Consider the following 60948-nt stretch of genomic DNA (forward strand, 5'->3'; position numbering starts at 1 on the left):
ATCTCCCAATGTTACTTGTCCTTCTCCTTGGTAAATAATGATGTTGTAGCGATGTGCTACACACAGAGCTAGAAATAACGACAAGCAGTCTGTAAGTCGCACTCGAGGCTCGTTTATTCAAACTTCGCGGCACTGGCTTTTAAGCAGTTCCCTTCCAGACCTCTCTGGGCGGAAATGACGTCAGAGGTGCATTACAGAAGTCTCTACACGCGCGCGGGCTATTTTGTCAGCCGGTTCGTTTGTGTAGAAAGTGGGTCACCACAATGTAAAGTATTCATTAAGGACGTCACCCACATCCTCCGTGTCCAAGCACATGTCCCCACCCTTTATCCTTGAATGGTCATACCATCTTCTTAGCTATCCTCCTGCTCCTGATGTGGAGTATGAAAATCCTTGGGATTGTTCTTAATCCTAATTGCCAAAGACTTTTCAGTGGCCCCTCCTGGCTTTCCTAATTCCTTTCTTGAGTTCTTTTCTGGCTTCTCTATAATCTTCAAGGGCTTAGTTTGATTCTAGCTTCCTAAGCTTTACATATTTTTTTAAGATTATGAGAACACTCAGTCTTCTTTTTATTGTCATTTAGAAATGCATACATGCATTAAGAAATGATACAACGTTTCCCTGGAGTGATATCACAGAAAACAGGACAACCCAAAGACTAACACTGACAGAACCACATAATTATAACATATAGTTACAGTAGTGCAAAGCAGTACCATAATTTGATGAAGAACAAACCATGGGCGCGGTAAATAAAGTCTCAAAAGTCCCCGAGTGGATCGACTCCCGAGTCCCCGATAGCAGGCAGCAAAAGGGAGAAACTCCCTGCCATAAACCTCCAGGCACCGTCAACTTGCGATGCCTTGGAAGCAGCCGACCACAGCCAACACTGATATTTTGCCTTTTTTGACTAAATTTATCACCTCCCTTGACATCCAAGTTCTCTTACCTTGCCACTTTTGTCCTTCCTTCTGTCCTGCACTCTGTACAATTGATTTTTAAACACCTCCACATGTTGGATGTGGACTTGCCCAAAAACAACTGTTCCCAATTAACTCTCCCTAGTTCCTGCCCAATCCTCTCATAATTTTCCCTGCTCTAACTTAATACTCTTCCACAAGGTCTATAGCTATCCTTATTTATACCTATCTTAAAAATTATGTTGGCCACTTTATTGAGGCATTGAGAATTATATGGAGTCTATGGAGGTGAGGATGGTGTTGTACTGAGCAGTATCCCACAATTCTCAGCAGTTTCTTGTGCTCACATCCAGAGCATTTGCCATACCAAACCATTAAAGATTTCAAGATTCAAAGATTTCAAAAAAAAACACTTTATTGTCATTCTAACCGTACATCAGCTCTGCAGGGCAGAATGAGACAGCATTTCTCCGGAGCAGTGCAATCATAACATAACAAACGCAACACTAAATAATAAACATAACAATAAATAGTAAAACACAACAGACACATGTCAGTTAAAATCAAGTTATAAGCATCCAGATAGGATACTTTCTATGGTACATAGATTAAAAATTGGTAAGGGACAACAGGGACTTACCAAATTTCTTTCGCCTCCTGAGGAAGTAGAGGCATTGATGAGCTTTCTTGGCCATGGTGTCTATGTAGTTAGACTAGGACAAACTATTATGATATTCACTCCTAGGAACATGAAGCCGTCAATCATCTCAACCTCATCACCAATAATGTAGACTGGTGCATGAGCATCTCTCCACTCCCTGAAGTCAATGACTAGCTTTTTTTTTGATGAACCCTTGCTCATGGCCTAGTCCATTGACTTGAAGGAATCCTGTAGCCACACCTCTGCCTCCTACGAACATTTCTTTGTTGTTCTTGTCTTTGGACCGTACCTCTTTCGCCTCTTCCTGTATGCAGGTAGCAGAGTGACAGTCAAGTGATTGGATTTCCTGAAATATGGTCTAAGCATGGAACAAAAGGAATTCATAACTGTAGGGTAGCAGTGGTCATGTGTGTTTGGACTCCTAGTGCTACAGGTTATGTGCTTACGATAATTGAGCAGAGGAACTCAACAAATCAGGCAACATCTATGGAGTGGAATAAGGAGTCAAGTTTTGGGCTGAGATCCTATGAAAGGTCTCAGCTCAAAATGTTGACTCGTTATTCTTCTCCATAGACACTGTCTGACCTGCTAAATTCCTGCAACACATTGTTTGTTGTTCTAAATTCCAGGTTTTTCCATCTCTTACATCTGCAATATTTAACCAAGTTGGGCATAAAGCTGAATTCCGTATGTTTTAACGATTTAAGTCATCCTCACAGAAAAGAAGATTGATGCAGTTGTTGATGACTGCATGATACTCAGTTGCATTCCTAGCACACTGGCAAATGAAGCAATCCACATCTGTGCAAAGTAAGACCTGCATAAAGTTCTGGAATGAACTGAAGTGGCAAGTAACGTTTGTGCCATCAAAGTTCTGGGCAATAATCACAGACTATATTCCCCATTTGGGAAACAATATTGACTAGAAACACAACTGGACCAACCACATAAATGATCTGGCTAAAAACAAAGGTTAGAGACTGAGTATTCTGCAGCAAGTGACTTCAGAAGAAATTGAAGAAGCTCTTAGACAGGAACATGGATGATCGAAAAGTGGTGGACTATATAGGAGAGAAGGATTAGATTGATTATAGAGTAGATTAAAAGTTCAGCACAACATCATGGGCCAAATGGCAAAGCAATTTGATTCATACCAGTTTACTATCCTTAATAGTTGTACTCTCTATCACTAATTCACTATGGTGCAATACATATCATATACAAAATGCAATACAATTACTCAATTAAATTACTCTGATAGCACCTAGAACAAGGGCAGTAAGCCCATGGGAGGGAAAAGAAAACACTTACAGGTTCCCCACAAGTCAAATACCATCTTGACTTGGAACTTTTCATTGTTTTTGATGTCTCATTCCTGGAATATGCAGAATTGTGGGAATAGCTTCACCAGAGGAATGGTTTATGCATCTCAGGAACATGAATTAACAAGGACAAAAAGGGATAGGTCAGAGAGCAAGACAATCTACTTTCATCTATTTAATAAGAAAATTTACAATGACCACAATTTGGCAAGCTGATAACACTCCTGTGCCGGGAATGCGTATGGTCATAAATTTTGGAGGAAGGAATAAAGGCAAAGATTATCTTTTAAATTGGGAAATAATTCAAAAATCTGAGGTGCAAAGGATCTTGGGAGTCCTCATGCCAGATTCCCCAAAGGTTAACTTGAAGGTTGAGTTGGTGGTGAGGAAGGAAAATACAATTTTACCATTCGTTTTGAGAGGAATAGAAAGCAAGGGTGTAGGTCAAAGGTTTTATAAGGTACTGGTGAGTCTAGGAGTATTGTGAGCAGTTTGGGGCCCCTTATCTAAGAAGAGATGTGCTGACGTTGGAGAAAGTCCAAAAGAGGTTCACAGGAATAATTCCAAAAATGAATAAATTGTCGTATGAGGAGCGTTTGATGGCTCTGGGCCTGTGCTCGTTGGAATTTAGAAGAATGAGAAGGAATCTCATTAGAACCTATTGAAGGTTGAAAGGCTTAGATAGAATGGATGTGGAGAAGATGTTTCCTTTGGTGGGGGAGTCTAAGACCAGAGGACACAGCCTCAGAATAGAGGGACGTCCATTTAAAATAAAGATGAGGAGGAATTTCTTCAGCCAGATGGTGGCGAATCCTTGGAATTCATTTTCACAGGCAGCTGTGGAGGCCAGGTCATTTGATATACTTAAGGTGGAGGTTGCTAAGTTCATGATTAGTCATAGTGTGAAAGATTACAGGGAGAAGCAGAAGAATGGCGTCGAGAGGGAAAGTAGATCAGCTATGAAGAAATGGTGGAGCAGACTTGATCGTTGAATCCCCCAATTCTGCTTGTATATCTTATGGTTTAATGGTCTTCTGGTCTCCTTGACCCTTTGCGATTCTGGGATATTCCTATTATACAGTCTAGTATGACCCTCCGTCGAAAAGCCCACCAGATACTAATTGATGAATTACGTGTTAGAAGCAGATGAAATGAGCCCATAGATTATGTGAGGGATTTTTAATGGTTTCATTTCATATAGTCACAAGAGTTTTGTTGTAATAAGGTGAGCGCAATCAAAACATTTACTAAACTTAATGGCACTTGCATTTAAAAATGTACATGCACACATTTTCCAGGACACTCGAGAGAGCTATCCTGCCCACACTGTGCAATTTAATATTACATTTAATATCTGCTCTCCCCTAAGGCGTTACAGTATACAAGAATGTAATCCACTTTTTGATCACACCAAAGCAAAGCGTTTTAACACCAACTAGCAGTGCTAGTTATGAAGTATTTTGTGAGATGCAGTCTAGGTGCTTCATTGTTCTGTACACACCGAGATCAGACAAATTATAAATATTTTCTGTGAAATTTAAACCAGACTGGCTGGCACCTTCAGCTGCAAACATGACCTCTAGAGTCTGCACAATGAAACATGTGAATCATAAAGGAATAAACCATTAAATTTTTGTGAGTGAAGTATGATTATAACATTTTTTTCTAGTGAAGTCTTATGTTGAATGTACAGATTTCTGTTACAATGCTTCATCTGTTTTCTAGTTTTAGGATCTTTGGCAGGATAACATGTACCAAAACCCTGCAATCAATGCAAAAATGTAAAAAGTAGTAGTATTTATTAAATGCTGCATCTATTTTGATGTGATTTGAAATCTTTGAGGTGCTAAGTACTTCATGCATTTGAGTTGTTATAAGGATCACATCTTTGTAATAATGATCAGTTAGGCAAATAGAGAATCTGTATTTACTGACAAGTACCCTTACTGGTTCGGTTCACAAGCACGTGAATTTACACAACCAAATACCTGTGCGCACACTGCTCAGTTTACCTGACTATCCATGAACAGTCAAAGAATAGAAAAGGTCATTGCTGAGAAAGGAGTTTACAGTGGCCAGGTGTTCCTTGTGGTTCCAATCTAATCTCCATGTGTCCATGGGGTCCTCCACATCCATGATGGTTGGTCTCTGGGGGGTTGTTGCTGCTTTGCATTTAAAGCTTCCTATTTTAAACACTTCCTATCAGTTCAAATATTGTGTCTCCATCCCATTGGTTCAAGGTCACCTGACCCTCCCGGTCACCTTCTTATCGACTCTGGTCCAGGGCTACAACCAGCACTGAGGGCCTTTGTCCTCAGCCTCCTGCCATTTTGTTCTTTTCAACTCTGACTGGTTCAGACCATTCAAATTGTGTTACAAAAACTCCGAGCCTTCGCCTGCTGGGCACTTTACATAATAAATAGCTACATGTCTGAAAATGGTCTTAGCTTTAGCAGGTCATTAGCAGAACACTCCATGCATCTGCTTTCCATTGCTCTGATTAAACTGTCCAAGAGCAAGAAATCAGTTCAAACAGTTCACAAAATGGGTGCTGCAAGGACAGATTCACAAAATGGCTGCCTCCATCCCTGTTCACTGATTGTCATTCTTTCTGGTCAACAAAATATTGGCAGTAAAGCTATAAATGATAAACTATAGAGTACATCTAATGTTGACAGTATCATTAGTGCTGTTTCACTATTGAAAATACAAAGCAAACCACAGAGACGGAAGGCATAATTGAGGAATTAGACTTTGAAAGTTTCAATAGCAATAGCAGAGAGGGATAACTGGTGAGAGGTTATTGCAATGTTGGGTGGAGGGGATTATTCAATGGTACCAATGGATAGGACACTCAGTTTTGACTTTATTATACACCTCCTATACCCAATAAAATGACCACTGAGTATATGTTCATGGTCATCTGCTGCTGCAGCCCATCCACTTCAAGGTTTGTCATATTGTGCTTTCAGAGATGCTCTTCTGCACACCACTGTAACACATGGTTACTGCCTTCCTGTCAGCTTGAACCAGTCTGGCTATTCTCCTCTGACATCTCATTAAAGAAGCCTTATCGCCCACAGAACTGGCACTCACTGGGTGTTGTGTTTTTTTTTGTTTTTTGCACCATTCTCTGTAAACTCTAGGGATGGTTGTGAGTGAAAATCCCGGGAGATCAGCAATTTCTGAGACACTCAAACCACCCTGTCTGGCACCAACTATCATTCCATGCTCAAAGTCAATTAGATCACATTTTTCCCCCATTCTGATGCTTGGTTTTAACAACAAAGTTCTAGACAATTTCTGCATGGTTTTATGCATTGAGGTACTGCCGTATGATTGGCTGATTAGAGATTGGTACTAACGAGCAGGTGTACCTAATAAACTGGGTCACTGAGTATACATGGCATTCAAATGTCACAATAGGATTAATCAGAACACTAAAGGTTTAGATTAGCGTTATTTATCCCATGTACATTAAAACATCGAAACATAAAGTGAAACGCATCATTTGCGTTGTCATTTTCGAAGGGCCGTGGCATCACCCTTTCAGCAGCACCAATATTGCATGTCCACATCTCACTAACCCTAACTGTATATCTTCGGAAAGTGGGAGGAAACCGGAGCACTGGGAGGATATCCACGCAGTATTGGGGAAAACATACAAACTCCTTTCAAAAAGCGGCAGGTGCTGAACCTCGATCAGTGTTCGCTGGCGCTGTAAAGGTGTTTGCACCAACTGCTTTGCTGCTGTGCCATCCCTCAGTTGTGATAATAATGGAGGCTGTGATTTTCAGGAGGGAATTTCAGAACATGAGAAGCACACTGTAGAAGGCATAGAGACCCTTGGCAAAACAAAAGTATGAATGAATATCAGAGGAAAAAAGGCCTAGAAATTATGGTAAAAATTATAGTTAGTTAGTTTGAGCTACAGACAGTACAGACCCTTCCAGCCCAACTGCCTCACGCTGCCCAATTACACCCATGTAATCTATGTACCTACTGACTCATATACCTTTGGAATGTGGGAGGTCACGGGGAGAATATACAAACTCCTTACAGACAGCAGCAGGAATGGAGCCCCGGTCTCTGTGCAATTACAGCATAACGCATTACAATACTGCATTGTGTTCTAGATGGCCACATCAGTTATGAACTCTGCTGAAAGATTACTGTTTCTGATGTTGAAGTTGTTGCATTTAGGGCAGAGCGGGATTGAAGCATTGGTAATAGAAAGTGAGCTGGGGGCATCAAATGGGAATCAAGAACTCTGGTTTGGGAAGTTCGGTGACCAGGGCTGAAAGTACGATCGGAGCTGTGGGGAGAGTGGATCCAGGTGATCAGGGTGAATAGCCAGAGGAGATGGAGCAGGCAAAGATCTAGGTATCATTGATAGGATTTAGTCTATTTTTGAGAGGGAGTGGTTAGGTAGTTGGTGCAGGGAAAAAAAAGTTCAGGGATGCATTGAAATTGAATTTCAGGAAATTGGACAGAGAGCAAAAGGTTCAGAGTTAAGAAAGGAAAAGTCTGAACTAGGTGAATGTCAAGAATTGCTAAGCAATTTATGATCCTATCAGTATCCAAAGAAGGCCACTACCAAAACAACTTGATCTAATTTTCCCTGTAATGCTCCACAAAGAAAACACAAGGAATGACAGCATTGTCTTTCCAAGACTGATGTGCAAACCATGCCAGACCCACAGGTGTGAACTTCAACTATCAGTCAAGTGTCTGGTGTTGGGGAGTATTCTGGAGTGATGTGAATACAGCAGATACTAATTCAAGCAAGAATCAGGTTTCAGTTTTCATTATAAATGTAAATAAATTCAGGAAACTTGCAATTTGCCTTCAGTTTTTTGTAAATTGCAAGCAGCAAAATTGAAGTTAAATGCACAGGCTGTTCTGCAGACTAAGTGTTTACATATGCAAGAGCCAAACAGTAAAGCAATGAGTTTGTGTTAATTGAATTACATCAAAACACACAATATGGCTGAGTTAATTGCATCATACATCAAAGTTGCTGGTGAACGCAGCAGGCCAGGCAGCATCTCTAGGAAGAGGTACAGTCGACGTTTTGGGCCGAGACCCTTCATCAGGACTAACTGAAAGAAGAGCTAGTAAGAGATTTGAAAGTGGGAGGGGGAGATCCGACATGATAGGAGAAGACAGGAGGGGGAGGGATGGAGCCAAGAGCTAGACAGTTGATTGGCAAATGGGATATGAGAGGATCATGGGACAGGAGGCCTAGGGAGAAAGAAAGGGGGAGGGGTGAAGCCCAGAGGATGGGCAAGGAGTATAGTGAGAGGGACAGAGGGAGAAAAAGGAGAGAGAGAAAAAGAATATATATGTATAATAAATAAATAACGGATGGGGTACAAGGGGGAGGAGGGGTAAAAGGGATATGAGGGGATCTGGCAAAAGGGTTCTCCTATCATTTTGGATCTCCCCCTCCCCCTCCCACTTTCAAATCTCTTACTAGCTCTTCTTTCAGTTAGTCCTGACGAAGGGTCTTGGCCCGAACCGTCGATTGTACCTCTTCCTAGAGGTGCTGCCTGGCCTGCTGCGTTCACCAGCAACTTTTATGTGTGTTGCTTGAATTTCCAGCATCTGCAGATTTCCTCGTGTTTGCGTATAACAATGTGATGTACCTTTGGGTTTGTGAGCCTCTACCAAGAGTGCTCCAGAATGAGGCCTGTTTATTGTTTATTGTGCTGTATAAAGGCTTCTATATATATCACCAGCTTCAGTTTCTCTCTAGCGACTTCAATCAGTCACAACGCTCAGAGTCATATAATTCAACCTGTAAAAGATTGCAATTGTCTTGCATTTAAAATAAAATTACCTTCAAACTGTAAATTAAATTACCATGGATCAAAATTTCCAGTAAAGGAGGTTATGAGGTATTATGCTGGAAATTATTATTGTGGAAGATTATAGAGATAAAGTGAGGTATTAAACATCAATAAATTCCAGGGCAAGATCTAGAAATCTGAGAATTTTTGGTCAAGCACGGCATTATAGGTCATGATGAAGCAGAAAGTGGCGAATGAAAACAGTGTCAATGGATTAAGGGACAAATACAAGTTTAATAGAAAGCTAGAGATTGGATTCTGGGCAAGCAGCTGTCGAAATAATGGCCACAAGAGATTCTGCAGATGCTGGAAATCTAGAGCAAATCTTTTGAATGCCTATGAGATGGCTTTTTAGAGCAGTTTGCAGTTGAGCCTACTAGGGGATCAACTATACTGGATTGAGTGTTCTGGAATGAACTGGAGGCAATTAAAGAGCTTAAGGTAAAAGAACCCTTAGGAGACAGTGATCACAATATCATTACGTTCAACTTGAAATTTGATAGGAAGTGTGACAAGAATACATATAGATTAAGATGTAGCTGTCCTGTGCTGGCACCAGTGGGATCAGCAGTTGGTCTGCCACCTGTCTTCAGGAGAGAGAGAGATAAGGAAAACAATGGAGCAGCATTTGGAGATGTGTAATGAAGGGACGGGAGAGAGAGCTGTCTAGAGCGGCTCCCCCTTTGAACCCTGAACTGTTTGAAGTGATGGACAGGCAATACCCCAGCAGGGGGATAAAAAGGGACAGGTTCGCTAAGGCGACACACACACGACACCCGAGGTAACAAGACCCTGGAAGCGATGCATCTCTCACAAGTCGGTGGGAAGTATCGGGCCATAGACGCACAGGGTGGAAAGGCACGATCGGCGGGAACCTGGTGTGTGTCCACCCTTGCCTGGGTGCCAGGTTCACCGCAGAGAAACGATCGTATCTGGAAACAGAGGGGTCAAAGTCATTGACCTCAGATGACATCACAAAGGACTCGCCCGAAAGCTGACTGCGAAGGTCTGTGTGGAAGCCTTGAATATTCATTTGTTTTTGCTCTCTCTCTCCTCCCCCCCCCACTGTCCAACCCCACGGCAGCGATTACTGCGAACTGAACTGAACTAAATTGAACTGAACTTTGCGTCACTTTGAAACTGATCATTTACCCCTAGACAACGATAGAGCTTGATTGATCCTGTTATCTTAATTCTGTGTACATGTATGTTTATCATTGCTGAACTGTTGCATTCATTATCCTTTTGATTAGAGTACTGTGTTGCTTGTTTCTTTAATAAAACTTTCTTAGTTCTAGTAATCCAGACTCCAACTGAGTGATCCATTTCTGCTGGTTTGGCAACCCAGTTACGGGGTATGTAACAGAAGAAGGTAAACTCTGACATAACAGTATTTCAGTGGACTAAAGGAAATTACAGTGATATGAGAGAGGAGTTGCCAAAGTAAATTGGAAAGAGATACTGGAAGGATGAGCAGCTTGAGTTTCTGAGAAAAATGAGGAAGGTGCGGGATAGATATATTCCAAAAACAAAGAACTACTCAAATGGCATAATAGAACAACAGTGGCTAACAAGGGAAGTCAAAGCTAATGGAAAAGCAGAAGAGTGGGCATACAACAAAGCAAACATTCATGGGAAGCAAAAGATTGGAAAGCTTTTCAAATCCTACAGAAAACAACTAAAAGAATCATTAGAAGGAAAAAGATGAGATATGAAAGCAAGTTAGCAAACAATATCAAGGTGGATAGAAAAAGCTTTTTCAAATATATCAAAAATAAAAGAGAAATAAGAGTGGATATACGACCGCTGAACATGAAGCCAGAGAAATAATAACAGGGGAGAGGTGATGGCAGATGAAATAAATGAGCATTTTGCCTAAGTTCTCACTGTGGAAGATACCAGCAGTGTGCCAGATGTCAAAGGGTGCGAGGGAAGAGAAGTGAGTGCAGTTACTATTACAAGGGAGAAGGTGCTCAAAAATTTGGAAGACTAAGTCACCCAGACCAGATGAACTACACCCTAGGTTCTGAAAGAGACAGCAGCAATGACTGTGGGGGCATTAGTAATGATCTTTCAAGAATCAATGGACTTTGGCATGGTTCTTGGGGAATGAAAAATTACAGATGTCACTCCACTCTTTAAGAAAGGAGGGAAGCAGCAGAAAGGAAATCAGTTAGTCTGACCTCAGTGGTTGGGTAGATGTTGGGGTCAATTGTTAAGTATGAGGTGATGAAATACTTGATGACACAGGATAAGATAGGACAAAGTCAGCATGTTTTCCTTAGGGGAAAATCTTGCCCGACGAACCTATTGCAATTCTTTGAGGACTTTACAAATAGGATAGATACAGGGGATGTAGTGGATGTTGTATATTTGGATTTTCAGAAGGCCTTTGACAAGGTGCTACATATGAGCCTGCTTACAAAGTTAAGAGCCCATGGTATAACAGGAAAGTTATTGGCATGATTAGAGCATTGGCTGATTGGTAGGAGGCAGCAAGTGGGAATAAAAGGATCTTTTTCTGGTTGGCTGACAATGACTAGTGGTGTTCCACAGGGGTCAGTGTTAGGACTGCTTTTTATGCTATATGTCAATAATTTAGATGATGGAATAGATGGCTTTGTTACCAGGTTTCCAGATGATACACAGATTGGTGGAGGGTCAGGTAGCGTTGAGGAAACAGGTGGGCTGCAGAAAGACTTAGACAAATTAGGAGAATGGGTAAGAAAGTGGCAAGTGAAATATAATGTTGGAAAATGTACGGCATGCACTTTGGTAGTAGATATAAATTTTCTAAACTGGAATAAAATCCAATACTCTGAGATGCAAAGGGATTTGAGAGTCCTTGTGCAGAACACCCTAAAGGTTAACTTGCAAGTTGACTTGGTGGTGGGGAAGAGAAATGCAATGTTCACGTTCATTTCAAGAGGTCTGTAATATAAGGGCAGGGATGTATAAGACACTGGTGAGTCCTCGCCTTGAGTATTGTGAACAGTTTTGGGTTCCTTATCTAAGAAAAGATGTTCTGGCATTGGAGAGGGTTCCGAGGATGTTCACAAGGATGCCTCTGCGAATGGAAGTGTTATCACATGAGGAATGTTTTATGACTCTGGGCCTGTACTCACAGGAATTTAGAAGGACGAGGGGGGATCTAATTGAAATATTTTGAATGTTGAGAAGCCTAGACAGAGTTGATGTGGAAAGGATGTTTCCCATGGTGGGGGAGTCTGGAACAAGAGGGCACAGCCTCAAGATAGATGAGTGTCCATTTGAAAGAGATGCAGAGAAATTTCTTTAGCTATAGTGTGGTGAATTTGTGGAATTTATTACCACAGGCCGGTGTAGAGGCCAGGTCGTTGGGTGTATCCAAGGCGAAGATTGATAGGTTCTTGACTGGACATGGCATCAAAGGTTATGGGGAGAAAGCCGGGGAGTGGGGCTGAGGAGGGGAAAAAAGGATCAGCCATGATGAAATGGTGGAGCAGACTCAAAGAGCCAAATGGCCTAATTCTGCCCCTATGTCTTATGGTCTTACGGTTTATACTATGTGATTTATAAATCCATGGGTTTCAGTGAAAAAGTCAAGTGAATTGTCAGATACACAAGTGCATGGAACACAATGATTGAGGCAGATACATTAGGGACATTCAGGAAACTCTTAGATAGGCCCATGGATGAAAGAAAAATAAGACCATACAACCATAAGATATAGGAGCAGAATTAAGCCAATTGGCCCATTAAGTCTGCTCCGCCATTTCATCGTAGCTGATCCATTTTCCCTCTCAGCAGCAATCTCCTGCCTTCTTCTCGTATCTCTTCTTTCCCTGACTAATCAAGAATCTATCAACCTCTGCCTTAAATGAATTGGCCTCCACAGCGCCTGTGGCAATGAATTCCACAGATTCACCACTCTCTGACTAAACAAATTCCTCCTCATTTCCATTCTAACTGGACGTCCCTCTATTCTGAGATTGCGTTCTTTGGTCTTAGACTACCCCACTATGGAGAGGAAATATCCTCTCCATAGCCACTCTATTGAGGCCTTTCAACGTTTGATAAGTTTCAATGAGATCCCCCTCATTCTTCTGAATTCTAGTGAGTACAGGTCCAAAAGCATCAAATGCTGTTCATATGACAAGCCTTTCAATCCTGGAATCACTTTCATTAGATTAGGTTAGATTAGATTCAACTTTATTGTCATTGTGCCGAGTACAGATACAAAGCCAATGAAATGCAGTTAGCATGTAACCAGAAACGCAAAGAATAGTGTTATTTACAAAATAACTGTGAATAAAAAGTAAGTGCTACAGCACACAAATATAGAAGTACTGAGACAGTACAATATGGGTGCAATACTGCTTAGCGCCGTGATGTGAGATTCAGCAGGTCACAACCTCGGGGAAGAAGCCCTTCCTGTGCCTACTGGTGTGGGAGTGGAGGCTCCTGTAGCACCTATCGGATGGGAGGAGAGTATCCTTGATAATGCTTTTTGCCCTACCCAGGCAGCGTTTATGGTAGATGTTCTCAATGGTGAGCAATTGGGTGCCGATAATTCGTTGGGCAGTTTTCAGCACATGCTGAAGTGCTTTGCAATCCGATACGGGACAATTGCCATACCACACTGAAATGCAGTTGGTGAGTATGCTCTCAATGGTACAGCGGTAAAAGTCCGTCAGTATCCTGGGACAGAGGTCAGCTTTCTTGATACTCTGCAGGAAATAAAGGTGTTGTTGCGCATTTTTGATCAGGGTGGAGTTCAGGGACCAGGTGAGATCCTCGGAAATGTGAACACCAAGGAATATGAAGCTTGATGCACGCTCCACTACAGCTCCATTGATGTAGATGGGGACGTGAATGCGACTCCTAGCATGCCTGAAGTCCAGAATAATCTTCTTGGCCTTCTGGGTGTTGAGGGCCAGGTTGTTGTGGGCACACCACACGGCCAGGTGCTGGACCTCATCCCTGTAGGCCGTCTTGTCATCCCCTCTGACCAGGCCAACCACCGTGGTGTCGTCTGCGAACTTGATTATGGAGTTAGAACCATGCATAGGAACACAGTCATAGGTGAAGAGGGAGTACAGAAGAGGGCTCAGCACACAGCCTTGAGGCACGCCGGTGTTCAGGGTGAGAGTGGAGGAGGAGCGCCTTCCTTGACCCCTCTCCAATGTCAGCACATCTTATATCTGATAAGAGGCCCAAAACTGCTCACAATGCTCCAAGTGAGGCCTCGCCAGTGGTTTATTAAGTCTGAACACTGCATCCTTGGATGTAAATGGAGGGCAGTGTTGGGGGGAAAAGGGTTAGATTCATCTTGGAGTAAGTTAAAGGTTTGTCACAGCCTTGTGGGCTGAGAAGCCTGCACTGTTCTCTATACTCTCTACATACATGAAATACAATTTGTACAAGAGCAAAATGAGAACAAATAAAAAACAAAATCCATTTTAGCGCAACTTTGCCATGTACAGTCCCAAGCCCAGCTGCAAAACGAGGAGGTTGGGTATGGGGCGAGCAACCCCAGCTGGTAAAAAGCCAGAGCTACAGAACCACCAACAAAAGCTCCAAAGACCTCATCCCTGAGAGAGGAAGGATCATAGCCAAGAAAATGTATGAATTCTTGTGGTGAAAGCATAAGCCACAGAACCAACCAGCCATATATAGAGGCTAGCCAAAAGACCACAGGCAATATGACCTTGAAGCTGACACCAGGAAGATGGACTACACCTGGGTGGGGACAACTTGAAATACTTTCCCAAGACAGAGGACTCTGGCGAGCTCTGGTAGCCTATGCTCCAGCAGGCGTGATGAGCTTAATAGAGACACCATTTTAGTGTAGAGTAATTAAAGTGGCCATAATGTTGCTAAAATGTAGTGATTTGGATTGTACAGGGTTGGTTCAAGAATTAAATATTTGAAGGGAAGTAGCTGTTCTTGGACCCAGTGGCATGGGACATTGAGCTTCTGTAGCTCCTTGAAGACAGCATGGCTTGGGTGGTAGATGTTGCCTTCCTGAGGCAGCAGCTCCTGTAGATACTACCAATTGTAGAGAGGGATGCATTTGTGTTTTATTGGAGAGAGTCCAATGTTCTCTGCAGCTTCTTATATGCCTGCGAATTTGAATTGGTCTACCAGATCATGATGCGACCACCAGGATTCTTTCTACAGTACATTTGCAGAAGTTTGTTAGACTGTTCAGTGACAATAAGGGCATCAAAGGTTACAGGGAGAAGGCAGAGGAATGGGTTGAGAGGGATAACAAATCTGCTATGATCAAATATTGGAACAAACTCAGTGAGTTGAATGGCTTAATTTTGCTCCTGTTTCTTATGGTCTTATGGACAATTTGAACCTCCTTAACCTCCTAAGAAAGTAAAGACATTGGCATGCTTTACTTGTGATTCCATCTATGTTCAGGTCCCAGGACATGTCATCTGATGTGTTACTAGAAGGAATTTAAGGAATTTAATCTCTCCATTTTTAACAGCTATCAATATAGACTGGTGCATGTTTGACTTCCTTCCTCTTACTGAAGTTAACAATCAGCTTTTCATTTTACTGACAGGAACAAAATACAATGTAATTCAATACAGAAAAATTGAGTCTATAAGTAAAACTTACAATGTGATAGCTTTTAGCTATAGGAATAAATATGTTGCAAACAGACTTAAAGGGATTGCAAACACTGGAAACTTGCTGGAACTTGGTTACTGAGCAGCATCCACTGGACTGGGGACATAATTGTCAACAATTCCTTCTCCCTTACAGAGAATGCTTGATCCACTGAGTTCCTCCACTGGTTTGTTGGAACCAAAGGGAACCTAGCTAAGAACACGTTATTCAGAGCAGGCCTGATCTAAGCCATAAACTATTTCTGAGCAGCACACACAAAATGCTGGAGGAACTCAGCAGATCAGGAGGAGGAAGAGGAATAAACACTGAATATTTCAGGCTGAGACCTTTCATAAGGACTGCAAAGAAAGGGAGAAGCAGTCAGAGTAAGAAGGTTTGGGGAAGAAAGAAGTACAATCTGGCAGAAGAGAAGTGAAACCAGGTGAGAGGAAGGTGGGTGGTGGTCAAGGGGGATATAAAGTAGTATGATGGGAGGCACAAAGGACTGAATAAGGAATCAGATAAGAAACAACATTGAACCATGAGAGAAAGGGAAGGACAGGCATTAGAAAGAGATGGTAGGCAGGTGAAGCGAAGAAAAGTGGAGATAGAATGGGGAATGGAAAAAGAGAGAAGGGATAAGGGAAACAAATTATTAGAAGTTCGAGAAATCGATGTTCATGCCATCAGGTTGGAAGCTTCCCAGATGGATTATGAGGCGTTGCTCCTCCAACCTGAGAGTGGCCTCATCGTGACCCTAGAGGAGGTCATGGCAAGCATGCCAAAATGGGAATGGGATGTACAATTAAAATGGGTGGCCGCCGTGAATTCCTGCCTTTTGTGGCGGATGGAGAGATGTTTGATGAAGTAGCTTCTGTATCGTACAGTGTTATTCTATTTTATGCTAAATTAGCCCTTCAGTCCATTCATTTTGCCTCATGTGCATCAGAAAGGTAAAGATCCCCAGACAGAGACAAATGCAGAAAACTGATGTGACTGCGAGTTGCCCTGTTAATATCCTGCTTTTCACTGGTCATTGTCATAACCACATCCAGGTTTTTTTTACAATGTGGCATTATTAACACACCATTGGCAACTCAGTTGCAAGCAAAGAGTTAATCACACTTCATTATTGAAAAAAAATCAAACCTCTGAACTTGAGTTAGAGGAAGGTTGTGAAATCTGGCTACTCACTCCACAGGTTTGTTAGCATTCTTTGGATTGAGAACAGATGGGTTCAAATGGCTCATACTTTGGAAGTGATTCAGATTGAGAAATTACAGTCGTGACTACTTTTATAATATTATTAGCGGAAGCTAAAGATTGAAAGCCACAAACTACGCCACAGAACACAAGAGCATCGATATGGTTGTGAATGCAAATTGGTCAAAACTGTTAGCTTCTCTCGGCAGCTGGTGTCTCTCATTTAATAATTCCGTCCATAAAGTTCTTATCTGTTCAGAGCTAAGTATGTGTCACCTTCAGTGTTTAGAGATTGAACAACTTCAATTCAAAATTTTCCAAACTAGTTTCTACTGACAATGGTCCATAGTATGTTAGAATAACAAAAGGAAATGTGATAGGGAATATAATATTCTGCATCATGATACTGTGCTTTTCCCGAAGGTGTATCTTATGTGATATACATACACAGTCACACAGTTGGGTCATTCACTGTGCTAAGTAATTCAGTACATTCACTTAAAAAAGCCAAATGTGCTAATGTTTTATCCTAAATATTCCATTATTGAAATGTTGAGATGTTGTAGCACAGGCCGCAGCTATCATTGCATGTAGTGGGCAGTGTGTAGTGGGATTGAGTTGTGCATGAAACATGAGGGAACATCAGCCAAGTCTAGAAGTTTATCTGAAGGTTCAGCTGATGAGACAACCTTCAAAACTACTTTGAGAGTCTGTTTTGAGGATGACTATACAGGATCCACTATCTCCTTCTCCTGCAGAGTCTACAGGACATTACAAGTTCAAGATAAATTTATCATCAATGTACTTTTATGTTATGATGGACTACCTTAAGATACATTTTCTTGAAGGATTTACCATGAGAAAAGAAATGCAATAGAATATTATGACAACTATACTTACATATGTAACGCTCAGCTATATTGGCTCATATTTATCTAGGGGAAACCCCGTCCGGCGCCCACCTTGTCTCCTGGTTACGTCGGTTGCTGTACAACTGCCACCTGGTTCAGCTTCAAACATCAATCATCAGCCAGCACACAATGTACATTTTACCAATTACACTTTATAGATATTACTGTCTATGAGATTAATAGAAGTTCAATACAAAAAAAAATGGAAAAGGTGCCAGACTTATCAAAGTTCAATTTCTTCGTGCACACGTTGGGCTTGGGGACCTCTTTGGGACCACTCTGACCCCATCGACTCGCAGCACGGGGCCACCCGGAGTGAACAGCCTGAGCTTTCCCTGCGCGTCCGTCGTCCACCCGGTCTCTCCTCCAACTCCCCGTCATCCTCCCGGTCTCTCCTCCAACTCCCCGTCATCCTCCCGGTCTCTCCTCCAACTCCCTGTCGTCCACCCGGTCTCTCTTCCAACTCCCCGCCAAAAGCCCCTGGTTCCCAGCCATATGAGACAGCATATCACCCCAAGAAAGAATAACATGGGCACTCAGTGGTTCATTTACTCTATTATCTGTTATAACCCAAGCAAAGTGCTAGCTAGAGACTTTATCAGCATTTAACATAACAAAGAAGCCATTCTGATTAACATACGCAGTAACATAAAAGATTAACATAACAAAGAAGCCATTCTGATTAGCATACGCAGTAACATAAAAGAAGAAACCCCTTACACATACAAAGACGGACAAACAACCAAAGTGCAAAAGAAGACAAACTGTGCAAGTAAAACTAGTACTGAGAACATGAGTTGTAAAGAATTCTGGAAAGTGAGTCTGTAGGTCATAGAATCAGTTCAAAGTTGTGGTGAACAAAGCTATCCATGAAGTAAGAAAGAAGTTATCCATGCTGGTTCAGGAGCTTAATGGTTATGGGGTAATAACTGTTCCTGAACCTCTTGGTGTGGGACCTATGGCTTTAGTACCTCCTGCCTTATGGTAGTAGCGAGAAGATGGCATGGCCTAGATCAGGGGTTCCCAATCTTTTTTCATGCCAAGGACCCCTAACATTAACCAAGGGGTCTGTGGACCCTAGATTGGGAAACCCTGGCCTAGATGGTGGGGATCTCTTGATGACTGATGCTGTGTTCTTGTGGCACTGCTTGATGTAAATGTACTCATTGGTATGGAGGGTTTTGCCTGTGATGGACTGGGCAGTATCCGTCACTTTCTGTAGCCTTTTCAGTTCTTGGATATTAGAGCTTCCAAATTCAGACCACCACCCGACAGACTTGTGGCAAAGGTATTTTTCCTCAGAAACTTCTCTTCAAACACAGTCCTACAGAATGGAATGCTCCATAGCAATGAGACCAGGGCTAGTCATTGCAACGCTAGGGTCAAGTGGAAGCTGTATTACATTTGGTGACTGTGCACTCAGTGTGTAAGCACGGATAGATGCAGCCACATGCAAAGATGGCCATCAGGCTGAGGGTTGTGTTGAGTATTACTTTGCCCCTCTTAAGAGAGCTGAATCTGATCGACTATCCAATTTGTATCTCAGAAAAATGGAGATTGCTGCAGTGTAGGAGAAGGGTGTTGGTCACTCTTGTGCCGTGTGTAGCCATACCAAGAAAACCTTGCGCTCGGTGACCATGGTCCTTCTTACCATTGAGAGAGAGAGTGACATGCCCACTTCCCACCTTCTGCTTAACCTTGGATATTAATTTCAGTCAAATTCCAGTTGCTGTAAACCAGGCTTCCTGTACCTTCAGGAACTGGACCCAAAAGTGAAGGGAACAAAGGTAGGCGTGACCGGATGCAAAACAACATGGACTAACTATTCACGAGGAAATCTGCAGATGCTGGAAACTCAAGCAACACACACAAAATGCTGGTGGAATGCAGCAGGCCAGACAGCATCCATAGGAAGAAGCACAGTCAATGTTTCAGGCAGAGACCCTTCGTCAGGACTAACTAAAAGAAGAGATAGTAAGAGATTTGAAAGTGGGAAGAGGGGGGGGAGATCCAAAATGATAGAAGAAGACAGGAAGGGGAGGAATAGAGCTAAGAGCTGGAAAGTTGATTGGCAAAAGGGATACAAGGCTGGAGAAGGGAGAGGATCATGGGACAGGAGGCCCAGGGAGAAAGAAAGGGGGAGGGGAGTGTCAGAGGAAGATGGAGAGCAGGCAAGGAGTTATTGTGAAAGGGATGGAGAGCGAGAGAGAGAATAAATAAATAAACAAACAAACAAATAAATAATGAAAAAATAAGGGATGGCGTAAGAATGGGAGAAGGGGAATTAACGGAAGTTAGAGAAGTCAATGTTCATGCCATCAGGTTGGAGGCTACCCAGATGGAATATAAGGTGTTGTTCCTCCAACCTGAGTGTGGCTTCATTTTGACAGTCGAGGAGCCCATGGATAGACATATCAGAATGGGAATGGGACATGGAATTGAAACGAGTGGCGACTGGGAGATCCTGCTTTCTCTGGTGGACAGAGCATAGGTGTTCAGCGAAACGGTCTCCCAGTCTGCGTTGGGTCTCACCAATATATAGAAGGCTGCACCTGGAGCACTGGACGCAGTTTAACTGTTGCTCTGATTGACTCTGGCCTCCATATCTAGTTCATGCATGTTGTAGGTGCTAAAGTCAATGATGTTGTTAATGTTCATGGAGGTTTTCACCTGAGTGCCTTCTCTGCAGATTTTTAGAGCTATGCCACCCATTTGGTGTTGTCTTCAAACATACTGATCATACTAATTGTGTTCTCAATTTCCACCGCTGTCTGTAAGGAGTTTGTACATTCTCCGTATGAACATATGGGTTTGCTCCACAGTCCAAAGACGACCCAGCTGGTAGGTTAATTGGTCATTGTAAATTGTCCTGTGATTAGGCTAGGTTGAAATTGGGGGTTACATAGTGTGGTTCAAAGGGCTGGAAGGACCTATTCTGCACTGTATCAATAAATAAATAAATAAAGTGGGTTCTGGTTAATTGGGACAGTATGTTTTGGCCAATTAAGTTGCTGATCCAATTAGCCGCAATTTCATTGAGGTAGTTAAAATGTATAAAAAAGACAAACTACTGTTTAATTGAGTAACAAATTATGTATTTAAATTAAATACAGAAGTAATTAGAACACTACCAATATTTATACTGTACTATAAAACTGTACATTAATTCGCAATGTTTATTGAAGGAGAAATTCATCAAATGTATGTTGCATAATGCTCGATTGGTAAATGATTTATTCTTAGCCCCTTAAAGCAGCAAGATTTAATGCTTTTCCCAATAACGAACAAGCTTTATTATTAGCTTCAGATATATTTGAACAACACAACACAGTTATGCAATTCATTGCTTTCTTTGAACCTGATAGTATTGTGTGTTTGTAGCAAAGGGAATCATTCGGCATGGTGCAATAAAAAAGGCCTGTTTTATTGGCATTGCAGATACCATCTTGTCATGTGTGTGTGTGTGGGGGTGGGGGGAGGTCGGGTGGCTTATTTGCTGGTCACAAGCTGCTTCTGTTGTGTCGGTCGTCGATTGGCCCGTTTAAAAGTTGTGGTAGCTCTTTCCCATTGGTTGTGTTGTGTGCCATGGCACCAGTGTCCAGTTTGAAATGCCTTGGGGGGTATAAGAATGCACGTGCTGGAGGCTTGGCCTCTTTCCTTTTGTCTCCAGGGGCTAGTGCTGAAGACCATTGGGAAAGTATGCTCCAGACCGAAGGCCGGCTCTCACTCACAGCTATGTATCTGTCTGTTGAATATGTAGTTTTGTAGTTTGTGTAACTTGGGGAGACTTGGTCGAATCTTTCAGTGATTGTAAATAAATAATTAACGTGCTTATTCATAATTAGTGTCTTCTGTGTCACTCACCAAACCCATGGAGTCGCTTCCACGTTACACATCTGCACAACATTTTTGAAGCAAGTCGGGGAGTTTTGTAGATTACCATGTTTCCGCATTTACAGCATTGACACTACAGGTTTCCCCCTCCATCCGAAGGTAGAGCGTTCCTATGAAACGGTTCATAAGCCGAAATGTCGTAAAGTGAAGAAGCAATTACCATTTATTTATATGGGAAAATCTTGTAAGCGTTCGCAGACCCAAAAATAACCTACCAAATCCTGCCAAATAACACATAAAACCTAAAATAACAGTAACATATAGTAAAAGCAGGAATGTTATGATAAATACACAGCCTATATAAAGTAGAAATACTTTTCCACAATCATTGCCGGCACAGATCTCCGTAGCGAAAATCTCACGCAAGCGCTGTTGGCAAAAAGACGGCACAAGTGCTCTCCAGTAATCTTTAAACTATGAAGCTGCCAAATCATACCAAATAATATGTAAAAATACACAGCCGATATAAAGTAGACATAATGTATGTACAGTGTAGTATCACTTACCGGAATTGGGACAGCGCAGAGCACACTGATGATGGTGTGTTAGGCTGAGTCGGAGTTTGGGTGGTGCAGTGGCCCCCACCCTCCGGGCCACCAACCGATACATTGCCGTGAGCACTCAGGGGTCCAGCGGTAGCTGGGATGCACCCAGCACATCTTTAAGAAAAAAGCCGAAATAAACATGCTAGTTAATTATGTGCTGCCCGACACGTAATTGTTGGCCCATATCAGTGCCAATTGCCGATTGCATCGCCTCTGATCTGGACCGACAATTACATGTGGGGCGGCACCTAATTAATTAGCATATTTATTTTGGCTTTTTTCTTAAAGATGTGCTGTGTGCCTCCTGGCTACTGCTGCATTCTCCGCGAATCGGTACAGTATCTGTCCGGGGCCCGGGTGTTGGGGTGGTGGGACACGGGGGTGTCATCTCATCGTCGATCAGGGCAGGCAGCTCATCTTCTCCTATGACTGCCCGCCTCGATGTCGAAGGTCGAGGTTCGTCGTCTGCTGTGGCTGATGTGGAAAGCTTGCTTGACTGCTGAGCCTCGTGCATTTTTCTATCATACAGTTCTTTGTAAGGACTCAAAGAATCTTGCAAATATCCCCTAAACCTTCCTACCCTTTCAAAATTAAAGCCGTACTTTATCACTACTCATTCGGTTTCAATTGTTATCCTTTCCTCTTCCAATTGCATCAGCTCTTCATCTATCAGTTCTTGGTCATGGGATGCCAAAACCTCTTCAACATCATCTTCGTCAGCTTCCACAAGCCAAACTCATTTTGTCCTTGCTTCATTCACCACGATCGAAGCGCTTAATTATGTCTAGTTTTACGCTAAGTGTAACACCCTTACAAGCTCTTTCAGGCCTTTCCGACACCATAGAACTCATCTTGCAAACGGCTGCTCACAGGCATGTGTTAAAGCAATGCTGGCGAGAATGCCGTTCCGAATCCGGGGAGAGCGGCTGCTCGGGGTGTGCGCTGCTTTTTATCGCGCGCTGAATTTTTTTCGTAACACTGAAAACACCTTCTGAAAGCGAAAACAGGGTACTAATGTAGGTCTTTCGTAACAGTGAGGTTTTGTAAAGCGAACGTTCGAAAAGCGGGGGACACCTGTACCTTTCTCGCCACATACTTTCTTCAATTTCATGTGGTGCCTACATTTCCATCAAAACAACCAAACATCTGTTGCTTTAAAATCTTCATGACCCAGCTTTTTGGGTAGCTCCTTTGACTTACTAGCATTGGTCCACTGACATGCACACCTTGTCCAGTTACATGGAAGACCAATGATTGAGGGCTTCTTCAACATCTGGATCCTTACCTTCACACTTTCGTTTTTGGGTTGTTGACAATTGTCTCTTATGTTATGCCCATTCTTCTCACTGATGTATCAAGTGTCCAATTGTAGATTTCAGCACTTCGGTTATCTCTGCCAGCTGACGATGAGTGGTGTTAGGAGATGGATTTTAATTTGGTCCAGTAGGGACAGCTTTTTCAATTGGTGTCAAATCTTCTTGTGGCAAGGGTTTCAAAAAAATTTTCAAGTCAAAATAAAAAGGAATCATATGATCAAAAATCACTGTATTTTGAATTGCTGCCCTTTGGCCCAAATGGATAACTTAAGCACACACTACTGACACAAATGTTCTCTCTAAACACAGTGCGTTGTCTAATGCCCACACAAGTGCATGTGACTGACCATCTCCTGCCCCAATTTAATGGCATGGTGTCCCAAATAAACAAAAGGAATCCCAGCTATTTTCTTGATTACTTCTGTTCTTTAAGAGTTGTTCCAAATAAATGGCTGCCTGGATTAACCAATGACCCAATTAAATAGAATGCACCGTATTTGACAAACAAGAGAACCCAGCACCAACCCCTGCAGCACACAGCCTCCAATCTGAATAACAACCCTCCACCATCACTCTCTGTCCCCTATCACAAAGCCTATTTTGTATCCGGTTGTTAGCTCACTGTGCATTGCATGCATTCCACTCTTCCGGACTTTGTCAAAAGTCTTGCTAAATTCCACATAGAAAATGCTATCACCCTGCTCTTGTCAATCCTTTGGTCACCTCTGCAATCTGAGTCTCATAAGTCTGTCATTTTAACACAAGCCTGCAGTCCAGGCAAAATCCTTGTGAAGTTTTTCTGCACCCTTAATCACACCTTAATCATTCCTAGCTGCAATGGTGATCACAATCAAATTGCTGACATACACATCTTTCTATTTTCGTGCTGCAAATCACAAGCATGCCCATTGTCTCTAATTTCAATGTACTCTTTTTAGCTGGGGAAGGATATTTGCTACTCCTGTATTCTGTTAATAGATGGGAACCCAAACTCTGGGCTCTCCAATGAACACTAGGCCTCAAACTCTGGTCTCATCAACCTAGGGGATCACTGTCGCTTGTGCCTCCTGCCTGCAGAAAAACTTCAGGCAGCTATAAGTATAAAGATTCTGTTCAAAATTTATCTTCAAGCTACAGAAATCTCGAGACAAAATGATCTCATATCTTCTGACTTTTATGCTGATAAAATGATGGCAGCTGCTGCTCCATATAAATCATCTGCCTTGACAACCTGGAGTACATTAGGAGTACAAGGCCAGAAAATATGCAGCTGCTATGTCACCAATTCTCATTCTAATAAATGAGTCTCTAGGGGATCTGACAGAAAAAAATCATAAAGTGTGAAGAGACATAGCACTCTCTTCATTCAGAAAATATTCTGTTAAATATGCGGAAGGTCATCCCCTTTTACTTGTTGGTCTTGTTGATATACGGTGTGTTTCCAGTTCAAATTCTACAGCTGGAGATGAATGATTGAACATGCATAAGCTGCACATTCACTGAAACTCCTTCCCATTTATGTACAGCAAGGTATTAATGAATGAAATCTGCAAGGCCCTAAATTAAAATTTTAAAATTGACCCCCTGGTAATACGGAGAGCCCCTATTGCTGACTGTAAAAGTGATTCACTTTGGTAAACAGGATATCACAATGGAGTTGTATATTGCAAATTACAAGGAAGGGGAACTATCCCTTACATTTGTTACATAAAACTCAAAGAAGTAAAAGATTGAAGATGAAAAATTAGCTTTATTTGTCACATGTACATCAAAACATTGGAACATAGAGAGAAGTGCATAGATTGCATCAATGAACAATAGTCTGAGGATGTGCTGGGTGCAGCCCATTCTTCTGCCACCAGCATGGCATGCCTATAATTTACCAATCCTAACCCGTACTTTTCTTGGAATGTGGGTGGAAACTGAACACCGAGATGAAGCCCACGTAGACATGGTGAGAATGTACAAACTCCTTACAGACGCCGATGTTCTGATCTTTATAAAGCATTATGCTAGCTGCTACACCACTACACCATGCTGTAAAGAACTGATTTTCATGACCATGAGTACTGCTATTTAATCCTTAAATTAAGTTTTCAGATTGCATTGTAAAAGGCAGCAACATTCAACTGTCCAAAATGAATAGATGGAGGGGCTAAGATGAGAACTCTCCATTCTCCTCCAGGATTATATTAAGTAATATAAACAGAAAAATGCTGGAAACAATCAGCAAATCAGGCAGCATTTCTGAGAGCTGAAATACTAATTCTGTTTCTCTTTCCGTAGATGCTACATGACTAGTGTGTTTCTAGCGTTTTGTTTTCTATTTATTTCAAACTTCCAGAATCTGCATTTTTTTTAATTTTGAGGTTTGGCTTGGTTCTTGGAAAAAAATGGGGATTGTTCTCCAGAATGACACACACAAAATGCTAATGGAACTCAACAGGTCAGGCAGCATCTATAGAAATGAATAAAGAATCAACATTTCAGGCCCAGATTTTGTCATAGATGCATGTATCGAGAGGTCGCAGCCCAGAACATTGACTGTTTATTCCTTTCAACAGATGCTGCCTGACCTGCTGAGTTCCTCCAGCATCCTGTGTGTGTTACCCTGGATTTCCAGCATTTGCAGAATCTCTGGTGTTGATTGTTCTCTGGAAGTAGTGATTCCAATTACCTGTGGAAAGCTATGGAATAATACTGCTCCACTTGGAGTTACATATTTTATGAGCTCAGAACAAACTTCTGTAATTTTATTATCAGAAAGTTAAAGGGCTAACAGTCCATTGCTTTTGTACAAACCCAGTTTGCTGAATCACAGCTTGTGACAGGAAATAGCATGTGTTTAATTTTCAGGCTCTTACCCTGGTTAAACAGGACGAAGCATTGTAAAATGTTACCTTTACAACATTACTTTACAATGATGTTGTTTACAATAAAGGGCTCCCCATAACAATTCCTTTGGCATTCGAAAAATATTTCAAACACAATTTCAAATCATGTCATTTTGGCACTAATCTTGACTTCTTTTTCTTTTGTGTTGCTCCAGGTTCCAGCATTTGTTGTCTCTCATTGTTTCATTTTGGCAGTTTTGGGTTTAGAATTCAAAGAAAAGTATGTCACTGTGTCACTTGGGAATACGTTTTTATGGACAATCCCACTTAGAGAGTAACAAAGAACTACCAGTGCTGGAAGTTATTAAAAATGTATATAAAAATCACCAATTACACAATAAATCTATTATCATTTCTCACGAAAAACAGACCCAAAGAACGATGTCTGTTTCTTTTTCTTAAATATAGCAATAGATTTGTTAGAAGATAATAGATTTATTAAAAATAGGTGAGGGACATGTATTGTTGAGGAAGCAGGGAGCCTGCAAAATGACTTGGACATATTAGAAGAATGGGCAATGAAGTGCCAGATGCCATATGGTGTCGGTAATGTATAGTCATACACTTTGGTAGAAGGAATAAAAGTATGAACTACTTTCCAACTGGGGAGAGAATTCAGAAATTGGAAGTGCAAAGAGATTTGAGAGTCCTTGTGCAGGATTCCCGATAGGTTAACTTGAAGGTTGAGTCAGTAGTGAGGAAGGGAGATACAATGCCAGCATTCAATTTGAGTGGATTGGAAAGTAAAAGCAAAGAAGTAAATGGTCAGACTGGATTTTTATATTGTGTGCAGTCTGGGCCCCATAACTAAGAAACGATGTACTGGTATTAAAGAGACACCAGAGGAGGTTTATTAGATTGATCCTGGGAAAGAAAGATTTAACATATCAGGAGTGTTTGATGGCCCTGGACCTGTACTTGCTGGAGTTGAGAAGAATGAGGTGGAATCTCATTGAAACCTTCTGAATATTAAAAGGCATAGCAAGAATGTGTGCGGAGAGGATGTTTTCATTAGGGATAGAGTCTGGGACCAGAGGAAACAATCTCAGAACAAAAGGATGTCCATTTAGAACAAAGATGAGGAGGAATTTCATTAGCCAGAGGGTGGTGAATCTGTAGAATTCATTACCACAGACGGCTGTGGAGGCAAACTCATTGGGTATATTTAAAGCAGAGGTTGATAGGTTATGGATTAGTTAGGACATCAAAGATTACAGGGAAAAGGGAGGAGAATGGGGTTGAGAGGGAAAATAGATCAGCCACGATGGAATGGTGAAGCAGACTCGATGGGCCAAATAGCCTGATTCTGCTCCTGTTTTATGATCTTTGTCTCTGTTACATTATAATTTGAATTTGCCTATTTAAACATTTCATTAAGAAACATGATTGTCTTGCAAATGATTGTCATTATCTGTGTAGAACATACCCTTCAACAACTGACCATAATGGATGTCTCAGGAAAGTAACAATGGAACTCATCCTTCAAGGAAACAGATTACATTGCATTGTTTTATTTACATTCTCGGATAAAATAATGACATAAAAATATTCCCTGTTTATAGGGGTGGGAGAAAGATATGAGGAAATACTACATAAGAGCTGTCAAGAGGATAAAGATGAGTAAAGGTGATAATGAAGATACTGAAAGTGGTTTCAGTAAATTGAACTATCTTCTATTACAAAGCAGAGATCGCAGGTAGGGTTTCATTCCATCTATTTTATTCCAACATTTCCTCATTTTCCTTAAAGTAGTTATTTAAATACATCAATAGGTGCCACAATAAGTTAATGTAATGACTTGAATTGAATTAAATATAAGGAATGATAGATACATGATTCCCAGTGTGGAAATTGTAATGCACCACTACCTAAAATGCCGGATAAATTATGTTAGTCCTGACGAAGGGTCTCGGCCTGAAACGTTGACTGCACCTCTTCCTAGAGATGCTGCCTAGCCCGCTGTGTTCACCAGCAGCTTTTATGTGTGTTGCTTAGATAAATTATTTATTTAATCAACATGTTTATATTGGTGTGGAACATGAACAGTTCAGAATCAGAATCAGGTATAACATCACTGGCACATGTTGTGAAATTTGTTGTTTTGTGGCAGCAGTATAGAACTATACATAATAATGGTAATAGAAACAAGATGTATATATAAAAAAGAGAGGGAAAGTAATGAGGTGGTGTTCATGGATTCATTGTTCACCTAGAAATGCGATGGCAGAGGGAAAGAATCTGTTGCTGAAATGTCTTCGGGCTCCTGTACCTCCACCTTGAAGGTAGCAATGAAAAGAGGGCATGTCCTGGGTGATGGAGGTCCTTAACCTTTTTGAGGCATCACCTTTTGAAGGTGTCCTTAATGCTGAGGAGGCTCGTGCCCATGATGGAGCTGTCTGAATTTACAACTTTATGCAGCTGTTTATGATCCTGTGCAATGGCCACTCCATACCAGATGGAGATGCAGCCAGTTAGATTGCTTTCCGTGGTACATCTGTAGAAATTTGTGAGTGGCTTTGGTGACTTACCAAGTCTCATCAAGCTCCTACTGAAATATAGCTGTTGTCATGTCTTCTTTGTAATTGTATCAATATATTGGGCCCAGGATAGATCCTCAGAGATGTTGACACCCAGGAACTTGAAGCTGCTGACTCCTCAATGAGGACTGGCGTGTGTGCCCTTGACTTCCACAACCCTGAAACATTGTTTCGTCATTTTCTTACTGACACTGAGGGCAAGGTTGGTGCTACGACACCACTCAAACAGCTGATCTATCTTTCTCCTGTATGCCTCCTTCTCTGAAATTCTGCCAAAAATAGTGGTGTTGTTGTCACATTTATAGATGGCATTTGAGCTGTGCCTAGCCACACAGTCATGGGTGTAGAGATTAGAGCATTTGGTTAAGCATGCATCCTTGAGGTGTGCCAGTATTGATTGTTGGCAAGGAGGAGATGCTACTTCTGATCTGCACAGACTATGGTCTCTCAGTGAAGACGTCAAGGATCCAGTTGCAAAGAGAGGTGCAGAAGCCCAGGTTTTAGAGCATGTTGATTAGAACTGAGGTTATAACTGTGTTGAACACTGAGCTATAATCAATAAACAACCTGACATAGGTATTGCTATTGTCTAGATGATCCAACACTGAGTGGAGAGCCATTGGGGTTGTGTCAACTGTAGACTATAGAGGCAATAGGCAAATTGCAGTGGGTCAGGTTCCATACCTATGCAGGACATAATTGTAGTCATGACCAGCCTCTCAATGCACTTCATCACAGTAGATGTGAGTGCAAATGGAAGATAGTCATTGAGACACCTCACACTACTCTTGAACATTGATATAATTGTTGTCTTTTTGAAACAGGTGAGAACTTCCGACTGCTACAGTGAGAGATTGAAGATGTTCTTGAACACTCGCTCCAGTTGGTTGGTACAGGTTGTCAGAGCCCTACCAGGTACACCATCACGACTTGACACCATGCGAGGGTTCACCCTCCTGAAAGATGTTCTAACATCAGTCTCCGAGGCAGAGAACACAGGGTCACGAGATGCTCAGGGATTCACACAGGTGTCATTTTATTCCCCCTTTCAAAGAGTGCGTAAAAGGCATTGAGCTCATCTGCGAGTGAAGCATCACCTCCGTTCATGATGCCATGTTTTGCTTTATCGGAAATAATGGTCCACAACCCCCGCCAGAGCTGACGTGCATCTAATTCTGTCTGTAGCCTCAAATGGAGTTCTTTTTTTCACTAACTGCTGTGCTAATGGAAATGTTAGCATTCAAATAAACAAATTAAACTATTACTTTAGATAAGACCCAGCAGAATTTTATTTTAGCACAGAAAGTATGATCTTCTTAATTTGTATATCAAATTATTAAGAAAGATTAAATCATCATGTGTAGGATTTTTTGACTCATTCATCCATTGAATCAAGTCAATTTTAACATTAACTGGATGAACCTGTCAAAGTAGTCCATGAGGCTTAGTCACCTGGCAGGCTTCAGTTGCAGTCTTAACATACTACAGCATTTAGGAGAAGAAATGCAACAACATTTAAAGTTTTTTTTTAATCTCGGCAAAAAAAATGTAATGTAACTAGTGCAGCTCTACATTTACATTTGGGATATATATTTAACCTTTTAAATTGTATAAACTGATCCTGTCTCCTTTATCTGCTTTCCAGTTTAAAAGAACTTCTTACTTTTGGAGTTACACTATGACAATATTTCCATGTTTATAAAAGTACATTTTGATTGTTGTTAAAAGATTATGAGCCCCTATTTTACATCGCTTACCTCTGCTGCAGCATGCTATCATTCCACTTTGATGTATGCATTATAGCTTCCTTAGGTTGGCACCTCGATTATTCCTGGTGCTGTACCGCCATCATTTTCCTTTTTTACACCTGAGTCATTATTGTCTCCGGTTTGCTGTTGATGGTCATGTTAAAGTGAAGGAGTTTACTGGTCAGTGAGTTTACTGATTGCATTCAAATACTGTTCTACAGCCTGTTGATCCATGTGTCTATGGATGCCTATCCGCAAAATCTGCTGGAGGAACACATTATCTATGGGCTTGGAGGAGGGATGGAGGGTGGGTTGTGGGGTTGTGAGGAATTTTAGGATCAGGGCATTTCAACAAGAAACACTGGAAATTCCTTTTCCCTCACAGATGTCGTCCGACCCACTGTTCCTGCAGCAGATTGCTTTACTCCAGTTTCCAGCATTTGCAATCTCCTGTGCCTTCATGCTAACTTTGGTTTGACTTACCAGTTCATGCTGAATTTAACACATCTAGCATAATGACATACAACACAGAGAGGTGTACCTTTCTCTCCTTGCCAAGATTAGGATATTGAGGTCAAATTGAACTTGATGTTGAAATACAATAGCTAATCTGCCACAAAAATAGTTTAAGGTGAATCAACAATTAATCTATGCTTTTGGTGCTCGAGTGAAGCCGATACATCCCTTTAAATAATGTAATATAATCCTTATATGTATGGGAACTACAAGAAGAGTGGGAAAAGATGCATGTTTTCTCACAACATTCCAGTTTTGCACATTCTAAATTATTGGTAAAATTGGGAGAAAAATTGTCTTTAGCTCCTAACCCAAATTCTGATCCTTGACAACCAATTCCAATATCTTCCTCAGATGAAATCAGAAATCATGTGAAATCAGATTTTTTTGGCTTTATTTGTGACGTGTACATTGAAATATCAAAACATGCAGTGAAATGCATTCAACAGGAATTCTGCAGATGCTGGAAATTCAAGCAACACACATAAAAGTTGCTGGTGAACGCAGCAGACCAGGCAGCATCTCTAGGAAGAGGTGCAGTCGACGTTTCAGGCCGAGACCCTTCGTCAGGACTAACTGAAGGAGTGAGACACTTCCTTCAGTTAGTCCTGACGAAGGGTCTCGGCGTGAAACGTCGACTGCACCTCTTCCTAGAGATGCTGCCTGGCCTGCTGCGTTCACCAGCAACTTTGATGTGCACTGAGTGAAATGCATTGTTTGTATCAATGACCAACATAGTCCGAGGATGTGCTGGAGGCAGCCTGCAAATGCTTCCATGCTTCCACTGCCATCAGAGCATGCCCAGAACTTAGTGATATTGGAGGATGGTGTTGGGGAAGAATTAGGATGACCAACAGGGTGACTATTCCCTCTCACCACCAAAAAAAACTAAGGACGCATGTAACATAAAGCTGTTTAACGTGGCTCTTCAGTAGCAGTAAAATTTAAATATTTTAACTAAGAGCTGAGCCTTAGACCTAACCCCCATAATGAGGAACATTTACTTCAACCACACATCATGTTAGTCAGTTTTACTATTTCAACATTCTTTGCACCAAAATAATAGGTCATGTCTTGTTTATCAAATACATTTTGTCTCCACCACCTCTTCAGTATACCTACTTCTGGAGTTCATCTCCATGGAACTGTCTGATTGGGTGTTTCTTGGTAACATGTTACAGTGCAAAGACTCGAGTGGCTTGCACCTTGACTAGGCTGACTCACAATCTATCTCATTACGATCTTGCACTTTGTCCTTAACCTGCACTGCAGTTTTTTAGCAGCATTAATTATCCTGCATTCCACATTGTTATTGCTTTACCTTATTCCAGCTCAATGCACTGTGCAATGATTTGATCTGTATGAACAGTAAACAAGCTTTTCACTGTATCTTGTACATGGACAATAATAAACTAACCCCAATAGCTACGTGACTGAATATGCTGTCATTTAAACCTTTAAACCAGAGTTCTTCTCTAACAATTTTGATAGTTCTATGCTGTTGATCTTTAAAAGCCATTACATTGACCCTGCGTTTTAGCTTTCTGTGGATCTCAATCCTATTTGTTTTCAGTGAACTAACTGTTTCTTCTAAAAGGAAAATACAAATTAACGTTGCTGTAGATTACATGTTCAAGCACACATATTTTCTGACAGTTAATTTTTTAATGGATATGTAGTCATGATTGGCTACATTTCTCTCTCAAATAAGCACCCAATGTTTTCTCTATCACAAAAGTAACGTGTGTGCACATTTAAGGGAGTCATTGAATTATAATAATCATTGAGCATACTTATTTGAAACTCTGTCGTAGGAAAGCAGCACCCATCATCAGAGATCCTGACCATCCAGGCCATGCTCTTTGCTCACTGCTGCCACTGGGTAGAGTCTCACACCACCAGGTTCAAGAACAGTTATTACCCCACAATCATCAGGCTCTTGAACAAAAGGGGATACTTACATTCAACCTCGCTTGCCCCATCATTGAAATACTCCCATAAGAAATGATCTTACTTTCAAGGACTCTTTTTTCTAATTATCTCATGTTCTCATTATTTATTGCTATTTATTTATATTTCCATTTGCACAATGTGTTGTTTTCGGCACTCTGGTTGACCTTTCATTGTTCCTGGTATGGTTACTATCCTATAGATTTGCTGAGTATGCTTGCAGAAAAATGAATCTCAGGGTTGTATGTGGTGACATATATGTACTCTGATAATAAAATTTACTTTGAACTTTGAAATTTGAACTTTAAAGAAATATAGCTGTAGCTCTTGGGATAATAATTGGTATATTCTGGGAAGTAACACAAAGAAAATGTTGGAGGAACCCAGCAGGCCAGGCAGCCACCCATGGAAAAGAGTAAACAGTTGACGTTTCGAGCTGAGACCCTTCACCAGAACTGGGGAAAAAAAGATGAGAAGTCAGAGCAAGAATTGGGGGAGGGGGTTGGGAGGTGAGGAAGAAATACAGGGTAGAGGTGATAGGTGAAACTAGCGGAGGTGTGAAGTAAAGAGCTGGGAAGTCGATTGCTGAAAGAGATAAGTGGCTGGAGAACGGGGAATCTGATGGGAGAGGACAGAAAGCCATGGAGGAAAGAGAAGGGGGAGGAGCACCAGATGGAGGTGATGGGCAGATAAGGAGATAAGTTGAGAGAGAGAAATGGGAATGAAGGATGGTGTGGGGGATCATTACTGGAAGTTTGGGAAATCAACATCTATGCCACCAGGTTGGTGGCTCCCCAGACAAAATATAAGGTGTTGCTCCTCCAACCTGAGTGTGGTCTCATTGCAGCAGTAGAGGAGGCTATGGACTGATATGTTGGAATGGGAATGGGAAGTGGAATTAAAATGGGTGGCAACTGAGAGATCCTGCTTTTTCTGGCAGACGGAGCATAGGTGCTTAGTGAAGCAGTCGCCTAATCTACTCCAGGTCTCACCAATATATAGGCCATACCGTGAGCACTGGATACAGTAGATGACTCTAAGAGGCTCAAAGGTGAAGTGTCTTTGGAGGACTGTTTGGAGCTCTGAGTGGTAGTGTTGGAGGAGGTATCAGGGCAGGTGTAGCACTTGTTCTGCTTGCAAGGGTAAGAGCCAGGAGGGAGATCAATGGGGAGGGACGAATGGAGGAATGGACAAGGGAGTCGTGTAGGGAATGATCCCTGCAGAAAGCAGAAAGTTGGGGTGGGGGGGGGAGCGAAAGATGTGCTTGGTGGCGGGATTCCATTCGAGATGGTAGAAGTTATGGAGAATTATGTGCTAGACGTAAAGGCTAGTGGGGTGGTCGATGAAGTGGTGGGAGGATGGAATGAGGGCAGATGTGTGCAAAATAGAAGAGATGTGGTTGAGGGCAGCATTGATAGTGGAGGAAGGGAAACCCCTTTCTTTGAAGAAGGAAGACATCTCCTTAGTTCTGGAGCTTGGGAACTTTTGGTTGCGTTTGTGGATGCTACCTAAATAGAAGGGTCTCGACCCAAACTGTTAACGGTTTACTTTCTTCCAATAGGTGCTGCACGGACTCCTGAGTTCCTCCAGCATTTTGTGTGTGTTAACTAAATAGAGGTTATTGTTGTTGGTGTTGATTCTTCAAAGAGATCGGGAACTAACTTTATTTTCCATTTACATTTTAATGCAGTAGGAGTTTGCAAAAGTAGGTTGAGTGAAGTATTCTGTTATCTGTTCACGGGTCTAAAACTGAAACTGTGAACCTTGTGAACTACATCAGGCATTATGTTTACCCCAGAGCCCTCAAAGCTGAGGGTAATGCCAGCAACAGAAGCTGCTGTTCAAGTCCTAAATTGCTAATGTTTAGTAATCCTTGGGCATAATTGATGATGGTTATTTCACTTCCAAAGAATTGTTTCCATTGTGTGATCAGAATTAGTGTAAAGAATGCATCTCATATGTCTCCCATCAAGTTCAGAGCCTACATTCTCCTCACAATGCGCCTTTGATAGTTTTGTGGATTTTGCCTTGTCACAGCTGCTAAACTAGAAACTCGGGATCTGGAGAAATAGAAATGGAAAACTCTGAAAACACTCAGCAGGATGGGCTGAAGGAAATCTGAAGAGTATCTGGTTCTCTTCAGATTTGATTCATTTATTCAGGAAGCATTTCTATATTTAAATTGGAAATCGACAGGAAATGAATCCTAGTACCAAAACATTGTTAAAGTGCATGGGGGGAGTGGGGGAGGGTTTACATCAACCTAATCCAGGACCACCAGAGAGTTATTTTCATTTGTTAATCCATATGCCGACCTTCGAAGAATCTTGATTACACTTCTTTGAAACTTGATTAAGAGACCGGCAGAAAACTTGATTAGGACACCTTGACAGAGACCAATGATTAGACCACTCACAGGATCCTTTCATCCCCTCAAAAATGTAAGAAGTCTTAGCCAGTTAAATGCTGTCTTCTGTAGTGAGCATTCCACAGAATCAGAATCAGGTTTATTATCAATGACATTTTTTTTGTGAATTTTTTTGTTTTGCAGTGACAGTATAGTACAATACCATAAATGACAGTAAGAAGTACCTGTATATATATCCGATAATGAAGAGGAACAAGCTATTCGTAAAACTAACAGCAATATAGGTTAGCTTGCACTCCATTAAGGCTCACAACTTCTTTCTGTTTGGACGAGTTTTGCTTATTTCTGAAAGCAAAAAGAAACAGTTGCTATTGTTACGTACCCCGTAACTGGGTTGCCAAACCAGCAGAAATGGATCACTCAGTTGGAGTCTGGAGTACTAGAACTAAGAAAGTTTTATTAAAGAAACAAGCAACACAGTAATCGAAAGGATAATAAATGCAACAATTCAGTGATGATAAACACACATGTGCACAGAAGTAAGATAACAGCATCAATCAAGCTCTATCGTTGTCTAGGGGTAAATGACCAATTTCAAAATGACTCAAAGTTCAGTCCAGTTAGTAGTTCAGTTCGCAGTAATCGTTGCCATGGCGATGGACAAGGTGGGGGAAGAGAGACATAGAATAGGAACAACTCATCATTCAGCACAGCTTCACTCACAGACCAGCGAGATTGCTCACAAACAGCATTTGGGCGGGTCCTTGGTGATGTCACCTGAGGTCACCGACTGTGACCCCTCCTCCAGATGCGGTCGATCCTCTGCAGTGAACCCGGCACCCAGGCAAGGGCGGACACACACCGGGTTCCCGCTGATCGTACCTTTCCACCCTGTGCGTTGTCCGGTACTTCTCACCACTCGTGAGAGGCGCACCGCTTCCAGGGTCTCGTTACCTCGGGTGGCGTGTGTGTCTGTCTTAGCGAACCTGTCCCTTTTTATCCCCCTGCTGGGGTATCGCCTGTCCATCACTTCAAACAGTTCAGGGTTCAAAGGGGGGGAGCCGCTCCAGACAGCTCTCTCTCCCACATCCCTTCATTACACATCTCCAGACGCTGCTCCATTGTTCCTTATCTCTCCTTCCCCTGAGGGCAGGTGGCAGACCAACTGCTGATGCCACTGATGCTAGCCCAGGCCAGCAAACATCTTAATTTTATGTGTATTCTCGTAACACTATGAAATTGAAATAAAAATATAAAATTCAGGAGAACACATTGATTTGATCTTCCCAACTTGATGAGATTTTTCAGCATTTTGCGTTTTTATTCCTGCTTGCTTATTCATGATACATGCTGTTTTTTTGTAATGTATCCACAGTTCAGTAAAGTGGCATCAGGGTAAGAGGTACGCTAAATAATAATTAATATGGTTACTGTATTCCAATCTTCATTTGTGCCCAGGTATATTGTCTGCACAGTCTTATTGTACACTAAATCTGCATGACGCTTTAGATTTTCCCTTATTTTTCTAGAGGAGCAGCCGGAAATTCTGACTGCTTCCAAAAAGACTTTTTTTACTGAACTGAAAAAAGTCAGTGGATATATGCTATAAAACTGATACATGAAGCATTAGGAAGTTAGGTGAACTTGTGGTGCAAATAAAATCATGTCTTTGTAGAAGTTACCATCTAAGTGAAGTGGGGGAGTATGATAAAGTATACTGGAAAATAAAAAACACACAGCCGTTTGTATAAATTGCTGGATAAAGTGCTGTGGATTACGTGCAGTTCTTTGTGATGCATGTTTACAGGCTGTTTCCTTTAATCTATCATAATATCATGAAACTATGAATAACTGGAATATTGTACAAATGCTGGGAGTAGGAGTAAGAATGCAGATATTGAGTTCAACTAGTACAAAATGGTAGATTAGAACTATTTCAAGTATGATGATCCCCTGAGGTACTCTTGAGGCTAACGTAAGTTTGCACAATAAGGAGCTAATAAGCATGTGTGTAAATATGTCACTTGACCACTTAGAGAATGCAAGCACCTTTTGCATTCTTCTGCAATCCTCGCTGCTCATTTCATGACCTACACCTCGCAATGCTATAAATAGGCTGTATCTTCAGATTCAAACCAGTTCCTGTTCCTTATCTCAGTTCAGTTAAACGTGCTTTCTTGATGTTCCTCTGCTCAAAACACTTTAAAGATTTACATTTCTGAATGAGAAAAAGGTACCTCTGAAAGGTATTCTTTGAATCTTTCCCCCTTCTGAACCGATCTGAAGTCATCACGAGAAGGAGGTGATTTGCGACTTATAAGAGAAAGCTCTTCTAAAATGTCATTTGGGAAAAAGAAGCAAATCTTCTCGCTGCTAAAGTGGAGAAAAGGTAACATTATACTAATTTTTAATTGAATATGTTTGAGTATTTTTCTGCTGTTGTTAGTTCATTTGCAGAGTTTAAAGGAGCACTCCTTCACGAGCAAAACCCCTGCAATGTGAGTGGGGAGGGCAATCTCTAATGCGGTTCAGCAGTTGTGATCAACATGATATGGTTTAGAATGCCAACCTAACCTACTGCCTTACTATTTAAAACATTGTTCCTGTGTGGAATCCTACTTGCAACCTGCTTAAATATTCAACAGCCAGCTGTGTTTGTAAAAGATGGTCAGAATAATCAATGCTCAGTAGCAGGTGCACTGTACAGGAAATCTTTCAAAGCCTTTCGAACTTGAGCCCCAAATCTATATATGACAGGTTACAGTAACTATTATAAATCCAAAATAAATGAGAAACTTTTGAAAAAGCTCAGGCTGTATATGGAAAGAAAAAAGTACTTAATAGATTAATCTTTTGTCAGGCAATGACTGAATTACCTTGGGACATTCTGAAATTGTGGAAGTTAGTATAAACATGATATGGGTGGGAGAGAGTGACAGTTTTCTTGTACATTAACTTTGTTTATTGGCAGATGCATAGAAAGCAAAGGGCAGAAAGTCTCTGGTCTGTTCTGTGAGGACTGTAACACTTTCCATCAAAATATAATACAAAGCATTTCCTTCACACATGTGGGGTTTTGTTGCATATCCCAAAAAAGACGTATGGGTTAAGCTTAGTAAGTTGTGGGCACTTAGTCGCTGGAAGCATGGCAACACTTACAGGCTGTTCCCTGCATGTCCTCAGGCTGTTAGTCGTTGACGCAAAATGATGTACTGCACTGTAACAAATAAAGCTAATCTTTAATCTTTTCTATTTAACCCTTCTTTCTTTCTGTAAATCAGAATGTAGGAAGTTGAACCCAAACATGTGAATTTCAGCATAATTTATATAAGTAAGATTTGTAGCTATTCAATGAGTGCGAGTGACCTGAACCCCCCCCCCCCCCCACCACCCACCAATCCCCAACACACACACACACACACACACACACACACACACACACACACACACACACACACACACAAGGCAATGTTTCATCAAGGTATGACGGTCAGGAAATTATGCTTTCCTTGAGCAAAGTTATAAAACTGTAACAACTTAATTGTTCGGTTTTAACAACCTGATGGCTATCGCCCCTCGTCACTTGCTGCAAGGTTTTCACCTGAAAGTTTAATAATTCCCCCGGCCCATCCTTCTCCCCTCCCCCACAAATGCTGCTCAACCTACAGAGATTGCTTTGTGGCAACCTGATTGTTCGAATTACTTAGCTCAGTACTGAGAGTCACATGGAAACCTGTAGATGCTTAAATCTGAAAGAAAAACAGAAAATGCTGAATGAATTTAGTCATTCAGCTAGCACGTGTGGAATGAGAAACCAATTAACAGTCCTCATATAGTCACACCTCACTGAAACACTTGCACAATCGTCCGTCAAGGCTGCTCCTCTAATTTTTTTCGGCATATATCTTATGCAAACAATTTTGTTTCAGGCAAGAAACAGAAAAATGAAAAACAGCAAAATAAGGTTCCAGACGATCTAGACTGTGGTTCCAATCAGTTTAAACAAGAACCTTCATTGTTTGGGAAAAGCCGATCAGAAGATTCAGGTCTGGATTTATCAAACTCCAGTTGTCTTTATCTGAAGAGAGTGTCCTCTGATACACGAGAGAACAATTCCATCCACAGCAGACACACATCAAACAGCTCCAGCCTCTACTCGTACCTGTCCTGTGACAGTAGGCCAGGACTCTTCCCAAGATCTTTCAGCTTTGCTGCTCTCTCGGGCACAGAGAATGAAGCTAAAGCAATAGAATCACCAATGGAGGACAATGTATTTGGGCTGAATAATATCACACAAACGCTGAACGTATCATATAACCTGGAAGAGCTGACAGAACTCACAAAGTCTGATCTTACTGTCTCAGCTGTTTCCAAGAATGTGACTGAAAAAGACAAAGAAAATGGTCATGAAATAATCGCTAACAACTGGCGCCATACACAGCTCAGGGAAAACAGTATGGAAAATAAGGTTAGTCAAAAAAGTTACAATGATTTATCTTGTTAATATTTTTTTCTTCGTATTTGTTGCAGCGTCTGAATTTGGAGATAATTGTAATACAACACTTCCTCTAGTTTTGGTGTCTTTTGTCAGTGTCAAGTGCTCCTGGTTCATGCCAAGGGAAGATTGCTCAGTATTGTCCTTACAAATGTTTCAAAACTTGAACCTCATTTCAAAAGAATCAATAACGAATGGAGGCAAAAGCACAATCTATGAATCAGCATCATTGTATGAAATCAAAAACTTCACGCCTACAGGAAATGACTCTGCCTTGAGTCACTTCAGTTCTACTGGCTAGTGGATCACCAAGAGAGTGAAGATCCAATTGCCATAGCCCATACCTGAACCAATAGCGGGGGCAGGAAGGGGTGTTACAGAGATGAGATATAGTTTCTGCTGTACACTTATCTAAACTAACATCAAGGAGCAGACTCGATGGGCCAAATGGCCTAAATCTGCTTCTCTTTCTTATGGTATGGTCTAACTCATTAATTCCAAATGTAAATTAGCAACTCTTGGGCAATTCAGCAAAGAGGATAGCTTCCTCCAAGATACAGTCCTATCTCAGAGGAAATCACGTGCAATAAGGGAGAAAGTGCGACTGTATGTTGGCAGATAGAGTAAAACGGGGAAATAGAGTAAGTAGACCAATAATAATACAGAAATGGCTGGAAGAATTCCACAGGTCAGGCAGCATCTGCAGAAGGGAATAAACAGTCAACGTTTCAGGCTGAGGGCCTTCATTAGGACTGAAAAGGAAGAGGGAAGAAGCCAGGATATGAAGGTGGGTGGGGAGGAGTGCAAGCTGGCAGGTGTTAAGTCAAACCAGGCAAGGGAGAAGGTGTGTGGGTGGGGGAGGAGAAGGAAGTGAGAAGCTGAGCAGTGATAGTTAAATAGGTGAAGGACTAAAGAAGAAGGAATCTGATAGAAGAGGAGAGTGTTCCGTAGGAAAAAGGGAAGGGAGAAGGGCACCAGAGGGATGTGATGGGCAAGGTAGGAGAAGGGAAAGGGTGAGAGGAGAGTGGAAAAAGAGAGAAGGGTGAATTGGGAGAAATCACTGGAAGTAGGAGAAGTCGATGCCCCTTTCCCCTCACCTTTTCATTCTGTTTTCTTCCTTTTTCTTTGCAGTCCTGATGAAAGGTCTCAGCCTGAAATGTTAACTGTTTACTCCCCTCCATAGATGCTGCCTGACCAGCTGAGTTCCTCCAGCATTTTTTGTGTTGCTCTGGACCTCCGTCATCTGCAAAGTTTCTTCTGTTTAGGTAGTTCCATCAGCACCGGTCCTACCCAACAAACACTAGTCAATGAATATGTTAAGGAGGAAAGCTAGATTGTCAGCCAAGGAACTGTGGAGCAGGAGGCAATCTAATGAAGGGAAAGAGGAATAGAAAGGTTGTAATCAAAGAGAATTTGATAACCAGAAAGTCAGAAATTTTTATAGATGGGTGCAGTCTAGGAAAAAGTGTTGACAGCATAAGTTTAGTTGATACTTCAGATCAATTTGAAAGGGGATCCGGGAAAAAAGAGGGTGAAGATCCAATTGCCATGGCCCAAGCCTGAGCCAATAGCATTGAGGGGAATGGGAGTTACAGAAGATGAGCTATATATCCTGCTGTAACCATATCTAAACTAAATTCAAGTATGTGATTGATCTCAGAAATGCTCTGGGCCATAACTTAGATGTCATGGAATGCAAGGACATACTGAAAACACAAACCCAGCTCTAGTCTGTTAGGTGGATACGGTGTGGGGGTAATTGGATCATTGTTGGCATTAAACTACGTTTTGCATGCCATCCATACAGATCTTTCCAAAACATAAGTACTTTGAGGTGCCACAAAAGAAAAAGCAGCAACAGATACAGAACATAGTATTACAGGTAGAGAAAAAGTGCAGTGCAGGTAGATGAATAAGTTGCGAGGGCCATGATGAGGTAGAGTGAGAGATCAAGAGTTCATATGTATTGTACAAGAGGTCTGTTCAAGAGTGGGGTAGAAGCTGTCCTTGACATTTAAAAACTTTTCTATCTTCTGCCTGGTAGATGGGGGCAGAAGAGAGAACGACCACGGTGGAAGGAGTATTTGGTTATGTTGGCTGCTTTTCAAGGCAGTGGGCAATAGTCAATGGGCAGAGATAATGAATGGGAGGTTGGTTTTTATGATGGACTGAACTATGCCCATGATTCTGCAATTTTATGTGGTCTTGGTTGCGTAGCTGCCATACCAAGCTCTAATACATCCAGAAAGAATACTTTCTATAGTACATCTTTAGATGATTGTAGTGGTCGGTCCAAACTAATAGGTAAAGAGTAGCATAAATAATAAAATTAGGAAAAAGTAGAAAAAATGACTTATAAATGAGGTGTATAGAATAATTAATAAAATTCAAACTGAATTGTCAGTACAGCAATATGCACAATCTGAAATTTGCCTATAAATGGAGAACTAGAGGTAATAATTCGTGGCAATAAGTTGTATACAGAAAGGATAATTGAAACACCCCTCAGTAAAGAACAATGCAGGCATGTATAAATAATAGCCTGCTTTGCGCTGGATGAACATCTGATGTTCAGCTGTTTCCAGGTAAGTAAGCCGGTGACTAGCTGTGAGTCTAGCATATGCTGAGTGTGAGATGCTAATAGGCTCCATGTGCAATCCAGCAGTGAAACCAGATTGTGCTGGGGTTCTCAGCTTTTGATCCTCTGCCAGCTAGACTTGGCAAAGTATGTTCCTTTCCCACCTGGAGTTCAGGAGAATAAAAGGTATTATTTAAAAAATTATTTCAATGTTTCTAATTACCTCTGAATGGTTTGAGTGTTCTTTAAGTATTTCTTTTTTACATTGCTATTTTAATTACTTAGCACAACCATGAAGTTTTTTAAACTTGTCTTTGAATATTAAACATTTAAAAAGTGTTTCAAATCTTGACAGTTTTAACAAAAGTTAATGTTTTCTCCTGGGCATGCCTGCTCGCTGTCGAGTCCACACCATGTGTCCTGGGGTAGTTCAGTCTAATTGACCCTCACATTTACCCCATGCAAATATGAACAAGTGGGCATCTTAGGCTGTGGGTCAGAGCTAAAATTGATTCAGCCTAAAGTTTCCACAAAAGATAAAGAAAATATAATCTGAATTATTTATTATTGTTACATTTACAAGACACATTAAGCAATTCGTCCTGCATACTGTTCATACAGATCAAATCATTACTTGGTGCATTGAGGTAGAACAAGGTAAAATAATAACAGAATGCAAAATAAAGAGTAACATGCAGTGCAGGAAGACAATGAGGTGCAAGATCATAACAAGGTAGACTGTGAGGTCAAAGGTCCATCTTGTTGTACTAGGGAACCATTCAATTGCCTTACAACAGTGGGATAGCTGTTGCTATCCCTTGAGCCTGGTGGTATGTATATAAATATAGAAGGTAGCTGTAAATTGACACAATATGTTGGCAGCAGAAAAATGGGACCCAAGTGGCAGGAAGATTGAAATGGAATCCATATTATGGATACTACATGGATGTATTATTCATGAACAGTCACATTACTGTATTGATAATCAGTTCCATGAAATGATTACAAAATTATAAAACATGGAACTTTGATTGTCTTTAATGTCTCTCTCAAAGCTAATATAATGGAGTGGAGGAAGAACCAAAACTTGATGGGATAAGAATATAACATGGGAAGATAAATTAGATAAAATTATCAAGGGAACAGCAATGGAGAAATAATTTAAACAGTGATTACCATAGTAGTTCAGAAGTATGTTTTACTGAGTTCAAGAACAAACTTGTGAGTGATTAAAGAAATCTGGGTAATGTTAAATTGGAAACTGAAAGAAAACGTCCACCTTATTTATACAAGCAACACACACAAAATGGTGGAGGAATGCAGCAGGCCAGGCAGCATCTATGGAAAAGAATAAACGGTCGACGTTTCGATCCAATACCCTTCATCAGGACTGGTGAAAAGATTAGAAGTTAGAGAAAGAAGGTGGGGGGGTGATGGGGAAGGGAGGAAGAAGAACAAGGTGATAGGTGATATGTGAAACTGGGAGAGGAGGAGGGGTGAAGTTATGAGCTGGTAAGCTGATAGCTGAAAGAGATAAAGGGCTGGAGAAAGAGGAATCTAATAGAAGAGAACAGAAGGCCATGGAAGAAAGGGAACGGAGAGGAGCATTAGAGGGAGGTGATGGACAGGTAAGGAGATGAGGTGAGAGAGGGAAATGGGAATGGGAATGGTGAAGGGGCAAGTTCAAGAAATCAATGTTCATAGATTAAACATTAAAATAAAATAAGTGAAAATGGGCAGAGCTAGAAATTCTCATTCCTATCAGTAAGGTTGTTGCTCTTGGCTAAGACCTGCTAACAAAGCTTTGGATGAGTAAATTCAGTAGTACTCTCCTGGGGATGGCTAACATCGCCCATGATAAAGCGAAGTGCACCAACAAATGTACTGGTGTTCTGTTGGTCAGCACATCCTAGATTTATGACAGGGCCTACAGTTGATTGCCAGTTCGGTGTAATATTTACCAAGGAATCTAGAAAACACAATGACAATAAAAGAACAGATCAAAGAGGAGATATATAAAATAGTAAACACGAGGAAATCTGCAGATGCTGGAAATTCAAGCAACACACACAAAAACTGCTGGTGAAAGCAGCAGGCCAGACAGCATCTATAGGAAGAGGTACAGTCAACGTTTCAGGCCGAGACCCTTTGTCAGGATTAACTGAAGGAAGAGTTAGTAAGAGATTTGAAAGTGGGAGGGGGAGGGGGAGATCGAAAATGATAGGAGAAGATAGGAGGGGGAGGGATGGAGCCAAGAGCTGCAAAGTTGATTGGCAAAAGGGATACAAGGCTGGAGAAGGAAGAGGATCATAGGATGGGAGGCCCAGGGAAAAAGAAAGGGGGAGGGGAGCATCAGAGGAAGATGGTGAGCAGGCAAGGAGTTGTTGTGAGAGGGACAGAGAGAGAGAGAGAGAGAGAGAGAGAAAAGGAAAACAACAAATTAATAAATACATACATACATAAATAAATAAGGGATGGGGTAAGAATGGGAGGAGGGGCATTAACGGAAGTTAGAGAAGTAAATGTTCATGCCATCAGGTTGGAGGCTACCCAGATGAAATATAAGGTGTTGTTCCTCCAACCTGAGTGTGGCTTCATCTTTACAGTAGAGGAGGCCGTGGATAGACATGTCAGAATGGGAATGGGATGTGGAATTAAAATGTGTGGCCACTGTGAAATCCTGCTTTCTCTGGCGGACAGAGCATAGGTGTCCAGTGAAATGGTCTCCCAGTCTGCGTCGGGTCTCACCAATATATAGAAGGCCGCACCGGGAGCACCGGACGCAGTATATCACCCCAGCCGACTCACAGGTGAAGTGTTGCCTCAACTGGAAGGACTGTCTGGGGCCCTGAATGGTGGTGAGGGAGGAAGTGTAAGGGCATGTGTAGCACTTGTTCCACTTACAAGGATAAGTGCCGGGAGGGAGATCAGTGGGAAGGGATGGGGTGGGAGCGCAAATGGACAAGGGAGTCGTGTAGGGAGCGATCCCTGCAGAAAGCAGAAAGGGTAGGGGAGGGAAAGATGTGCTTGGTGGTGGGATCCGCAAGATCCACAAACCCGCCTGTCCAGGTAGACCCATTGTCTCAGCTTGCTCCTCCCCCTCCGAACTCATTTTTGCATACCTCGACACTGTTTTATCCCCCCTTGTTCAATTCCTTCCCACTTATGTTCATGACACTTCTCACACTCTGTATTTTTTCCAATGATTTTAAGTTCCCTGGCCCCACCGCCTTATTTTCACCATGGACGTCCAGTCTCTATATAGCTCCATCCCCCACCAGGAAGATCTCAAAGCTCTCTGCTTCTTTTTGGATTCCAGACCTAACCAGCTCCCCTCTGCCACCACTCTACTCCGTCTAGCGGAATTAGTCCTTACTCTAAATAATTTCTCCGTTAGCTCCTCCCACTTCCTCCAAACTAAAGGTGAGACCTGACGCAGACTGGGAGACTGTTTCGCTGAACACCTATGCTCTGTCTGCCAGAGAAAACAAGATCTCCCAGTGGCCACACATTTTAATTCCATGTCCCATTCCCATTCTGACATGTCTATCCATGGCCTCCTCTACTGTCAAGATGAAGCCACACTCAGGTTGGAGGAACAACACTTTATATTCCGTCTGGGTAGCCTCCAACCTGATGGCATGAACATTGACTTCTCTAACTTCCGTTAATGCCCCACCTCCCCTTTGTACCCCATCCCTGATTTATTTATTTCCCTTTTTCCCCACTCTTTTTTTTCCCTCTGTCCCTGTCACTATACTCCTTGCCCATCCTCTCTGCTCCCCCCCCTTTCTTTCTCCCTCCCTAGGCCTCGAGTCCCATGAACCTCTCCCTTCTCCAGCCTGGTATTCTTTTTGCCAATCAGCTTTCCAGTTCTTAGCTCCATCCCTCCCCCTCCTGTCTTCTCCTATCATTTCGGATCTCCCCCTTACCCTCCTGCTTTCAAATCTCTTACTATCTCTTCTTTCAGTTAGTCCTGACGAAGGGTCTTGGCCCGAAACGTTGACTGTACCTCTTCCTAGAGAGGCTGCCCGGCCTGCTGCGTTCACCAGCAGTTTTTGTATGTAATAGTTAAAATAGTATTGTGAGTTGGACCTTTTATCCAAGAAAGGATATGCTGGCATTTTGGAGGGTTCAGAGGGAGTGCACGAGAATGATCCCAGGAATGAAAGGGTTAATGAATGAGGAGAATTTGATGGCTCTGGGCCTGTATATGCTGGACTGAAAATGAGGGGGGATATAATTGAAACCAGTCGAATATTGAAATATGTAGAAAGAGTTGCCATCGGAAAGGATGTTTCTTCTCATTGGTGTGTCTACGGCCAGAGAACACAGCCCCAAAATACAAAGGACGTCCCTTTTGAACAGAGATGAGGAGGAATTTCTTTTGCTAAAGGGTGGTGAATCTGTGGAATTTATTGCCACAGACGGCTGCAGAGACCATGTCACTGAGTATATTTAAAGCAGAGGTTGATAGGTTCTTGATTAGTAAGAACATCAAAGTTTATGGGTAGAAGGCAGAAACATAGGATTGAGAGGGATAATAAATCAGCCATGATGGAGTGACGCAGACTCGATGGGCTCAGTGGCCTAAATCTGGTCCTATGTCAAATGTTCTTATGGTCTTAAAATAGAAAGAGGAATATAATTAATTACCTATTGAAATAATGTTGGAGAAGCAAAATGTTTGGTGTCTAGAAGAAGCAGCTCTGAGGAATAATGCGGTAAGGGTCTTTGGTAGACAGATGCAATTTCACTTCTGGGACGGCTGGCGTCAGAACTGTGGGATGAAAATAATAAATCCTATCAGGAATTTATGCAAAATTCTTCAGCTATGAGTGGTAGGAATGTGAAATACTACCACAGGGTGTGGTTTGGCCGCATACCCCAGGTGCATTCAAAGGAAAGCTAGATAGCACATAAGTGAAGAAAGAATAGAAGGATATTCTGATAAGATTAGGTCAAGAGGTTGAGACTCATGGAGCATAAACCTCGTCATTGATCAGCTGGGTAAAGTTGCTGCTTCTGTCCTATGGGCTCAATGTAACTTGATGACCTGGCACCAGCTAACACTTCAATTAATAACAGCATCCATTGTCTTGGGTCTTGTTATGTGATACAGCCAATTAAGTATTAACTTATCACCAATTAGCATCGATTCATGAGCACTATTGTGGAGTAGATATACATTCCTAAGAGCTTACCATGATGTTAGTTGGCAAGAAAAAGTGAAAACTGATTGACAAACAATAGTTACTTAACAAAGGACAATTTAACTAATGGAAATTTAGACCAGAAGGGAAGGAGAAAGAGGGTAATTTAACCAATTATTTTGCTGAAAGCTAAGATTTGCAGTAGGAATGGCAGGTGGATGAAAGAGCAAAGTTATGTGTTATCATAAGTCATAGGAACAGAATTATGCCATTTGGTCCATTGAATCTGCTATGAGCTTCTGATTTTACATTCAGTATTGAATGGGTTATCATTGAATACCAGATCTACATAATTCAGTTTTTGGTCCAAATACTTTGCTACTTGGGTTATCAGTAATGTTCTAAACCACTTCCAGTTTAGTTTAGAAAATACAGTAGAACATTGTTCTAAAAGCGGCTGATGTTGGAAATTTGAAACAAACAGATAATTCTGGAAGCACTCTGAATGTCAGGCAGATCTAAAGTGGGACAAACACAAAATGTTATGGATTAATGACCTGAAGATCTTTGGACATTTTTCAATTTTAATGCATTGTATTTTCATCATGAAATTTCAGCAAAATCCTGTAAACTATTTTTCTCATTTACACCAGCAGTATATCAGAATATCTTTTTAAATTACTTGTTGGTCATTTCGAAGCAGAAACCCTGTTTAATTTCTGTCCTCACTCCTACCTGAGGTCTGTTGTTAAACAGATAAATCAACAAAGTCAATCCCAGAGGAGTCCCATTGCAATTTGACTTCCTATAACTATTCCGACATGTTGGTCCATGACCTCTTCTACTGCCACAATGAAGCCACACTCAGACTGGAGGAACAACAATTCATATCTGTCTGAGTAGCTTTCAATTTGATAGCATGGACATCGATTTCTCTAACTTCTCCCACCCCCCCCACCTTCTTTTTCTCCATTCCACATTCTGACTCCCCTCTCAGTGTCTTTGTTCTCCTCACCTGCCCATGCGCCTCCCTCAGGTGCCCCTCCTCCTTTCCATTCTCCCATGGTCCACTGTCCTGTCCTATTAGATTCTTTCTTCTTTAGCCCTTACCTCTTTCACCTATCACCCTCAAGCTTCTTTCTTCATTCCCCCCTCCCAACCCACCCACTCCTCCCCCCTTCACCCGGACCTTGCACTCCTTCCCCTCCCTACACCTTCTCATTCTGGTTTCTAACCACTTCCTTTCCACTCCTGATGAGGATCACGGCCTGAAATGTCAATTGTTTCTTCTCCTCCGCAGATGCTGCCTGACCTGCTGAGTTCCTCCAGCAGCTTGTATGTGTTCCTCAGGAATTCCAGATTCTGCAGCATCTCTTGTGTTTATAATCAACAAAAACAATATGAGCGTGGATCTCCTGAACATGATGTGGCATTGCAACTTCACCATGACTGACAATTGTAATTAGCCAACACACAAAATGCTGTGGGACCTTAGGAGGTCAGGCAGCATCTATGGAGGGGAAGAAACAATTGGCATTTCAGGCCGGGGCCTTCATGTTTTGGGCCAAGACTCTGTCAGGACTGGTATTGGTCTATCAGCTCACCTTCCTGCATACTTTCTTTTTACATGATTATCAATCGACTCAGCATGCAATAATCTTTTAGGAAAACTGTGCCTTGCATAACATCTCAGCAAATATTTTTCATTTATAACTGGCTTTTGCCAAGCAGAAAAACACAAGGAAAGGGAACAAATCTTTTAAGCCTGCACGATCACTGCTCATTTCCTGCCTTACCTGTTTATTGCCCTAATTCATTGATATTTTTAGAAATGTCCTGAAATATACGAATTTTACTGCTGAATAAACTCAGTGATTGCAGAATCCACAGCTCATAGCAATGAAGAATTCGAAACATTCACAACCCTTAAATCAAATAATCTCTCATACTATCAGTCTCAATTGACAATACTTATCCAGAGACAACACCCTCTGTTTCTAGACTCTCCACTTAGAAGATTTGGTCTTTCAGTGGTTATCTTGTCAATCTGTCTCAGAACCTTGTACATCTCCTTCCTCTGCGGTCTGATGAGGAGGTGCCAATATTCTCACCTCAGAAATCAACCTGGTGAATTCATTGTGCAACGATTCAAAAGTAAGAATATCTTTCCCTGGATCGAGAGACCAGAATAGTACGTATTAACCCAGGTGTGGTTTTGGCATGCTGTTTCATTTAGAAAGCTTTGCTTTTCCTGTTTATAGTTGCTTTCTTGTTCCTGTCATTGTTAACTTGGGTATTACAAGCACTGCCACACTTCCTTTGTGAAAACGAGAGGAACCTTCCTGTGGCCGATGAGCTGTGACTCAGCTCAGCGGCTTGCTCTTGGGACTGGGCCTGCACTTTCTTGAGATTGGCCCAAGGGAGCAGAGGCTTTGAGTAGCCCTCCCAAGTACAAAAGGAAGGCCCTGGAATGAGCCTGAGATTATTTGCTTTCAAAGCGTTCATTGAACTTGAATGTTTGTGGTGTGTATAACCATTCAAGGACACTCAAAATTTAAAGCAATAAAATACTATTAAATATTTATTAGAATGTCAGCAAATTAAAACAATAAAGACGTTTAAAGATTTAAGAATGGTCAGGTGTATGCCAGTTATATTAATTAAATCGGAAGATATATGAGACACAAGAGACTGCAGATGCTGGAATCTGAGGAACTCAGTGAGTTGATCAGCATCTGTGAGAGAAAAGGAATTGTAATGGTCCTGATTTGGGTGGCAGGGTGGAGATATGTCTCTACCAAAGGAAGTGTAAGATGTTCTTTTCCTCCCCAGCCTGCAGGTCACCCTTACGCAAGGCATAACACCTGCTTAGCCCCCTGATCGTGGTCAAGTGAAGCCATGGGAGCAGGTGGTGGATGGCCACATGAGCAGCTGGTGCAGATCACAAGTCTTGGTTATGCGACCTCTGATGCCAGGCAGAAAATCGCTGAAGAGTATTGATTATAGGTCTTGTAAAGACTCTGCCCAGAAGGCAGCAATTGCTAGCCACTTCTGTAGAAAACTTTGCCAAGAACTATCATGGTCATGGATAGACTACATCTTATGACATGGTGCATGATGCAATGTCTGCAGCCAGTTCTTACAGTGAGGTGAATGGGGGACATATTTCTAGCATTAGTGTTAGTAAACATAATAGATTGTTTTCTGGGATTGTCTTTTGCTGAGTGAAAGATAAGGGCACTGTGACAATGTGGTTGCTTGTGCAATCACTTTACAAGGTGATTTGCCAGTGATCACAGATTGGGGTTCAATTCCTGACACGCTCTGTAAGGAGCTTGTATGTTCTCCCTGTGACTGCATGGCTTTTCCCTGTTTGCTCCAGTTTCCTCCAACATTCCAAAGACATATGGGTTAGGGTTAGGGTTAGGGTTAGGTGGGCATGCTGCGTTGGTGTTGGAAGCATGGCAACACTTGAAGGCTGCCCCCAGTACCTTCATCACTGATTTGATTTGATACCAACAATGCCATTTCTCTGTATGTTTCAATGTACAAGGGGTGATTGATAAGTTTGTGGCCTAAGGTAGAAGGATTCAATTTTAGAAAATCTAGCACATTTATTTTTCCTACGTTTACACACTTAGTCCAGCGGTAGTGGAGCATATGGATCCCTTCTTTGTAGAAGTCGGCGTCTTGGACCTCCAGAAGTGGTCCACAGCAGGGGTGATTGATAAGTTCGCGCCCTAAAGTAGAAGGAGATGAGGAGAAACTTCAAAACTTTCTGCATTTTCACTCAAAGAGTTGAACTGCACATGCATCTCCTTCTAACTTAGGCCACAACCTTATCAATCACCCCTGCCGTGGACCACCTGGAAGTCCAAGACGCTCTCATTACATGCACGTGCAGTTCAACTCTTTGAGTGATAATGCAGAAAGTTTGAAGTTAATAACATCTCCTTCTACCTTAGGCCACAAACCTATCAATCACCCCTGTTGTGGACCACTTCTACAAAGAAGGATCCGTATCCTCCACGACTGCTGAACTAAGTGTGTACATGTAGGAGGGGACTATGTTGAAAAGTAAATGTGCTAGGTTTTCTAAAATTGACTGCTTCTACCTTAGGCCACGAATTTATTAATCACCGCTGGTACATGTGGCAAATAAAGCTAATCTTATAAATCTGACTTGCAACTGCACTTGAGAGTTCTGGGATGATTTGGCAGTTCCAAAAGGTTCTTCTAGCATTTGGCCCATTGTTTCTGCTTTTTCATTTCTCCCACGAAGGAGTATAACCTCACGAATTCCCACATCATATAGTATCTGCCCCTTTCTCAGACCCATTTTCACCTAATGATGTCATCTTTCAGGCTTATGTGACTCGCAATTCAGGTGATCAGCAATCAACATCATGTAGCTCAAATGTTGTTGCAGCAGTTACGCAGCAGTAGAATGAAAGAATTCTTCTATTTCAGATTATGTCCAGTGGTATCAGCAATCAAATGCGAATAGGAATGCTGTATAGGCTCTGTAGTTTGATGGAAAAGATTACTGAGCTTGAAAGGGATCGACTGGAGCTTCAGAGGAGAAACCAGGAACTCAAGGACCAACTAACTCAAAGTCAACAGGCACAAGTAAGTTAAAGATAGTCCCTTCATTAAGTAATTTTTTTTTTAATTTTATTTTTATTTGGATAAGGAGTTCACAATTATCATGTACTTTTTTCATATAACCTTTTCCATTTTTTTATATGTATAAAACTACAATTATTTATACATTCTTAAGTACACATTGAGATGATACAAAAGCAAAATAAACATTTAAATAGATAATTATGTACTGTGGTAAATCTAACCTATTAGGCTAAGTAATGAAATTAGTTGTTAAGAAAAATGGTAATAATAGTTTCCATATAACCCTTCTGGACCATTTCCACTGGTCCAAAATGTTGCATACAAGTCTATACTATATACCAACCATTGTAGGTATTTATATCCCAATTTGTTCGTGCTTGTTCCTGCCCGCAGACATAATTATCCAATCCCTATGTACTTATTTACTTAATTTTTTCATTTTTTTTTATCCCTTTCCCAAATCTTTCCCTTTGCTTGTGATAATTCTCTATTTTCCTTTCCTGCCCCAAGTATGCAGGGTCTCAGGTGAAATACAAGTCAGAATTATTCAATGAAGAGAGTTTGACTGAATATGTTGGAAATAGGGAAGTACAATTACGTCTCATAGCGCCAGATCAGTATGGTAGCATAGCATTCAATGCAATCACCCTACAGCACTAGCGATCACCGATTGGGGTTCAATTCCTGCCACTGTCTTAAGGAGTGTTCTCCCTGTGACTGTGTGGGTTTCCTCTGAGTGCTCTGGTTTCCTCCCACATTCTGAAGATGTATGATTAGGATTAATAGAGTTGTGGGCATGCATGCTGAGTAAGTTGTTAGGCTGATTGTTTACTGTACTTGGCTGATGGGAGAATCAAGGGGCTGTTAGTGGCCAAGTGTGAAAAAATAACTTACAGGTTAATAAGTTGGGGAGTGGGACTGATGGGATTAATCTGAGAGCCAGTGTGTATTTGATGGGCTGAATAGTCTTCATTGCTGTCAGAAAGAAAGTTGAAGAAAAATAGTGTAAAGATTTGACAGATGTAGCACGTGTGTGATAATAGACCCAATTGTCTGAACTGTATTAATTTGCTGCCTCTCCATCCATTTCTTCTTAAAAGTGGCAACTCATCAGTGCATACAGATTGAGTTGTGTGATATCTCCTCTGCTGCCCCATCTTTCACCGCATATACACTTGTGTTGCTGAGGTTTCCCTAACGAGCAGTAGTATTTCCAGTAGAACAGGAAATTAGAAATGCGTGCAATAAAGGAACAGCAGTTATAATGGATGACTTCAATCTACATATAGATTGGGTGAACCAAATTGGTAAGGGTGCTGAGGAACAGGATTTCTTGGAATGTATGCGGGATGCTTTTTTGAACCAACATGTCGAGGAACCAACTAGGGAGCAGGCTATTCTAGACTGGGTATTGAACAATGAGGAAGGGTGAATTAGCATTCTTGGCGTGAGAGGCCCCTTGGGTAAGAGTGACCATAATATGGTGGAATTCTTCATTAAGATGGAGAGTGACATAGTTAATTCAGAAACAAAGGTTCTGAATTTAAAGAAGGGTAACTTTGAAAGTATGAGACGTGAATTAGCTAAGATAGACTGGCAAATGACACTTAAAGGGTTGACAGTGGTTATGCAATGGCAAGCATTTAAAGATCGCATGGGTGGACTACAACAATTGTTCATCTCAGTTTGGCAAAAGAATAAATCAGGGAAGGTAGTCCATCCATGGCTGACAAGGGAAGTTAGGGATAGTATCAATTCCGAAGAAGAAGCATACAAATTAACCAGAAAAAGTGGCTCACCTGAGGACTGGGAGAAATTCAGAGTCCAGCAGAGGAGGACAAAGGGCTTAATTACGAAAGGGAAAAAAGATTGTGAGAGAAAACTGGCAGGGAACATAAAAACTGACTGTAAAAGCTTCTATAGATATGTGAAAAGAAAAAGATTGGTTAGGACAAATGTAGGCCCCCTACAGACAGAAACAGGTGAATTGATTATGGGGAGCAAGGACATGGCAGACCAATTGAATAACTACTTTGGTTCTGTCTTCACTAAGGAGGGCATAAATAATCTTCCGGAAATAGTAGGAGACAGAGGGTCCAATGAGATGGAGGAACTGAGGGAAATACATGTTAGTAGGGAAGTGGTGTTAGGTAAATTGAAGGGATTAAAGGCAGATAAATCCCCAGGGCCAGATGGTCTGCATCCCAGAGTGCTTAAGGAAGCACCCCAAGAAATAGTGGCTGCATTAGTGATAACTTTTAAAAACTCTTTAGATTCTGGACTAGTTCCCGAGGATTGGAGTGTGGCTAATGTAACCCCACTTTTAAAAAGAGAAGGAAGAGAGAAACTGGGGAATTATAGACCGGTTAGCCTAACATCGGTGGTGGAGAAACCACATTTGGAAAGTGGTAAAATCATCGGACAAAGTCAACATGGATTTGTGAAAGGAAAATCATGTCTGACGAATCTCATAGAATTTTTTGAGGATGTAACCAGTAGAGTGGATAGGGGAGAACCAGTGGATGTGGTATATTTGGATTTTCAAAAGGCTTTTGACAAGATCCCACACAGGAGATTAGTGTGCAAACTTAAAGCACACGGTGTTGGGGGTAAGGTATTGATGTGGATAGGGAATTGGTTGGCAGAGAGGAAGCAAAGAGTGGAAATAAACGGGACCTTTTCAGAATGGCAGGCAGTGACTAGTGGGGTACCGCAAGGCTCAGTGCTGGGACCCCAGTTGTTTACAATATATATTAATGACTTAGATGAGGGAATTAAATGCAGCATCTCCAAGTTTGCGGATGATATGAAGCTGGGCGGCAGTGTCAGCTGTGAGGAGGATGCTAAGAGGATGCAGGGTGACTTGGATAGGTTAGGTGAGTGGGCAAATTCATGGCAGATGCAATTTAATGTGGATAAATGTGAGGTTATCCACTTTGGTGGCAAAAACAGGAAAACAGATTATTATCTGAATGGTGGCCAATTAGGAAAAGGGGAGGTGCAACGAGACCTGGGTGTCATTATACACCAGTCATTGAAAGTGGGCATGCAGGTACAGCAGGCGATGAAAAAAGTGAATGGTATGCTGGCATTCATAGCAAGAGGATTCGAGTACAGGAGCAGGGAGGTACTACTGCAGTTGTACAAGGCCTTGGTGAGACCACACCTGGAGTATTGTGTGCAGTTTTGATCCCCTAATCTGAGGAAAGACATCCTTGCCATAGAGGGAGTTACAAACAAGGTTCACCAGATTGATTCCTGGGATGGCAGGACTTTCATATGATGAAAGACTGGATCGACTAGGCTTATACTCGTTGGAATTTAGAAGATTGAGGGGGGATCTTATTGAAACGTATAAAACCCTAAAGGGATTGGACAGGCTAGATGCAGGAAGATTGTTCCCGATGTTGGGGAAGTCCAGAATGAGGGGTCACAGATTGAGGATAAAGGGGAAACCTTTTAGGACCGAGATTAGGAAAAACTTCTTCACACAGAGAGTGGTGAATCTGTGGAATTCTCTGCCACAGGAAACAGTTGAAGCCAGTTCATTGGCTATATTTAAGAGGGAGTTAGATATGGCCCTTGTGGCTAAAGGGATCAGGGGGTATGGAGGGAAGGCTGGTACAGGGTTCTGAGTTGGATGATCAGCCATGATCGTACTGAATGGCGGTGCAGGCTCGAAGGGCCAAATGGCCTACTCCTGCACTTATTTTCTATGTTTCTCTGTTTCTATTTGTTGTACTGGTCCTGCTCAAAGTGTTATTTGGACCTGACATAGGTTGGATTAATAAGGCAAGAAATTAAATAAAATATTTAAGTTAAATAATTAGTGCATAGAACAAAAATTAGTGAGGTAATGTTCGTGACTTCATTGTCTGTTCCTAAAGCTGATGACAGAGGAGTGGAAGCTTTTTTTAAAACATTGAGAATGTGTCTTCAGACTCCTATATCTCCTCTCTGATGGTAGTAATGAGAGGTGAGCTGGGGGTCCTTTTTGAGGCATCAACTTTTGAAAGTGTCTTTGATGGTGGGGAGGCTGGTGCCCGAGATGGAGCTGGCTGAGTTTATAACCGTCTGCTGTGTAACCCTCTCACCAGGCTCATAAACAGACTTGGCTCGTTAGCTAACTCTGCTAATAGCCCCGTGACTCAGCAGTGAGAAGATCACTAGTCATAAACAATATACGTCTAGGGTTGGTATGATTTGGGGTTCAACCAAAGACGAATGTTGTGATGTTTCGATTAAAGGAACCTCGCTTTGAGCGAATGCTATGTAAATACTGCCCATACACAGTCATTGGTAGCCCAGAAATGACATGCCATACACCAAATGATAAAGAAAGTATATTTACCAAATTCTCAGTTTTAACGAACAGTTACTGGAAAGGAAAATAAAAATATAAGGGCCCATTACAGATAAACCAGTCCAATGTGCACATAAACGTTGGAGCTCATACTGGAGTAGTCATGGGTGCATCTCTTTACACATACGTTGGACCCACTGTTTGTGTGAAAGCACCCACCAAATCTTGTACTCCCCTCAAAGACCTTCTTGAACAAACTGGCTCTCTCTGTGGAGTATTGGCCCTTCCTCCTCAGAGCCATTCATTTGCATATTCACTTGCAATGGGGACTCTCCTTCCAACAGCATTCCATGGCATCTTCCTTTGTGCCCCACTCTACAGCTCCCATCAAAAGACCCCAAACCAGACTACTGTCCTTCAGAAAATTCTTCCCCACAGCTCTCTAGAACCTTCTCTCAAATTTCACAATCCTGATTGGCTGATGCACACTCCTAAGTTAGCTCCTTTTCTTTAGCCAAAACCAAACCACTCTTTCCAGCATGGCACACGGCTTTTACAGGAAACTGTTAATATAATCTACCTCACAGCATAGCAGTAGAGATCTTAACCAGGACACCGCAGCAGTGTTTTCCAATCCTGTGCGGTGGCCCCTCCATACCAGATGGTGATGCAACCAGTTAGGATGCTCTCCATTTCTACAGAAATTTGTCACAGCCTTCGGTGACACACCATATCTCCTCAAAATCATGATGAAATATAATCACTGGTGTGCCCTCTTTGTAACTGCTTCAATATGTTGGTTTCAGGAACATGAATCTGCAAACTTTTTCCCTCAATGAGAACTGGTGCATGCTTCCTCGAATTCCCCTTCCAGAAGTCTGTAATGAATTCCTTGGTCTTACTGACGTTGAGTCAGTGGAGAATTTCCTCAATGATAAAGGACCATAACATATAGCATACTTACTGAGTGAACTACTGGAAAGGTCAAACTATTCTGTTAATTAGATTGTTTGCTTTTAAAATAAAGCCAAATAACAGAATTGAATGCTTCTCAAGGAGAATGTTTAAACTGAATTGAACCGCTTATGAAAAAATATTCAGTAGAACCCATTGCAGTATATGTATCTCTTGGTGTTGTAGATTATATTTCTCAGTTGCTGTACCTGTGATGCAAGGGCTGGACTGAATACTTCTCCCACTGCAACACAACAGACCACTAGTGACATTGAAAATCTCTGCAACAGAGACAATGAGGACTCAAGAATCTTCAGGTACGCTTTGCAACTACTTCTTAAATTGAACCCAAAAGTGATCTATGATATATTGTCGCGATCTGACATTGAGCTTTCTCCAATGTGATGGATTATCAGCATGTAATGACTTGAGTGCATATTTTCCAGTGAAAGTGAACTCTCTTTCAATAACATCAGTTCAGCAATTACTATCCTGAAGACATTTGAGAACTTCCATTGGTCTTTTTCAAATTAGTGTCATGAGATTGTTATATCTCCCTGATGGAGCAAACAAGGTTTCAGTTTAACATCTTGTCAAAACATTAGGATTGAATATCCAATATTCTCTCATGGGTAGTAGATAGATTTTGAACTTAAGTCTCTAAAGTGGGACAATGAACTTTGGCTTTCATTACACAAAGGTTAATGTCCTATAGCCAGATAAGCACATGGAACTTCATTTATATACAGTATTTAAGATAAGCCAATATGTGTGTGTAAGTGCTTTATTAGAATTTTGTCTATTACTGATTCATTGTCAATGGAATTTTTGTACCTTTCAGAAGCCAGTGCCAGATTTGAGGTCATTCACTCCTGTCGCTAACTTTCACTCCGGAAGTACTGACTGTTGGATCGATTGATGAGTTACATCTGTGTGTTAGCAAAGTGTGAGCATCACATCTCCTCCTAGCAAGAGTGGACTTTACAATCAATCAGCTATTTCGTTCCAAACTCCAACACTGTTTTTGGTAACAATGTCTGGCCTGTGAACGGGAGTTGACTATTGAGTGAATTTTCTCTCCCCTGCCCAAATAACATTGTTATTACTATCCTACCTTGAGTAATCAAGTCAGCACACCGACAGTAGGCCTTTGTGAATTTCATCATGGACAATCACAGTTTTTCTTTACGCAGTCTTCATTGCCTGTGTAGGAATGTATGTGGGATGTGAAGAACTATCCTTCATGTACCAATGGTGTGATCAGACCTTGAGATATCCTGAGAATGTCACTGTTGATTTGACCATCCATCACAACACCAGTCCATCTAATTAACTTCATGGAACTAGTTGTAAGGCCAATAAAATGACATCACTTACTGAATTAGTGAGAATTGACCCAGGTCTAAGAGAAACCTGAGTTGAAAATAACACTTTTTTCTTGATAAATTTTGAATTATTACCTGAAAATGTTAACAACATCTAATCAAGTAGAGTGCTCTGTCAAAAGATGACTTGTCTTAAAGTCCCTTTATGATTTCTTTTGATATTCCTCTCAACATGTTGTAAATAATTACTACCTCATTTAATATCAAATTCAGAAGAATCTGACATGTATTTGAAATATCTGCACAATTATTTCTACTCATTTAATTCCTTCAGTCTTTTATACTTCACTGCCTGCAGAAGTAGAATTTTCTGCTATTATTCCATTGAAGCTCATAGTCATTAATTCAAATGGGACAGCAACAGGATCTGAACATCAAGAAATCAGCAATATGTCAATCTCACCAACAGAAAGTGTTAACCGCTAAATCTAATTCACCAGATCAGTGTCATATTTCTTGTTTATTCCATAACAATAGAAATGCAAAAATTCCTACTGACAAAGTCATTGCAAAATGCCCAGAATCATAGTAATGGTATGCAGTAAGAAAATTTAAATTGTAAATTTATAAAAGAACATTAATAATAACATACATTTAAAATGCTATAAATTAGAAAGATGAAACTATCAAATATTTCATCGCTGGTAAGATTTGTGTTAAATGTATGCACAGTGTCAACAGTAAACCATGAGATACAATGTTCTGCTAATGCTTTTTCTCCAAATGAGATATCCATTCTGGAAATTTCCACATGTCATTGTTGTAGCATGGATGAAATCACTGGAGAGATAGAGTCACTGGTAGATACAAAGCAGCTTCTTCATTTGACACAACAAGGTACAGCAGGCATCTTACAGACAGAGACGCTTTCGGTAGAAAGGTCTGCCAGCCCAATGTGGGCTTGATATTTATATGCTAAACACAAAAGGCAATCACTACTCACAAAGTTATAGATAATGCTTCCTTTTGAAGCTACATACAAAACATCACACCTTCTGACTTCATCCTTTCCTCCTGACGCCAACATTTGGTACTCACAGCCTTTAGGAATGCAAGTTAAATCCACAATATATTTATTTGGTACTTTACGTGCTAACATAGAGGACAATTCATATTTATAAATTATTGATAAAACTGTCTTCAAAACTACAGCATCTGGTCAAACTACGGCGTCAGCAGCGTCTGGTATTCACAGCTTTTAGGAAATGCATTGTTATGAACTCAATCCACGGTACTTTGACAAACAGAAGACCGGTGGTCAAAGTCATTTAAGTGTAAATGAATAATCTACCTAAGAACTCACTCTAACAGTCATGACCTGGTTAGGATTTCATTCAATAGCCTTCTGTAGAAGCAGTGTGTTCTGCTGGCAGTGTTTGGGTTACCATTAAAGATAAGGGGCTGTGATGTTCATGCTTAGGAATGTCATGTCATCCAACCAGGATGGTGGAATTGGGAGAAGGTTCAAGAGAATACTGGGTGGAAAGGTTTTGTGATGGACACTGAGGTGGGTCAAGGTCTTTATTCGGCAGGAGAATGGAGAGAGAAGAAGCTTGAGAGAACCATCCGTAAGATTCGATCCGATGGGAATGTGTGATGTCATGAGTCAAAGAGGGGAAAACCCACTGGTGATCTATGAATAGGAGTTGGCATCATGAGTGCATCAGACACATCAGCATTTGGAAGACTTGAGCTCCAACCCGTGCACATTTGACTGTTTTAATTATGATGAGCCCTCTTGTTTTTTTATGTTAACATTCATAAATATACTTTCTTTATAATTGTATGCCGCGTATGATCTGTTATTTCTTGCCAATAGGCAATTGCATGGGGCCAATACTTACACAGTATTCACATAGATCAGGGTCCGGGTGGGTGAAACATCCCAACTTCCTGGTTTTAGTGGGACCCAAGTCATATTGACCCCAGACGTATGGAGTCTGATAGAAGTGGTTTTCTCAGTGCTGAGTCCGGTAGCTGTTAGCAAGGGGCCAACGAGGTGCCTCACTAGATACACCTGTTGAAAAGGGATTTCATTGTGGGGGAATCATCTGGGATTTGATTAGCAGAATACTGTGCAATTGCTCGAAGAATTGGTTAAATGGTTTGTGTGTTTCAGCCTGTATTAAACTATTGTCCGGGAAAGTGATTAAGATACATGATCATGGATGCTGCAGGAACTAAGCGGTTGTGCGATTCAGAGGTTAC

The 60948-nt window shown here is 41.5% G+C and overlaps 1 protein-coding gene across 2 annotated transcripts; it reads left to right on the forward strand.

Moving 5' to 3' along the window:
* The first annotated feature begins 37406 nt into the window (after positions 1-37406).
* On the forward strand, positions 37407-60468 carry LOC134348882 (uncharacterized). Of its 2 annotated transcripts, XM_063052667.1 has the most exons (5): positions 37407-37632; positions 39173-39711; positions 51940-52098; positions 57542-57672; positions 58197-60468. In XM_063052667.1, exons 1-5 carry the CDS (start codon positions 37581-37583, stop codon positions 58213-58215), a joined length of 900 nt encoding a protein of 299 aa, XP_062908737.1. In that variant the 5' UTR covers positions 37407-37580; the 3' UTR covers positions 58216-60468. The 2 variants fall into 2 exon arrangements, with proteins under 2 accessions (XP_062908737.1, XP_062908739.1); XM_063052669.1 differs by lacking the exon at positions 57542-57672.
* The last annotated feature ends 480 nt before the right edge of the window (positions 60469-60948 follow it).

This window comes from Mobula hypostoma, chromosome 7, assembly GCF_963921235.1.
Source record: "Mobula hypostoma chromosome 7, sMobHyp1.1, whole genome shotgun sequence".
Taxonomy (NCBI): Eukaryota; Metazoa; Chordata; class Chondrichthyes; order Myliobatiformes; family Myliobatidae; genus Mobula; species Mobula hypostoma.

Coding starts and splice junctions, on each gene's coding strand:
- LOC134348882 (XM_063052667.1), top strand. CDS start 37,581: ATGTCATTTGGGAAAAAGAAGCAAATCTTCTCGCTGCTAAAGTGGAGA. Junction 39,712..51,939: donor AAAACAGTATGGAAAATAAG/GTTAGTCAAAAA, acceptor CTTCTATTTCAG/ATTATGTCCAGTGGTATCAG. Junction 52,099..57,541: donor CTCAAAGTCAACAGGCACAA/GTAAGTTAAAGA, acceptor TTGGTGTTGTAG/ATTATATTTCTCAGTTGCTG.